The following is a 60,948-nucleotide window of genomic DNA, read 5'->3' as shown; positions in this document are numbered from 1 at the left end:
TCCGTCCGTCCGTCCGTGACCCCTCTAGCTTGAGTAAATCACAACCTTTTTTCAAAATTCTTTTTTTCCCCGATTGGTATCGACAAAAGTAAGGTCAAGTTCGAAAATGGGCATGGTAGGGTCGGCCCCTCCAGAGCTAGGGCCATATAGGTGTTTTTCAGTCTTTCGACGATATCTACCGAAATACGCACGCAATAGCTGCTTGTGATATATCAATTGAAAGGTATTGACGAGTAGAACAAAGTTGCTGAACATTGTTTTTGGGTAAGATGCAACGTGGGCTTGTTGGGAGGGCTCAAAGGTCGTTACTCGGCCCTAAGTGTTTTTTGCACATAAATCGAGTAAATCTCATCCGATTTTGCTAGTTTTTGTTTCATTTGAGAGATAATTGAATTCCGAATAGAATGATGGCAAAAAAAGTTTCAAATTTGGGCCCTTGGGCTAAGGCCGCTACTCGGCCCTAAGTGTTTTTTGCACTTAAATCGAGTAAATCCCATCCGATTTTGCTAGTTTTTGTTTCATTTGAGAGATAATTGAATGCCGAATAGAATGGTGGTAAAAAGAGTTTTAAATTTGGGCCCTTGGACTAAGGCCGCTACTCGGCCCTAAGTGTTTTTTGCACATAAATCGAGTAAATATCATCCCTATGCCTAATATAATGCAGAGTTATGTGGAGGTAGAGCTGGTTATTTATTCTTTCACAACTCATGCGAGAAAATAGTTATTTTCTCCTCTCCGCAACCACCTTCAAATGCAATTTCCCATTTTTCTTCACTCGTTTAACAAATAACTATTTTCGTCGTGGTCGATAGCAGATTGATTATCATAGGTTTCTTCCATCGTACGGTAAAAACGAATTTTGACAGGCCGAAAACAACCGACCGTCATCCACAGAAGCAAACATAACCGCAACTTAAACAAATTTGTTCGTTAAAACTTCTAAGTGAGGTTGTGTTGGCTTCTCTGTGGATGACGATTGACATTTTGAACGACCTTAAAAGAAACCTATTGTTATTGAAAAGAGACTTCAATCCAAATTGTTTCTGTAACTATAATTATTTAAATCGAAAGTGTACATTCCATACACAATTTAGTTGAACTAATACAGCTACGCGATGATCTCTGACGTGAAAATGTTAGAAGGTAAGATGCAGAAAATAAGGATCCGATAATTTGATTTCGATGCGTTTGCTGTTTTGTAGCCGATTAACCATGAATGTCTGTACAATGAATACGCGGAAGCACACCTCTTCTGATGATTCTACATAGAAAGTATCGCTTGCGACGATAATCATCACGAGAACGGTTGTCTATTTAGCCTCTAAAGAAAATCCGGATAACACAATTGCTGATAACTCGGCTGATACCTGTTTATTGTTACAATTAATTAAAATTAACAAATTAAGAAGATAAAAATGACCAAAGAGACTTTTTACACGCCACCGTGTAAGTATTGTGATCAAAGTTGATTTTGAAAATATACCGCTACGCTCTTCACGAAGAAAATATTGCCATCTATTGATTGTTTCATATTGACTGTATGTTGACTATTTTTGACATTAGAGCACACTGAGCGAAATTTCTTACATGCCATGCGTATATCATTCGTGCCCCCTGTTAAAAAGTGTGGTAAGGTAGTTATACAGCGGGCTCGAATATAATACGTGCGAGACGTATTTCGCTTTGACAGAAATTTAAAAATATGAATTTTATTGAATTTACCTACGATTTACACCATATTAACCAGTTTATAGTAGTTGTTATACATTTTAGCAGTTATTGGTAACAAATACTTTAAAATAAAAATTGACTTCTTTGGGAGTTGAACCGGAGACATTTCGATCATGAGCCAACGATCGTTCTAATGTTGCAGTGCAGTAGTGTTGGTTGACATTTCTTATTGTTGAAGCGTACTTTCAAAGCCATAAACGTGTCTGGCGTATAAGTTACACAGAGCACGTTATAACATAACATACAATAATGGTGATATGTCGGTTTTTAACATAACTGAATTTAAGTTCATAAAGCACGCGTAATTAGCTTTGACTTGATGGCAATATAGTTGTGGACTTGGATTATCAAAATACTGGATAATCAATTATAGATACATTCAACTTAAACAACTTTCTGATATGATTATGAAATGAAATTACTTAATAAAAAATGAAAGTATTTTGACGAGAATTTTTCTGATTTACTATAACTACAATTAAGAAATATAAATATGACACAAATCGAATGTCTAAGACCAACATCCACTATATACGTTTAACATACGTGATGTGCGTTTAACTTCCGTCCCACTCGTAAGTTATTCATATTCCACGTATATCATCCCAATACGTAACGCATGAATATTAAAATCTGACAATCGAAATACGTAACTACACTTTCAACGTGTTCCACGTATAAAAAATATTGCCCGTGTATCACATACGGTAATGAAGTATATTCCGACTTTCCGACGAATTTTACACATACCCGGCGTATTGTATGAATTTTCTTTTTCTGGGTGCACTGCAAGAACTTTACAATGTTCGCCTAGTCGGTTGGCCTGTAGAAGCGCCACATTTTTTTATAGTACTTCAATCTCACTCAAGGCTGTAAACTTTGGGGAGGTCACGCAGATACAGATACCCCCAAAGTTTACAGCCTTGAATCTCACTGGACGTTTTTTTTTTGTGTAACAACTTCACATTGATTCATTCCCATGAAATGTCACAGCAGTGAAGTTTGTTCATGAAAAAATAATTCATTAACAGTAGTTTTTTTATGGATAAAAGTACTAAATTTTATTAGATTTTACCCTAAAACTCCATTCTCCTATTTTTGTTTACGAAATTCCATTAATTTTACGATTTGTTTCTAAACGGACCAAGATGAGTAGTAAATCTAAGTGAGATTAACGAGTTCCTATTAGTAGCTAGCATGTCTGACCCAATTATTCTCTTCGTCTTCTATCAGATTGAAAATCTAGGAAAATTAAGGTGGTAAAACTGTACAGTGTATTCTGTCATAGAACATTTTGCACTTTTAAAAATAAATTAAATGAAGTATGAGCAGCGATGACGAAAGAGAAAGAAATATTTTGACGAGTATCATAAGGCAAGTTATAATTAACTAGTCTTCGGTTCTCTCGCTCTGATCATAACAGTCTGTTGAAAATATTACGTCTCCTCCTGCGTCTACTGTTACCATTTCGGTGTTCGAAAATAAATAATTTGTGATTGTGACGTGTTTTTTTTGTGTTGCTCCGTTATTTTGGTGTGCAAAATGAAAAAAAGTTTAAAATTTGTCTTTTTCGTATGACGTCGATATTGCTTTTAAAAAAAGACCGTGGCACGGCAACTCTATTACAAAAAAGTCAGTGTCGCATTTGTCAAAATAAGGTAGTATTTGCGTCAAGACGAAGTTTGGTTGATAGAGAAGGTATTGTCCGTGAGCATTACCTTCAGTGTTTACATTTGATTAGTAACACCTTCAGTCATAGAGTTATACTTGCCAACTCTCGAGTGTAACTCTATGATCTTTGCATCTTTCACTTAATTTTCCTTTTTTTTCCCAATATTCTTCACTCAACGTCTTTGTTCGACTGGTTAATGCTTAGTTTCCTCTTACTCCGTTTACGCTCCGTTTAGCTAAACCACACCTCTTTTTTATTGTTTAAAGCGTAAACGGTAAACGGCGTAAGAGGAAATCAAGTTTACGAGCCCTATGTAGGTTAAGAGCTTTGAGCTTTTTCGTCTTGTAGAGCTTGTCATAAAGTTCGCAAAAATCTGAAACATTCCCGCCACAGAACAGCTGTTCATTTTAAAACTACATTACCTGTTCTGTCACCGAAACTCGTTATGGTCTATCCCATATGATTATGACGTTAATGATCGTGATCATTCAACCTCATCAGCTGATGAGTGTGTTGTGTATGCCGTATAAGCATTTTAATTACGAGTGTTTGACAACTCCGTTATTCTATCGAATTTATAGGCAACACAAACACCTTTTTGCGATCGATTCTATTTTAAAATATTGAATCCAGTTGTGATCCGGTGATAAAGTTATCGAAAAATTATAAAACTATTTGAAGTGCAGGATCGTCATCGCAAAAAATTGCTTTCGTGTTCATTCATGCAACAGGTGCGATTTGATGTTGACGATCAATTGAAATAGCGTCTTAACTTTAATTACAAGTAAGTTTGTGCGTACAGTTGAATCTTATCTGGCTCTCTAGTCTTTACAGTGAATTAAACACCGAACTTAATTTTTGGCAAAATGCCAGCAAATAGCAAATTCCAAGCAGATGGAAACTTCTGTACTATGAAACAAAGAAATGTAAGCACGTATCGCACGTACATACCATAACGGTACCGAGTTCACATCAATTTCTCTGCATTATTTTATGTGACCGCATTAAAGTTTCAAAAAATCGAGTCGGTTCATTGTTGTCAGGTGTATTACATTTCCCCATTTTATGATGGGCCTTTTGTGCAGATCGCTGCTTTTATAGATGAATGATTTGCTTGGTCTGTACACAACTCAATTATGGTTTTCAATATATTTTAGAGTTTTTAGACCAATGTGATGTCGTTGAAGTAATAGATTTTACGGAAATTTTCAGCAAAAAATGACCGATCCCGGTATAATATGCTACCAACACTGTGGACCAAAAGTGTTTTGCCTCAATCTCTCCAATATATGTCCATGTTGTAAGGAGAGCATCGAGTCAACAAAATTGAAATTACCACCGTTCCGGTTACCATATCCGTTCGTCGAACCACGACCGTGCTCCATCATCTTGAAACCAACGCAAGGCGATTTTTTGAAGTAATTTTTGTTTCCTCAAGTCTTTGTTTGTTGTAATTGCTCTGACGTGAATTTTGTTCGACCCTGAATTGCAGTGACTATTACAATTTCTCCGATCTGCATATTGGTGTGACCACCAGTACTGGTGTTATTGTGGAGTATGACAAAAATGGAATCAGACGAACGTATAACAAAGGAAGGAATAGTCCCTGGGCACAGAGTTTATTAGTGGACACTATCAGTGATGGTTGGATGGAGCACTGGGACGATGTTTTGGATGAGGTATAGCTATTTAAATTTTTTTCGAATTTCTCAGTTATATAAAGTCCGTAGCCTATTTCAGTTAGGTGTTTGATTGATTGGTGGTTGATTGATTGATTGATGATTGATTGATGATTGATTGATGATTGATTGATGATTGATTGATGATTGATTGATGATTGATTGATGATTGATTGATGATTGATTGATGATTGATTGATGATTGATTGATGATTGATTGATTGATTGATTGATTGGTTGGTTGATTGAATGCTTAATGGAGAGATAAAATCTGCGTCATACAAATAACTGAAAAATTAGGAGGAATTTTCCCCACAGATATCGGTGTCATTGTAAAATTACTTTCCATTTGCAGACTTGTCTACAGAAAAGATGGTCGTCCGATGATTACCAGGAGATAACGCACAATTGTTACACATTTGTGTTAGGTTTTTTAAGCAATTTAAATTACAATGGCCTCAGCACAGCCGCCCAAAGCAAGTACGTAGCCAATGTACACATTTTAGAGTAAAGAGGGATTCTTTTGAAAAAGAGCCGAACGAAACCGGACGTATATTCCAGTGGAATTTTTTATATGTGTGCCCAGCAAGATGCTCGACCCTAGAAGCCAGAACCACTTTGCAAAAAATTCTTTCCACTGAAAAATGCGTCCGATTTCGGTCGGCTGCTTTTCAAAAGAATCCCTCAAATGGTGATCGCCAGGCCTGACCAAATTATTCGCATTCACAGAACATTATTCTGCGAGAAGTACATCTGTCCCCGGACGACAGCGGCCGGAAAGTACATTTCTCTGTACCGGAAAATACGGGACAATGGCCACTACATTCATCCTAGCGACAATTCTGTGAGAATTTGAAATTTTCGGGCAAGTTATAATAAGCCTCGCGTTAGGATATGCACTGCACTATGCATTCCACTAATTTATTACGTAACATAAAAGCACCCACAATTCGAGAGCCTTGTTTGATTTGGATTGCATTCCATAAAGTATCACAATCTTGTTGTAGAACACTGCTCCTCCCTCGCATTCGTTTGCTGTTTATGAAAAAAAAATTGTTTGCCAGTGATGTGGCAGCAACGCCATCTGTAATCATTTCTCTGTTGCGATGTGAGTGGTTTTGAAATCCTGAAAACAGAGTGTCCCTTGTGTGGAATTGGCCGAGAAGTCAAAGGTTGTTCTCGACTCAGTGTAGTGGAAATGACAGTCCCTATTGTCGGCAATTAAAATTCTAGGAAAATTTACAGAATTTCCAAGATTTTTCTAGAACTTTGACTTTGGCGAAAACGAGCCCTTCGTACGCCATCTGCTGATTCACAACACAGACATTGAACCAAAAACCAGAAACTTTATTCCCAAAACTCAAAAACCTAATGCGATTTTCGACGCTTTTCAATCGTCACACTAATACCATTCAGTGGCCGCAATATTAACTCGCTCACAATTTTAACGTTCTCTCGACTGTCCACGCTAGTCACTCGATAGTTTCGGAAGATCGAACTGAGCACACTCTTCTCCTCGTTCATTGCGAATTTCTGTCCGATGCAATTACGATTGCCGGCTGAAAACGGAATATACGCAAACGGATGACGGCCGATGGTGTTTTCCGGCAGAAAACGGTCCGGATCGAATTTTTCCGGATCCGGAAAGAAACGTTCGTCGCGATGCAGGAAGAAGATGTGGATGCCAATCATGCAACCCTTCGGAATTTTGTATTCGTCCAGCTGAACATCTTCGTTCAACATGCGACCAACCTTAGGAACTGCCGGATACAGTCGAAGACCTTCTTTGATGCACCGTTCCAGATACTTCATTTCGTTCAAATCGCTTAACGTGGCCGGTCTATCGGAGCCCTCGAATATGGTGTCCATCTCTTCGAAAATCTTCTCCTGAACGTGAGGATGCGAACCAATCAGAAATAGTGTCCATGACAACGCCGCAGTGGTTGTATCATGACCTGTAAGTATGAAGGATAATTGATAAAGACAGTCCGAACAACTGTTGCATGGTGAGTTGGAGCTTATTTCGAGGAAATTTTTTGTTTCTCTAACCTCACTCCCAGCGTCCCAACATTTTCGATCTTCTTCTCCGGTAAAAAATTTCAAAATTTTGGCACGCCCCACCTAACTAAACTGAAACTCACCCTCAAACATGAATGTGTCCACTTCATCGCAGATATCTTGAATGGTTATATTGCCATCAGACGCTTCATGTTCCTCGAGCAACAGATCTAGGAAGACGAGTCGATTGTTCTTCTTGAAATTGTGAATGTTTCCGGTACGGGCAGCCTTCCGTTTTTCGATGACATCTCGCGTATAGCCGTGCAATTTCTTGAGACAATCGTCGAAGCGACGATAATCGCTCGACCATTTATAGATAAAGTTTGGATGGAGCCACAGCCGCAACAATCGTCGCATTATCAGTTCGGAGATCGAATAAATCGAGCCGACGTATTCGTTGTCGATGTTCTCCTGTGCATCGACTTTCGTTCCCATTGCAGCCACACAGACTATGTCTAACGTAACTCGTGTGATGTATTTGTATATGTCGAACGGTTCACCGGTTCCACAGTGTACGTCCAGTTTATCAATAAAAATCTTTGATTTCTCCGAAAATATATCACAGAAACTCTCCAGTATGCCGTAGTGGAAGGTGGGCGTAATAATTTTCCGATGCTTATGCCATTTGGCGCCCTTCGACAGCAACAAACCTTCTCCCAGCCACGGCTTGAGGAACTCGTAGCCAGGAGACTTCTCCAGATTCTTACTGCCGCCGATCACTTTTTCCACATACTCAGCCTTACGGATGGTCACTTCGGGCAGTGAGCCGAGCCACATTCGTGATATGTAGGGATTTTGCTGGACTTCCTTTCGCAACACTTCGAAGAAATCTTCACGGCGTACTCCGAAGAACATGTGCGTCGTACCAATAATGGGATATGATTTGACACCCGGTACGGCATCGATTAGCATGGACCATTCTGCCCTTTTTATGTACCATTTTGCAAATAAGGTGAATACCAGCATGAAGATGAAGAACGCTACGAGTGGAATCACATTTTCGTTGACTGTTTGCATTGTGGATAGATAGCTCGGTTGCAACTGCTGATTATCTGAACCGAAAAAAAGGAAAGAGGAGAAGTAATGAATTATCAGGAAATTTGACTCGTTCACAGAGAGTGATTACAATCCAGTCAACCATCCAAGACATTTTAAAAAAATCCCGAAACATTTCTCCCATTTGGACAGGGTAAGTAAGACCTTAAACACTTTCAACAACTGCGATGAGACGATGTGATTTTGAACTTAAGACTTTTGATCTGAAACGTGAGTAAAATTGGACTACCTCTCGTGTTTCATTGGTTAGAATGAAAGATTTAAACTGTGGATCAGTGAGTTGCACCACCAAAAAGATACGAATTGTCCATAGTAAGTGGTGACATACAGTGGATAAACAATGCGTAACCAAGAGATACAAATCATACGCAGAAAACAACGTCACCTATTGAGCGTAAGAGACACCAATCTCTTTAAAATATTGTCACTAACGTAGCGTCCCACCCACTGATCGGGTTGATTCGGGGGCATCAACTTATCTGTCCTATTTTAGCTATATTGCTACGACAAAACATGTGACCCAATCTAAAGGCTAATCCGCACTTCACTCCGTTTATTAAGGCCGAAAGCACACGAGCAATTTTGCGTTGATGTTATCGACAATTATTATGCTACGTTTTACCTTGTTCAGCCTGTGGTGAATATCGAATTACAATGGAAAACGCAGCACAATTGTCGATCCCATCAATGCAAAATTGCTGGTGTGTTTTCCGCCTAACCGTTAACGCTTCAACAATGGAAAGAGACCAGAAAGGGAAAAAACAATGAAAATTCCTCTCTCTTTGTTTTCACAGTTGTAGCGTAAACGGTGAGTAAACGGTTGATAGGAATCTCGCGCCGCGTCATTCACAATAATTCACATTTTGACACATGTCGTATAAGGAAGATTTCATTTTGTGATTTATTGTGAATGTCGCGGCGCGAGATTCCTTAACACCGAGTAAACGGAGCGGATTAAGCTTGAAGCATTAACAGAGCAACGATTTTTGAGGTCATCTTAATTTAACATTATTCTCCACTTTCAGTAAACTTATTGTAGACGTTCACAGCAACGCGAGTTTGGCATACTAGTTATTTTCATGTGTCAGGCCGAAAACGGGGATTTTCTGTCCCTTACATGAAAAGTTGTATACTCATAAGTTGTGGACGGTTGATTTCAGGCGCTTTCGCTTGTCGCTCTCACTTCGTTCGGGTTACAACTCGCGATATTGCTTAAAGTCTACCGTCCACAGCAGATACGTAATTAAGGTCGTTTCCAATTGTTGTGAAGTGTCAAACTCGCGTAAGCTACGCAATTTTGATGATTGACTAAATAGCGCAGCTTACGCGAGTTTGACATTTCAAAACAATTGGAAAGACTCAAAACAAAAGAATTTTATGTGAGATTCACGCTGCTATGTAAACCTACAGTTAAAGAGTTAGAGGTCGAAACATACGAATAATTTTGCGTTGATAAGATCGACAATTATGCTGCGTTTTACATTGTTGAGCCTGTGGTGAATATTTGATTACAATGGAAAATGTAATTGTCGATCCCACCAATGCAAAATTGCTCGTGTGTCTTCGGCCTAACCCATTTTCAGTAAACTCACTTTCATGAAGACCCGACCTATTTTCATCCCAATTTCGTTCCCCACTTTTTCAAGTATTTCTGTTGATGTTTTACATGGAAAGTGTCAAGGTCTCTCTAATAATTAATTAATTAATTTACCAAAACCGAAACTATATCTGCAAAATGATTTGCGAAATTTGCATTCACTCAAGATACAGACAGTAAGAATGCGACTTACGTAATCATTAAACTTTGATCAGAACAAGAATGTGGGTCGCCAATATCAGAACAAAACACCTGTGGGACCAGTTGCATTTATCAACACGAAACCCGCTTATTAACACACACTTCAGCACTTCAATATGATTCCATTGTGTTGGTCGATCGACTGATAACTCTTTAACAATTAATTGTTATCTAATAACGAAATGGCTGGTCGAACTAACAGTATTACTAAAGATGCACTTTGTGAATGGAATCAAACAAAGTTTTTGTTTACAAATTGATAGTGATTTACAGACAGTAGGTTGTAAGAGTAGAGAGTGGGGATAACAGTATGTTAGGTGTACGCAGCTTTCATTACTGGAATAAATTTCAGTGTTCATGCAAAGCTGTTATATAAATTGTCAGCATGGACCGCATGGACCTTTTATGTTTTGTCTTTTAGGCCGAAAACACACGAGCAATTTTGAGTTGCGTTGATGGGATCAACAATTTTTCTTCGTTTTTACTGTTTAGCCTGTGGTGAATATATGCTTGTAATGGAAAACGATAAAAATCTTTTGAATTTTTTTATTTCACGAGCTGACGAATGGTTCGCAAAAGCGTTGAGGTTATGGCTCTGTGTCTCCTTCGTTTTTGACTTTTCAAGAAAACGTATTTACCGTACGATGGAACAAATCTCTATGGCATGGCGTGAATAGATGAAGTCCAAGTAACTCTAAACCCGAACACTGACAGCTGCACCCTCAGCCATAGAAAACCCTAACCTCAACTCTGTGAAATTATTGAGTTACTGTTTAGGTTTGTGGATCAATAAAAACGTTAAATTCAATAGATATCCCATGGGTAAAAGGTGAAATTATAATTGTTTCTTGTATGGCGTAAGTATGGCGAAGCTCATTACATTATCTCTACAACATAACCATAAATCTCCTTTAAAACATTTGTTTTCACAAGCGTCTGCTCTCACATATTTTAAGGTTAGGTTAGGTTTTAATAGCCTTGGAGATCTATTCTTTTCATTATAATCATTGATTATTAATCATTATGTAGATCTCTTGTCTGTATTCTTCAAAATAGACTGTATTTGGCAAGGAAGACACTGGTTATTATCATTACTATGCCCAATAGTGGTTAGTGGTGAAGGACAGGACTACTAACACAGTCTGTTGACTGTACGGTTTCTTTCTAAGTTTTTGTCGAACTAATAATTAATAGAAATTCTAAAGACGCATATACTAAGACGCAACAGTCTACACAGCCTTGGGATATGTAATACCTCTAATAATCGTCCGTTTTCCAGCTGTTTTTGTGACAATTTAAATTAAAACAATGTAAAAGCTATTTACAATAGAAACGTCATGTAAACGGATGCAAAACAGACGACTGTGAATAGGTCTGTTCCAAGGCCATATGAATTGTCAAATTACTGTCAAATTTCATCCATAGAGACCCATCAATATTTATATGAAAACCGATCTCTGTGGATTAAATCGGGTTCGTTCGGCCAGACAAAATTCGTGTTTACAGTTACTTGGAACAGACCTATTGAACTTAGGTTTTTACATGGCTAAAATGGTTTGTTTTCATCACTGACTTCTATGTTCCGTAATAATTAGGCACCAGAAAAACGCTTGCAACACTGTTTTGTCAGCACTTTTGACAGATCAAAAATGATATGTTGAAATGTTTATGTTTATGTATCGAGCAGAGCTAAAAGAGCACATAGTAAAACAGATAAATTCGAAATGGATCAGTTATCAAACGGTAATGTATTGGCTTCAATTCAAAAATGAACGGTTCAGATCTCTTTTCACCGAAAGTAAAATACCCAGTTAGGTCGTCCCACTCAGGCCAATAGAAAACTTATATCAGGACGTAACTTCCCTGATATGACCAGCCACTGAAATTCAGTGGAACCTTTGGGTCTTTGAGAATCTGAAGAGTTCACTTTTGATCTAATAGAGACTTATTCTAACCCAAGGTGGTGGTGTTTTGAAATCGATTGTTGTGTAAATGAAGTCAAGAGCTCAAGAAACACTGCGGTTGATTTTCAAAACCATTTTGTTAGTCATCTCCGGCAACTAGCTAGTTGTGCTAACTAGAAATAGTTTCAATTTTTTAAGGTCAAACACTCACCGTGGAAGATGTATGTGTTAAAACTGAACCGACCGACCACGAATCCAGTAAATTTTTCTTCATTTGCTCTGAATATGGGACTAGTATAGTCAAAGCTGAACCAACTACAGTCTTGCCAACCGATGAAGAAGCAGAGGCAACTGACAATATCAAGTCGAAAAGTGCCTTATCGAAAATACCGCGAGAACCATAGCTGAAAGAGAAAATGGCGGAAAAACCCTGCGAAACATTCAAAATTCGTACGATTGCGTCAAACGAAATCATCGTTCCCATTTGGGCCTAAAGGAATTTGAGTGCGACGAATGTGGCATGAGATTTGCGCAAAAGTGTCACATCCGACCGCATAAATTGATACACAGCGGCGAACAAACGATTTTTCGTTTGCAGTGAATGTCCGGCGAATTTTACCACAAGATCGACATGGAAGACCCACATGCAGTCTCCACGACACATCCAATGAGGGGAAAGAGCGGTTTTCTTGTGACGAGTGCGGAAAGATTTTTAGTAGAAAGGATTCTCTGCAGCGACATGTTCTCGTCCATTCGAACGCGACAAATGCGGTACGAGATTCACTCAAGCAGGCCACATGAAAAAACACAAACAACTGATGCACTGTGGCATAAAGTCTTGGAAATCCTGCCTAAAAAGACAATTGACAACAATTGAAGATAAAAGACCAGTTGTCGATGGTGGAAAGTTACCCGACAGTTGTTCAATGAAGCAAGACTGTTACGAACATGCCAACGAGGAACTGATTGGAACGAACGAAAAACAGCTAAATTCTGGCGAAGACACCATATTAGCATAGAAGTTTGAAGTGAGAAACAACAGGGATGTGAGATTAGAGTTTGAAGTGATAGAGTCGACGTTTGGTATATTTAATGAGAATCGATGCGTTTGAATAAAGAATGCCATCAGTGGCAGACAATTCAACAAAGTGCCCAATGTCATTTTAATAAATTGACGAAATATTTCAAGGTAATCTGCGTCCGCCACTGCTAGGCACTGGATTTGAAACTTAAAATCCAATCCCACAGTATCTCAGTTTTGCTAACAATAGATAGAATCGTCTGCAGTTTTACTATCGGATCTACTACTTCAATTGATCCAGACATTCTGACTACTTCGAATCTTTTACTTCATTATTTTCGAACATGCCTTTTGCCTCCTCTTTCTTTGGAACATTTTTTTTCTTTTTCAATTCTTCTAAAAAGTGGTGTCGTTTCCTCAGCATCTGCCACTTATGACGCAATTTTCTGTGACAACTTTCTTTGGTAAACTTTTTGAGCTCAGACACACAGAGATAAGAACATATGAATGACAGTTGGCTCCTATTGGAGAGAATGTGAGAGAATTTGTATGCAATTCTCTCACATTCTCTCCCATAGGAGCCAATTGTCATTCATATGTTCCTCTCGTGGGGGTCTCGCCACAAGCGTACCAACTTATCATTTTTCTGCAGACACAGAATGCTTCACATAAAGATGTCAAACAGTAAAAAGTCCACCAAATCTTACAATTCTACACTGTAGAATCTACAGATAGGGAGGAAACAATTTGTTTTTGCGGTTCTACCTTAATTGACCTCAGGAATGATGTTCCTTCAAAAAATCCCTGAAATTCTAACATTTTATGTCGCTTTCAATTTCAACGCTATCCTATAGCTCCTCAGGATGATGAGCTAGCAACTTCATAACACATATTTGAGAAGATATCGAGGTGGGAAGAAATTGAGCATTTCCTGACATCTTAAAATTTTGTGGACCAACCTTTTCCGGAAAAGTTGTATATTGTCTCCAAGGTTATGTAATTGATGGCAGACTCGACACGCCAGTCAAAAAAATCTAGGTAACGATATAAGGATTCGATTCTCAGTGTGAGCATGTCTGAGTATAGGAAATTCTGTTGCTTAAAGAAGAGAACTCGAAATATCACGATTTTAGTTCAGTTCTGGGATTTCGATGTAGGAGTCGCTTAAAGTGTGACTGAGGTTGTGAACAAAGACTTCAAAAGAAACTTACATTTATCAAATGTGAAACTAACGTCAGACATATTTTGTGCAGGTGGTTTCGTGAAAAACACTCGTTACCCGTCAGTGTGCTTGAAAATACACCCGAAACTAATTTTTAGTTTCCTCTTACCAAAAAAGTACTCCGTGTGAGAGATAAAATTGAGTTTTTTCAACTTTTTCTTTGTTTATTTGACGTCTTGCTCTCTCATGGCTCTCTCACGGAGTACTTTTTGTTGAGTGGAATGGAAACTTAAGAAAATGGCAAATCAGTTACCTTAGAATTTTCAGAGTAAGAATTAAATGAAACCAACAAAAGTACGCGTTGCGTCGATAAAATCACTTTCTCGAGAATCGTGCACCATTTGAAACGAATATTTTCACCTTTCATCAGTCTATTTCGTTTTAACTTCCAAAAAAAAATGATCAACGACGAAGAGAAGCTACGAATGCTGTTAAAGACCTGGAAGGCGAGTGACCTGTTCGAGAGTCTAAAAAGTTTGTCCTATTTGCATTTTTGGATTTGTACAAATCTCAAATTTAACAAAATAAAAAGGTTGTGGCATCACGTATGACCACCTACAATATTTGGAAGACGGGGACTATTACCTAATCATCAGAGATCAGCTGTTTCTTCTGGGACAATTGGCATGCTTTCGTCACTATCATCGGCAGTGGAAAAAGGATCTGGTAAGCAAAGTCATCTAAGATACTTGTGTCGACGAGTTAAATACAGATATTGGCGTCAAGTCCTTATCTGTATTCAACAAAGATGACAGAAATCTATGCACTCGGAACCATAAACTTGGGGCTCAGTGATGATGAAGATGGAAACTTGAACTGACTGTGGTCGACTTAAATCAACTAAACAGGCTCTATCCACACTTCTAGGTGAAACTCGATGCTTCAACCAATCTCTATGACAGATGTGATAGAGCAAATGAGCAAAAACTGAAGAGGAAAGGAAAATAAGGAAGATGTTGCTGACGAATATATTCAATGAAATCGGTCGTGTTCCAGGTACCAGATTTCGAGGAGCAGCACATTCAAAAATCTTCTTCAAAATACCACAAAAATTTGTTAAGCCCCTGAGCGCATAAATATACTACTTTTGAGCTCAGTATATACCTACCTTTAATTTCATAATTTAACTAACGTAAGGTAAAAATCGCATTGCAATGGGAAACGTCGCAAAATTACTCTATTTTCTGCATAAAAAACCAGTATTAATATTCAAGAATATTTCAGACACATCATGAACAGATTCACCATTTTAAGGTTGATTGCATAAATTTTGCAAACATCCGTGACTCTGACATATGCGAAGTGCTTTTTAACGTTACAATTGCGCAACGGACTATTTCTAACATTAGCACTATCCCACAGCGCGAAGCTATTATACTAATCGCGAACCATTCGTCTGACGTATTTCGACAAATCAGAAAACAACACAAAAAGGCCAAATCTCTGTCGTCGTTAAGTCAAAATTACGTTAAACCGATCAAAATCAAATTGTCTAAGTCGCGTTATCCCTAAAGTACCTAGACACACCGTTTCGTCCAGCTAATCTCAAAACTCACTAGTTCACTTCCAGTAATTTTATGGTTTCCACTCAACAAAAAGTACTCCATGTGAGAGACGTGATAGAGCGAACTGTCAAGTAAATAAAGCAAAAATTGAAAACAATTCAATTTTGTCTATCACACGGAGTACTTTATTGGTAAGTAGAAATCAAGCATTAAGATTTTGTCACCGTTCACCGTAGACTGCTGTATAACAAGGCATGGGACAGTAAATAGGTCCCTGATGAAGGATCGGTTGGGTGATAAGCCTGATTTTTGGTCGTTATCGGGTTATGGGCATCCTAACCTCAAAAATTGTGTTTTCTCACAAATTTAGTATTCCAGAGCGAAAATTAAAATATTGTTTCCTCGGCAATTCGTCAGAGTATTGAATTCTCATTATTCCATAGATTCGAACAATTATATCTCGGATTATTAATTTAAAAAAATAGTTCCTTCGGCAATTCGTTAGATAATTCAATTTTGGACGGAAATTCCCCTTAATATCACCCTATAAAAATATAGGTTGGTCAGTAAAAAATGTCAAAGAAGAAAAAAAAACAAATTTTTTCAAAAATCGGGTGAGTAGACCATGAGTTAGGGCCCTAGAAGTCAAAGTATATAAACACTGAAGGTAATGCAGACCCTCAGCGGATCAGAGAAATTACGGATCCAAACTTTCAGGTGAATTCATTTTCGTATGTTGTCTTACTTAGACTTGTGCAACATGACGGCCCCAAATACTTCCGATTCACCACTAAATACAACTTGACGCAAACGAATTTTAGATGTGTGCAACATAACGCCGCTAAATCGTTCCAGATTCACCACTAGATGCAACTTGACGCAAACCAATTCAATACGTGTGAAACATGATGGCGCTAAAATTCATCAGAGTTTATATACTTTGCTAGAAGTGACAGGCTACTGGGCCCTAAGTGTATAAAACTCGAGTAAATTTCATCCGTTTTTCCTAATTTTGTTTCATTTGGAATGTAGCCGAATAGAATGTGGCGAAAAACGTTTCAAATTTCGGTCCTTTGACTGAGGCCGCTCCTCGGCCGTAAGTGCATTTTGCATATAAATCGAGTAAATCTCATCCAATATTGCTAGTTTTTGCAGAGAGATGCTAATATGACGGCTGGGACGCCGTTTCGACGGATAGAGAGAATTTGTCCATCATTTCTGAAAAAAAAATTGAACCGTATGCGACCAGCTGTCAAATTGAAAAAGACATAACCACAGATTTTTTTTAATACTTCCAGCATCACCAATTTTAATGAAATAAATTGCTAACATGATCCTTGTGGGATCAGAATGAACGTAAGTCCATTAATTTATAAATCAGATTCAGTATTCGTACACAATTTCCGAATTGAAAAAAGCAATTTTGGAGACCAATTTAAACCCTTTACGTTAATTTTGACACCGATGCAAACGTATTTCTATATTCTGCTTCTCGAATCATTGTAGTCAAAAATTAATTATTTTGTAAACAACCGACCAATTTTGGAAAAAGTCAGCCATTTTTGACATTTCACGTTGCTATGTAAATCCACAGTGAGTTTTTGTCGTTTTTGTCTTACTGTGGATTTACATAGCAACGTAAAAGTGACAGATGCAAAAATTTTCTCATACGGCAACTCGAAATTTCATTCATAATTTTAATTTTATGAATGAAATTTCGGGTTGCAGTATTTAAAAATCATTGCATCTGTCACTTTTACGTTGCTATGTAAATCCACAGTTATATGGAAGGTAATTGAATACCGAATAGAATGTGGTGAGAAAAACGTTTTAAATTTGGGTTCTAGGACTAAGGCCGCTCCTCGGCCCTTAGTGTGTTTTGCATATAATTTGAGTAAATTTGATCCGATTTTCCTAATTTTTGTTTCATTTGAAAGGTAATCAAACACCGATTAGAATGTTGTTGAAAAAAGTTTAAATTTGGGTCCTTGTACGAAGGCCGAATAGAATGTTTCTGACAAAAATTTGGGTTCTTGGCAATAAATTAAAATTTTAGATCAATTGGAAATTTATGTTACATTTGAAAGGAACTTCGTACGGGGCTTCGTAATTGCAATTTCTATGATTTTCACATTTCATAACAATTTAACTTAAACTACGTTTACGGGCGCAATAGACTTACGGTCAAATTAGGGCGACAGACACACTAGGGTCACCTACGCAATAGATTTACGGGTTGGTACAGGGCTCAGTCGAAGCAAACGCTATTCTGACAGCTCGTTTTATTTTCATTTTTCAGAAATACAGTCAAAAATCCACAGGTAGAATCAATAACGGTGTTTAATTTTTAATATTGATAACGATTCCACGTATAAGGTTCTTGTTACGATTCAATCAAATGCGTTTATCGTTTATCGCGTTGGTCGGTTTGACATATGACAGTGACTATATGTGATCACTTGGTTCTAAAAATTGTCAGCCGAAATCGAAAACAAAGAGCAATTAGTCAGTTGGTCAATTGGTTTCTAGAAGCAGTCACTCAATTAATTTCAACGGTTTGACAAGATGGAAAAGAAGTTGGAATCTAGTCAAAATGAAATTGGTAAAAGGCCCCGAGGTGTATCGTGTACGAAAGAATACATTCATTTGATACGAAGCGGTGCAAAAACGATTGAAGGAAGATGTGCAGCACCGCTATACACGAAAATAAAGGCCGGCGATATGGTGCGATTTTTTTATCGAACAAATGCAAGTGATGATGTTGTCTGCGAAGTGATTCGGGTTAGCAAATACGACACGTTCAAGGATATGTTAATTGCTGAGGGTGTAGCCAATTGTGTTCCGACAACAACGAACCTCGAAAAGGCACTGCAGATCTACCACTCGTTTCCGAAATTTCGTGAAAAGGAATTGGAGTATGGTGTTTTGGCATTTCAATTGAGACTAGAAACGAATTGAACATCGAGTTGGAAACAGGCTGATGATCAGCGTCGATTTCCGACTTGTGTTTGAGCTTTTTATGCATTTTATTTATTTAGGCTAGAATCCAATTCAAATGTCACTTTCGATATAACTTTTTAAAATTGAAAATAAAGCTAGTAAAGTACACGGAACATTTTTGGAACTCTACCACGGATTAGGTTTGCCATCAAAAGTAAAAAACTTTCCTCCGTCTTCCTCATTCAAATGGTTAATTGTGCTCAAAAGACCGGCAACACTTTCCGTTGGCGTTAAATCTGCGTCAGGTGCACCCATGTCAGTTTGTACCCAACCGGGGCATATTGCAACCACCGATATTTTGCTCTCTTTCAGTTCAACCCATAAACATCGAGTTATCATGTTAAGGGCCGCTTTTGATGCACGATACGTGTACTGATAGTCGCCCACGCAAATCTTCCGATATTTCGCGATGCTTCCTGAGGAGGATACCCAGCCACTCATTATCTTAACGAAATCTTATTTCGATCAGAGAGATGCTATTATGACGACTGGGTCGTTACGACGGATAGAGGGACTATGTCGAATGATTTTGAAATTGGTTGAGAGAAAACGTATTGAATTCTCTCTCAAAAACCCAAGTGTCATTCGACATATTCCCTCTATCGACATATTCCCTCTATCGACATATTCCCTCTATCCGTCGAAACGACCCAGTCGTCATATTAGCATCTCTCTGATTTCGATTGAACAATATTCACCTAAAGTTGATGAAATGTTAACCACTAGAGTTTTACGACCATTTTCTGCTGATAACTTCAGTAGTGGTAACATTTGTTTGGTGATCATCAATGGTGCGACCGCATTCACATGATAATTGTCCATTAAATCATGCACATTTACGGTGGAAAGTGAATGTTTGAATGCAATTGCCGCATTATTAATGAGCAAGCTGAGACCATTACTACCAACATGACATGCTACTTGGGAAACCAATTGGGCAACGGATTCTTCATTCTTAACATCACATTCAATAACATGAATATTTGATGATTTCGATGCTAATTCATTCAATATCTGAAAACGAAAAATTGGTATACATTGAAGAGACAGAAGATTATAACTCGCTATACCGTGGCTTTATCCGGATGTCTCGACGTGGCGAAAATGTGTGTCGGCGGATCAGACAGACTTGCCATTTGTTTGACGAGTTCCAGGCCAATACCGCGATTCGCACCAGTGATCAGAACCGTTGAATAATTCATGCTATAGGTATCCTCTGAAAATAAGTCGTAAAACGTCCATTTTTGCACCTCTTTTTTCCTTTTGCTTTTCTTCTCATTCTCTAGTAAAATTTGCATTTTTCGTCGTATTTTGGTTACAGGTATCTACTTTATGCTACCAGAAAACAAGGTTTTACAGTAGCAAGTGTAGCACAAGCTTACGACGTGTTCTAAAAAATTCAGCTTCTATCACGAACGCCGTGTTTTGTAGAAACAAACAACACACTAGATCGCGGCCGCTAAAGTATTTTGTGCACGGTACGAAAAATACTATTTTTGTGCTTGAAGACTGAAATTCGACGGATTTCGACACGCATTCTACGATCGAAAAGTTCAATTTTTCTGTACTTCTCAGAGAGAGGTATTTGCGGCCAAGAAAGTACTTTCTCGGATGCTCTCTCCGGCCGAAAATGGATTTTCATATATATTTTTCCGGCCGCGATCAAATGTGCATGCTTTGTTGTTGAAATGGCTGTAGAGTGATATCTATGTTACAGATATCCCAAAAAAGATAAATTCAACGACGATCGGCTTTGCATGAAAAGCTCAGATGCGGCTTCGGAAAATCTTTTGTTTTAAATTTTTCTTACGGTACTTTCCTCTGTAGCGCAATTGCAGCGTAAATTTATCTTTTTTGTGATAGCAGTAATGGTGTTGTGGTTTCGTCTCATTTCAGTTCTCAAGCACAAAAATCGTCGTTTGTGACTCGTGATGAAAGCTGAATTTTTCGGTACACAATATAGGACTCATTTGCGGCTGTTTCTTTTACTTTATCGGCCGCAAATATTAGTACCGAAAAATCAAACATTTCGATCTCAGTTGCCGTGACGTAATATGTCAAATTATGTTACAGAGGCCCAAAATAGTTATTTATGCAACGAGTTGCGAAAAGAGGTTGTTTTTATCACTAGATGTGAGATTGTCAACGCGAGGCGAAGCCGAGCTGAGAAAAATGAACTTTTGAAATGCAAAACATAATTCTACCTTTAACATTCATTCTACTATATGATCAAGTAGACTGCATTTATGTACGCTTCAAAAATTTCATTTACATTCATTTCAAAGAATTGGACGCACTCACTTATTCATTACTTTGTGAAATTGTGAAGTTGGTTTCGATTAGTTTGCACACTTTTCCCCACCATTCATCACGTTTCCGTCATCAGTTTCACCAAACGAAGAGATCTATAGCGGAATGGTTAGAGTTGTTGCTCGATAAGCAATGGGTTTTGGTGTCGGTGGTTCGAAATTTGGTCGGGGCAGGATTTTTATTCACGGTTAACGGTTCATGGTATTTATTACGCATAAATGATAATTACAAACAATGATAAACTCCTAAAACACATAAAGCTAGGCCACGAAAATTGAGACAAACAAACTGCGTGCATCAAGTTTAGTGAGAAAGTTGTCATCAGAAAAATAAATTTTGAGCAAATTAAACGCAGTATTGCAATAGGTATTGCTTGTTATTTGGTCTGAATTCTATTGGCAATTCAGCTTTGATCACAAATCCCTTTTTACGAAAAAATTCCACAGATTCGGGAACTTGTTCTGACACTGTAACATGAATGGATTTTGCTTGATATCTTTCAGCTATTTCCATCAATCTCCTAAACAATAGCGTGCCGAATCCTTTGCCACTATTTTTGTCGGCATCAAACAAATACAACGACTTCACCTCTAAGCTGTTACTTATCCCATGACATTCATATTCATTGGACAATTTAGTTTTGTAAATCAAATTCCCAACCATTTCACCATCAATCATGAGCACTTCTACAATGCGATCCTCCTTGAACCACATTCTATCACGAGTCCAAAAGTTAACGTCTTCATATCCGTACAACTCTCCGACTTTTTGCAGCATATATTTGTCAACACTTGTTGAAAGAGTATGATTCCGATCAATTATGCAAAATTCTGAACAAATCAACAATTGAGCGATAAATCTAAGACCGCAAAGGAAATATCGAAATGCGAAATTTACCTTCGTTATGCATCATTTTAGCAAATTAAAATTAGGTGAAGGTGTGTATTTGAGATCAAACTTTTTACCGAACGAAAGAAAATAATTTTTCAGATTTAAGTAAAACCACGGATATTATGGAGAAAGAAACCGAGACGCTTGCACTCTCGAACAATTTTCTTCGATTTAATTGAATATTGTAAAGTGAAAACACGTTCCTCTCTATCTTATCCGAATGCAATTATAAATAGATTTTCGAGAGATTTGCGAGTATTTACAAAAAAACAAAATCGTAGTGTGAATCATTTCCTGGAATTTCAATGTGAATCATTTGATTTAACTCACTGACGGAATATTCCTGCACGCAGATGAACAGAGCATCCATATTTATTGGGATGATTACCGCAGACCCAATCAATCCTCTAGCATCGAAAGAGAGATTTTGTATTTCTTGTTTTTTGTTTGTTTGTTCGATTTCAGAACTCGCCCCCGGCTCGTGCTGGAAACCTTACGTTCGCTAAAAAAAGCCTCTTAACATGCGTTAGGAAACTTCGATAATTTCAATGAATGTACAAACTATGTATGGTCTGTTCATACAAACCGGAGGACATAGCGATTTCATATAAACGAACTCACCTCTGACGAGAGGTGAGTTTGTTTATATGAAATCGCTATGTCCTCCGCAACATACAAAGTTTGACATTCGACCATACCTTGTGTTGACGTTCATTGGATAATTTCACATTTATTCACTAAAAATTGACAAGTTCTTGACAGCGTACGAGATGTGTGTTTTATTTGTGGGGAATATGAATAAGTGACGGTGACATGGCCAATGAACGTCAACACAAGGTATTGTCGAATGTCAAACTTTGTACGTAGCGGAGGACATAGCGATTTCATATGAACAAACTCACCTCTCATGAGAGGTTAGTTCGTTTATATGAAATCGCTATGTCCTCCGGTTTGTATGAACAGACCATACCTGGTTTGTAAATTCATTGGTCATGGCGTGTTGATGTTTCAGTTTGATGTTTTTAAATTGGTTTTTGTGGTGATTATGACATTACAGTAGACGAAACCTTGTTCCTAACACGGTAGTAAGTGGGGGTAAGAAGCGCAAAAGTGACGTATAGAAAAATGAAGATCCCACTCCTGTACATAAAATCTTGTTGCTAACTTGTGCCTAAACTGGAATTTTGCGCATACGATGTGTTGTCAACCTCGGCTTCGCCTCGGGTCGACAATTTTCACATCTATTACGCAAAATTTCCATTTAGCAAAACATGTTAGCGAAATAGCTGTTGTAAATGTCGCGTCGATCCTCGATGAGGATCAGCAGGCGTTCGAATCCTCTGAGGCTGTCCCGAAGCCCGAAAATTTATAAATCGACACTCAAAAACATAGCTAACGCCGACCCGTACGAAACACCTATTCGTATCAAAAGCCTTTAATGTGAAACTCTTCATTTCTCTTACTTCATTTTCTTCTCTGCTGAAAAACTATTCTTCCTTTTAAATCACTTACATTATCCACTCTTTGCCTTGTTATACTATACAATTAAATTGCCGGAGGTAATATAGACAGCCCCGTACGAAGTCAAATTTCATAAATTCCTATTTAAACAGCTATATACCGCTATATTTACCTATATTTCACTGTAAATAAACATTTCACAGAGGAATATGCTATTATATAGCTCTATATGCCTGTATATAGCTCAATATAGCTGTATAAAGGTATATATAGATGTCCATATATGGAATCCCTGAAACCCCTCACACTTAACACATTATTTCCATGTTAACAGAAACATCATTTTTCCCACTTTATATCAGTTTTAATAAAATCCAATATGGCCGCCGGCAGCCATTTTGTTAGGAGACCGGAAATAGTACAGACGCTTTACATTCGTTAATACCTTTCAAACAAAAAAAAAATTCATGAAATTCGGTCAAAATTTACTCGAGATATTGTCAAAATACACCACGTTCACTGTACATCCGAGTAGCCAGATTAGAGCTCACTCCAAGAGACCTAGCTCACGCTCCGGAGAACATAATTTCATAAAAAAATTTTCCCTGATTGGTACGGTCAATACCTATCTAATAAAGCTAAAACAGACGAAATATGTTCAAATGTGGCCGACCTACAAGCAAAAACTGCTTGCCGCCCTGTGCCTGTTCCACACCAAGGGGTCTAACTCACGAGTCGGACATCCGATTTCCATAAACTTTTTTTTTGTCGATCGGTATTGTAAATACCTTTTATTTGACGTATCACTTACAAGTTTAACGTTTAAATGTCCGGAGATATCTTCGAAAAACCGTAAAGCACTTATTGGGCCACAGCTCGGGAGGGGTCGATCCAAAATCACTCATCTTCGAACTTAGCCTGTCTTTTGACATTACCAAACGGAAAAAAAAAGAATTTTCAAAATCAGATGCGTTTTACTCAAGTTATCGTGCAGACAGACAGACGGACAGACAGACGGACAGACGGACAGACAGACGGACATTTTTTTTCGCGGATTTGGCATCTCTAGACAACCACAATAGGTTTCCCCTTACTCAGGGAGTCCAATTCGACGTGTTACAAACGTATGCGTAAACCTATAAGACCCCAGTACTTCGTACGGGTCTAAACAAACCGTTGTAAAAATGTACTCTGTAAGAACAGAATTTTTAATTTACAGTGGTTTTTAGCCCCGTACGAAGTACGAAGGGGCTTATAGGATTACGATGCCGTGTGTAATTGATGGAATTCGAAGCAGACGGTAAGGGCAAAGTGTTTGCCTATGTTCATAGATGACGAATCCGCAATAAAAATTTGTGCCGTCTGTCCGTCTGTCCGTCTGTCCGTCACGTCGATATCTTGAGTAAATCAAATCCGATTTCAAAATTTTTTTTTTCCCTGAAAGATAGTCCAAATAGTGAGGCTAAGTTCGAAGATGGGCATATTCGGGTCGGCCCTTCGTGAGTTAGGGCCACCTAAGTGATTTAAGGTCTTTTGGTGATATTTATGGCAAAATAAACGATGGAAATGTAAATGACACGGCAAATGATAGGTATTGTCAATACCAATCCAGGAAAAAAAAGTTTTTTAAAATCGGGTGAGTGGACCGTGAGTTAGGGCCTTAGAAGTGAAAAGCTACTAGGGCCCTATGTGTATTTTACATAGAACTCAAGTAAATTTAATCCGTTTTTCGTAATTTTTGTTTCATTTGGAAGGTAATCGAACGCCGAATAGAAAGTTGTTGAAAAAAAAATAAATTTGGGTCCTTGGACTAAGGCCACTACTAGGGCCCTAAGTGTATTTTACATTGAACTCGAGTAAATTTCATTCGTTTTTCGTAATTTTTGTTTCATTTGGAAGGTAATCGAACGCCGAATAGAAAGTTGTTGGAAAAAAAAAATTTGGGTCCTCGGACTGAGGCCGCTACTAGGGCCCTATGCGTATTTTACATACAACTCGAGTAAATTTCATCCGTTTTTCGTAATTTTTGTTTCATTTGAAAGATAATCGAACACCGAATAGAATGTTGTTGAAAAAAAAATTAAATTTGGGTCCTTGGACTAAGGCCGTTACTAGGGCCCTATGTGTATTTTACATATAACTCGAGCAAATTTCATCCGTTTTTCGTATTTTTTGTTTCATTTGGAAGGTAATCAAAGGCCGAATAGAATGTAGTTGAAAAAAAAAAATTAAATTTGGATCCTCGGACTGAGGCCTATACTAAATAAATTTAAATTTTAGGGCTATTTGAAATTTTTGTTTTATTTGAAAGGAACGTCGCGTCGTACGGGGCTTCGTAATTGCGCTATGCGCAATTTCTAAGATGTACACATTTCATAATAATTTGACTTCAACTACGTTTACGGGTGCAATAGGTCTACGGTCAAAGTAGGGTGACAGACGCACTAGGGTCACGTACGCAATAGATATACGGGTTTGTACGGGGCTCAGTCGCAGCAGACGCTCCGACTGTTCTGATGGCTCGTTTTTTAGTTTGGATCATATTTGAGGTTTTTTAGAGTTTGAAAAGTCATCTATGTTCCCAGTCAAATAAGTGCTTACCAGTCTATGATATTTTGTCGCAAAATTTGAAAATCGCTTAGAGGATTCAAATTTAACTCCAAAATATCATAGACTGGTAAGCACTTAATTGACTGGGAACATCGATGAAGGTGATGAGACACTTTCGAGTTGATCACGAAGGCGGTATGATCAAAATTTTCCTGCAGCGTCAACTAGGTTTGGAAAATTTTATATGACGATTTCAACTTAACAAAAAATTATTTTTCAAGTTGACTTTTCAAACATGTCCGAATTGTCAAGATTTGTGTCTCACCCTCCTTCGTAAGTCTCTTAACCTGTTCTTTCAGAACCTTGACATCGCTGACTTTTCAAACTTGGATAAATCTAAGATCTCTAAAATTGTTTTTCTTAAGATGAACACACTCTTTGCGGAGTGTTCGAAGAAATTGTGATCGGCTCGGACATTTGCTTTTTAGACAGGCCGAATTTTTAGACTACTGACTAATCTCTGTTCCAAAAGGGTAACATTACAAAAGTAATAATGATAAAGGATTGTTATCCAATAAGTGAAACCCAAAGCATATATCAAAGATATACGACAAAGTTGAATATTCGTGGAACAAAAAAAACCTGTGTTGGTAGTACCGAATTTGAGCTAGTTAGCTGTCAAATGTAGGAGACTTTGTAGCTCCTACAGCTCGTCTCATACAATTGTCATAGCTAAATAGCTCAAACTCGGTACTACCAACACATACAATTTTAGCCTGTGTTTTTCTTCTACATGTCGTATATATCTCTCATTCATGCATGCCCAAAGTTCATCTTTCATTTTTAATATGTTGTATTAACACTCACACTAAACATGAATACTCCATCAAAACAACAATGACCACGAACAAAAAACCAGAATTATAATCTCTCTTTCGATGCTAGAGGATTGATTGGGTCTGCGGTAATCAGCCCAATAAATATAGATGCTCTGTTCATCTGAGTACAGAAATATTCCGTCAGTGAGTTAAATCAAATGATTCACATTGAAATTCCAGGAAATGATTCACTTCGATTTTGTTTTTTGTAGATACTCGCTAAATGCTCGAAAGTCTATTTATAAACTTCGAATTGCATTCGGATAAGATAGAGAGGTTTTAAACAATTTTATTAACAATGATCAAGTTTTACAATCGGCGGCTAAGTAGAGATAGAGAGGTACATGTTTTCACTTTACAACATTCAATTAAATCGAAGAAAATTGTTCGAGAGTACAAGCGTCTCGGTTGCTTTCTTCATAATATCCGTGGCTTTACTTAAATCTGAAAAAATATTTTCTTTCATTCGACCTAAATTTTTTTTTTTTCAGAAACATTCTATTCGGCCTTCGTACAAGGACCCAAATTTTTTTCCAACAACATTCTATCGATTACCTTTCAAATGAAACAAAAATTAGGAAAATCGGATCAAATTTACTCGAGTTATATGCAAAGCACACTAAGGGCCGAGGAGCGGCCTTAGTTCCAGAACCAAATATGAAATGTTTTTCTCACCACATTCTATTCGGTATTCAATTACCTTCCATATAAGACAAAAACTAGCAAAATTGGATGAGATTTACTCGATTTATATGCATAATACACTTAGGGTCGAGGAGCGGCCTCAGTCAAAGGACCCGAATTTGAAACGTTTTTCGCCACATTCTATTCGGTTACCTTCCAAATGAAATAAAAACTAGCAAAATTGGATGAAATTTACTCGAGTTATATGCAAAATACACTGAGGGCCGAGTAGCCTTTCACTTCTTGGACCCGATTTTTGAAAAAATTTGATTTTTTAATGGGAAATCTTTTTTTGTCAGCAAAATTATTCTTTTTTTGCAGCAAAATTATTTTTTTTATCAGCAAATTTATTCTTTTAGTTCAGCAAATTTATTGCTATTGTGACCAAATTTAATTCTTCGTCTGCAAATTTATTTTTTTGAAGCAGCAAATTTAATCTTATTTTGTCAGCACATTTATTTTTTTGCAATCTGCAAAATTAAATATTTTTTTAGCTATTTTTTAGCAGCAAATTTATTTATTTCTATCAGCAAAGTTAATACTTTTGTCAGCAGATTTATTTCTTGTCATAAGCAAAATTAATTGTTTATTTTAGCTATTTTTTATCTATTTTTGGTGAAATGGATTTTCATATATTCGTCACTAGTGGTGAAATGGACACCAAAACCCAATGCTTATCGAGCAACACCTCTAACCATTCGGCTATTGAGATATATAATCGCAGTGTAACAATTTTCAAAAGTTCATTTTTCGCAGCTAGTTGCAGAAAACGTTGTATGCAACACGTTGTGAAAGTGGTAGTTTTTGTCACATGCTTCGCTCGCTTCGCACGTTTGATAACATTACATCTAGTGACACAAACTACCACTTTTCGCAACTAGCTGCAGAAATTACTATTTCACGTCTTACGCCAACGTAAATAGTTATTGACACTACACGGACAATTCATTTCTTTTTACGAAATGGATACCAATTTTCATTGCACTTAGATTTAGATTTATCAGGGTGGGACGATCACCTAGGTGATCTTGAAACACAGATCTTGTGATCCTTTGTTTCCTTCCCGGTCATCATTTAAATCAAAACAACCTTTCGGTCGCCGCCAGGAATCTGTCCAAAGTGGCAGGTCCCAGGGCGACAACTTCGGAGGGTTGTACGACGTAATCTCCAAGGAGCCTGCGTCTTAGTTGAAGAAATTTAGGACATTCACAGATGACGTGTATGCCCGTTTCTTCTTCTAATCCGCAGGAGCACCAAGGAGCCGCCGAGAGCCTTAGCTTATTGACTTATTGACTTATTGCACTTAAAAAGCGTTTTAACACACCGAGCGATCCGGCCCATTGCCCCGGAGCGAAGCGGAGGGCCGCAATGCGAGCCGGGCGCCGGAACGGTGTCGGTAACTTAGGAGTTAATTTTTTTTCTCTCGCATCGTCTAATAATTAGTCTGTGTAATTCATTGCCCATAAGGAGCGTTTTAACACGCCGAGCCATCCGTAAACTTAGTTAAAGTGAAATTATTATGAAAGGTGTGCATCCTAGAAATTACGCATAGCGAAATTACGAAGCCCCATTCAAATCGAGGGATAAATGCTTTTTTAGGCACTAGGTGTGTAGATTGTCACTCGATACCGCAGGTCGAGCGTGACAATACACATCGTGTGCCTAAAAGATCTATCACCGAGTTGTGTACAACGTTTTTCGCAATAAAGGCAACGGAAAGTTCTACTTTTCGTCGCTTGTTGAGTTGACGTTTTCGTGTTAGTGGTGTTAGTGATATAATTTTATATGTCCTACTGCGGGACATATGCTGATTGAAGATAGTAATTTTCCTACTTATAAAAAAATAAATTTGCAATTGAAACACTAATAAATTTGCTGACAAAAAGCAATAACTTCGAGGTATTAATTTTGCTGTTCGAAGGCATTAAAAGTGCATATTACAAAACAATAAATTTGCTGACTACAAAGTAATAAATTTGCTGCCAGGGATTTGCTGCAAAAGAATTATTTTTGCTGCTTAAAGTCAGTAATATTGCTGCTCAGAAAGCAATAAATATGCTGTTCGAGTACTAATAAGTTTGCTGAAAATAAGACTAATTTTGCTGATACAAAACACTAAATTTGCTGATAAAAAAGATTAAATTTGCTGCTAAAAAAAATAAATTTGCAGAAAAAAAGAATATATTTGCTGATGAAATAAATAATTTTGCTACTAAAAGAATAAATTTGCTGACAAAAAAATAGATGCCATTTTTTATTTTTATACTAAATTTGCGAAAAAACACGATTTTTGAGGTTAGGATGCCCATAACCAGAGAACGGCCAAAAATCAAGCTTATCACCCAACCGATCCTTCATCAGGGACCTATTTACCGTCGACGCGTACTCGTTCCCACGCCTTGTTCTACAGCGTGTGTAAGCTGATTAGCTGTTTCTGTAAACATTTCGAAAGAAATTGCGTATAAATGTTTATTGTTTACGACGACATTTCTCTGAGTGCTTTTTCTGCTGTCTGCATGACATTTATAGACTCATCTAGTGTTATGGGTCAACAAACTCTTGCGAGAGGAAAATATGAATTCATTCATGATATTGACGCATTATACAGAGCATGTACTTTAAGTACGTGCCAATGCAAAAACGACCCATTAAATGCCCGGTTTTATGTCGTCATTCTTGAGAAGTGATTTTATCTCTAGCATTTATATCCAAACCAGAATGTCGTTGTGCAACTTTTAACTAGGAATTGCATTCTATTCTCTCATTCTATATTCTGGTTTGATATTTACAAACTTGCATTCTACTCTAACCGGTAAAACTGAAAGGAAAGACGCTGAAAACGGAAAGTGTTAAGAACATTTTGTTCATCGAGACCGTTTGTGGTTCGCACAGTTGATTTTGAAGTGGTTCTGTCCGTGTCTTTGATTGAAAGAAATCGTTTTTGTCGTGATTAAAAAAAAAAAACTTAGTTCAGTTCAGGTGTCCTCAACTGGGATTCTAAGATCAATTTCGAGTTCAGACATTTTACATTCCAATTTGGGAAGTTCTGTGGAAATGCTTCTCGTGTTCATTTTGATTGGTTGCATAATTGGAATTCATGGTAAGTGAGGTGTTACGGAGTATTCAGTTAAATGGTGTGGAAATGGTTGTTTGGCAATAAAGTCAGTGGTTGATGCGAATTTTACTATTGCTTGTAAAAAAGTGCTGAAAAACTTGTCGCGATATCCACAGCTCTATCATGAATATCGACTCTTTTTGATGGGATCTGCGAAACGCTCTCTGCACAGGTAGATTTTCGTAACTCCAAATATTCGTAACTTGACAGTTGCGTGTGTTAAAATCCCATAAGAACTGTCAAGTTACGAATTCTTGAAGTTATGGTTCGTAAAGTTCGTAATGGCAATTTCGTGAACTGTTGACATTTGAAATAGCCATACTCACGAACTGTATGAACTATAATGGTTTACCCCCATTATTTACTCGCAAAGTTTCGTGAAAATGTAAATTCCTGCATCAGTTAAAGAATCATTTCTGTTAGGTGCTGGACATGATGAATATTTAAAGGCCAAGAGTGGAAAAGCTAATTTTGTTGATCCTATGCGTCTCTGCTATGTGACCTTCCGAGTTTTTTTAAGAGGCAAATTTCCAAATTATTTGTTACTTTTTTCCAGCCTTACCTTGCCTAAAGAAAGAATACCCCGATGGCATTGTGTGTGTTTGCACAGAGGAGTACTGTGATACTTTGGAAAATGTCGACCTAATAGAAAAAGACGACATAGTCTTGGTGTCCACAAGTATGGTGAGTTTTAAGGTTTAAGTTTATTGGTATCTAAATTGTTCAACATTTGCCTCAGTCCAGCCTTTATCATTAAAAAAAAAATCTTTTCTCTCTCGTCCCACATGTTCGTTCCATACGAGTAGCGTTCTTTGTAAATTTATTCCATCCCAAGTTCAATATAAGGCTTGATTTCTACTTACCAAAAAAGTACTCCGTGTGAGTGAGAGACAAAATTGAATTTTTTGAATTGCTTTGTTTAGTTGACAGCTCGCTCTCTCACGGCTCTCACACGAAGAGAAACGACTTTCTTTACGTTCAAGACAAGCAAACGCTGCGTTGTGAGTTGAATATTGTTCACTGTTCACCCGAAATCACTTGAAACGTGAATTAGTTCACTTTTCGAAGATATCCTTGCGGATATAGACTGTTATGATCAGAGCGAGAAAACCGAAGACTAGTTATTATAACTTGCCTTGGGGTACTTGTCAAAATATCTTCTTCTCTTTCATCACAACACTCTCTAGCTTTACGTTATAGTTATTGAAATTATCATGGAACGATGAACGACTTAAATTTGATTTAGGCTGGTCTACGTTTCGAAGTGACTCACAGTAAGCATGGACGTCGAAACAGCTTTATTGCAAATTCGACAAAGTACGGAGTAAGTCGTTCGAAATGATGTTCACTGTCTATGAGGACCTTTTGTAACTTTCGTTACTCGATTACAGATCAATATCATGAGTAAGGGCGATGCACTCCATCCAGATGAATCAACAGACAATTTATCTAGTAATTTCAAAATGTTTTCAGCCCATTCTCTGCCCCTTTTTAACGATATCTTCCTGTAAAATAATTAGACCTACTCTGCATGAACATTGATGTAACCGTCAATCGGAGTATAACTTATCAAACAAATGTTGGATTTGGCGGTGCATTTACCGGTGCTGTGTCGCATGTCATGGAAACGATACCAAAGAAGTTGCAGAATCATGTTTACAGGTAAATATGGACAGGGAAATGATTGCAGATGGCGTACAGCGCAGAGTGTGACAGATGCCATCTATCGTCATTATGCTTCATCCACCCGGTAGATATGTCGGATTCTTCTGTTCTGTACACAAAATTTAATTTGCAGATCATACTTTTCGAAGACTGAAGGCATCGGATATACCATGATTAGGATGCCGATCGGTGGTTCGGATTTTGATTTTGTGCCTTGGGCCCACCAAGAATCGCCAGTGCACGACGCAAGTTTGTCCAATTTTCTATCGCTCGACAAACGGGATTTCAAGCGGGTAATTTGCTGTTTTGTCAAACTAAAATTTAAGTTGAATTGTGAGGGTGACTGGAGGTGGAGGGTCTGGTCACAACAAGTAGACTATCAAAAGCATAAACTGACTGATCTAACTTCTTTATCGGTGAACCTGCACCTGAACTGTCCATCCACTCGCAAACTCCCAGATATCACAGCTGTCCGATTTAAAATCTGCCGCTGGAATCGATGAAATCAAATTCATCGGTGCAGCCTGGTCTCCTCCACCATGGATGAAAACCAATAACGATTGGACTGGACTGAGTACCTTGAAACCGGAGTATTACCGCACCTGGGCGCAGTACCATTTGAAGTAAGCCAAACACGACCGAAAACAATGAACAAAATCCGCAACTCAATTCGGAAAACCAAAGATTTTTAGAACTGATGGCTGACAGAGGTATACACTTCTGGGCATTTTCAACGGGCAACGAACCTCTTAATGGATTGGTTGGCTGGTTCTTTATACACTTTATGAGCTTAGGTTGGACGGCCAGCGAACAAGTTGGTACCAGGTACCGGTGTTCATATACCGATTGTGACATATCTTTTTCAAACAGGCAATATGGGTGGGAGAGCATCTGGGACCATTACTCAGAAACTCATCGTTTAAAGATGTCAAACTGCTGGGAGGCGATGACCAGCGTTTCGTGATGCCATACTGGTTCGAACAGGTTTTCCATTTTAATTCATATTTCAATGTAGAAGCGGACAGATGAACAATTTGAAATTTAGATGAATGCGTCTCATAAGGACGCGCTGAGATATCTTGATGGATTTGCCGTGCATTGGTACTGGAACGATGTTACACCAGTTGTACTTTTGGACGATACACATCGACTATTTCCGGATAAATTTATTTTGAACACCGAATCCTGCATAGGTATCAAATATGATCAGTGTCCCTTTTATATAGCTCTTAGGAACGACATAGTAAAGAAGACGGTAGAAGTCGGACCCTTAGTTCATCGGTAGTGGGCTTAAATTTTGGGAAGTGATTCAGATGAACAAATGTCTAGTTTGATTTTTCGGGCTCAAAGACAAGCTGGCTAAGTTATTCGAACTTGTGCCGAAATTTCTCTCACTTGAAATTCATTGTGTTCCCTCTATAAAGTCAAGCGATCCTATCAGATTCCTAATTTTGATTTTCGAAAAAGGAACCGCTCCTGTCAGTTGACTATTTCGTGATCGAGTTCAAGACCACTAACGAGTGTAAGAGCAATGTCTCAGAAACATTCCAGAACCGATCCGATTTCGATAAACTTTCATCCCTGGAAAGGTATTTCAGAATGTAGTGCTAATTTCGACTACAAGCAAAATGGGACGAATAGCTTAAAGCTTGATTTCCACTTACCAAAAAAGTTCTCCGCGTGAGAGACAAAATTGAATTGTTTTCAATTTTTGCTTTGTTTACTTGACAGCTCGCTCTCTCACGGCTCTCACGCGAAGTACTTCTTTTGAATAATAAAATGGAAACAAATATTTTCACACAATCTGTTACAGTTTGTTCAAAAATGAAATGCACAGTTTTTAGTATTTCGAGACAGTTGAAAATTTCAATCTGTCAGATAGTAAAGGATGCGTTTAATTAACCGGCGCATTAACAGATTTGAAATTTGAATGGTTTTTTCCACAGCTACAGATTTTTGCATGTTAAGTTTCTTACATTTTTTGCAAATAGCATTTTAATAGTAGGAAACTTAGATTTCGTCAGAAGAATTTGCGAACGGAAAAATGTAAATTTATTTTTAGTCTGAGTATTGTTCTACATCTATAATTTCTCTTGGATCGTGTCTTTATTCAAAGAAATCGATGGTGTTGTACAGCGGCTAACTGTTCAACTCAATTAGCAGCAAAAAATCATCACTGAAAAAAATTCAATTATTCGAAGCAAATTTAATGTTGAAAATTTGGTTCGAATATTTAAATATTTGTCACAAATATTTCGAATATGTATGAGAAATAAATTCAAAATTATTTGTGACAAATATTTTAAATTATTTGTCACAATTTTTTTTAAATATTTATGACAAATAATTTTGAATTTATTTCTAATAAATAATTTAAATATTTGTTGCAAATTTATAAAATATGTGTCACAAATAATTTAAATATTTGTCACAATAAATTTGGAATTTATTTGTCACAAATATTTAAAATATTCAAAATATTTATAACAAATAATTTAAAATTATTTTATATTTTATATATTTGTCACAAATAAATTGCGAATTTATTTGTTACAAATATTTACATATTTGTGCCAAATATTTATATATTTATAGAAAATAATTGTTGACAATTTTTTTTTCCTGATGCTTATTCGTGTTTCCAATATCGTCACTTCAAGTGCTGATAAAACTTCTTGTAAAAAATTTGCTAAATGTATGAAGCAGACGGTCTTTCTACAGATTTGAGTATTCAAAGACCATCGATTTGTTTGAATAGAAACACGATCTAAGAGAAATCATAGATGTAGAACAATACTCAGACTCAAAATAAATTTACATTTTTCCGTCCGCGAATTCTTCCTACGAAATCTAAGTTTCCTACTATTAAAATGCTATCTGCAAAAAATGTAAGAAACTTAACATGCAAAAATATGTAGCTGTGGAAAAAATCATTCAAATTTCAAATCTTTTAATGCGCCGGGTAATTAAACGCATCCTTTACTATCTGACAGATTGCAATTTTGAAATGTCTCGAAATACTAAAAACTGTTCGTTTCATTTTTGAACAAACTGTAATGCCAATCGATTCCAAACCCATTTTAAAACATTTTGGTCCAAAAAATATGGAAAACCACTTAAAAACAGCAAAAATATCTCAATTTTAGTTTTCATTTCCACACTAAATCCACGCCATTAGTCGTATAAATTTATACGTCGAGAGCTTTTTTCTCCTTTGTTACGATCTGTCAGTTTTTCTTTTTTGCGATTTAGTATGGAAATGAAAACTATGAGATAACATTGCTGTTTTAGGTGGTTTTTCATATTTTTTTGGACCAAAATGTTTTAAAATCGATTGGCATTAACAGATTGTGTGAAAATATTTTTTTCTATTTTATTATTCTGTTAATGCCAATCGATTCCAAACACATTTTAAAACATTTTGGTCCAAAATAGTTATTTATCTACCAAGGTAGGTATGAAGGTATTTTTTCGCACTAGATGTCGATTGTCGACGTCGTGTGGGAAAAATACCGGCATACCTACCGTGGTAGATACAACGTTTTTCGCAATTTCGGGCCATAATCACCTTTCCAATGCAAAACATGTCCTACATTTTGTTCCAAAATTCTTGTTTATACAGAAATTCATTTGAACGATCAAGAAGGCTGCATTATAATACACATTGCAATGTGATGTAAAGAGACGCGTTGAATGAAATCGAGTAGTCAATGCTTAGTATATACGCTTCAACAATACGTTCGGTATAATTGTGTGACTCTACAGCCGAATGGCTATAGTCGCTGCTTTGTGTTCAAAAACCTTTTGGTGTCGGGGGTTCGATTTCTGGTCAATGCAAGATTTTTATCTATAAAAATTTAGCCTTCGTTGAAGGTAATAGGTTCTTTAGCGTGCGAAAAAAAGTTAATATCGCACTGTGTCCAGAAATACAGTGAAATAAATACCTTCAAAACGACATTAAACGGATGCATGGAAAGGTGATGATTATGGACCGGAATTTCGAAAAAATATGAAAAACCACTTAAAACAGCAAAGATACAGTGAACGACATCTCAAAAATCTCACTGTCAAATTTTTCTAAAAATTTTATTGTGTCATTGCAAATTCACAATGACATTCTCTGAAAAAAATGACAGTGAGACATTTGAGATGTCGTTCACTGTATCTCAATTTTAGTTTTCATTTCCATACTAAATCGCAAAATAGAAAAACTGACAGATCGTAACAAAGGAAAAAAAAGCTCTCTCTGACGTATAAATTTATACCACTAATGGCGTGGATGCGATCCGGTGTAAGGCCGGAAAAACGTTAGGGGGTTTTGAGAGCTCAACAAGCTTTCGCGAGATCCGTGCTTCTTTCGAACACCAACCGCATTTCGAATTTTTTCTCTCTCGAATTTGAAAGTATTCAAAGCTTCCGAAACTCTACATGCTTAGGACCCACTTTTTTCAACTTTTACTGGCCATTTAGAGAGCAATGTAAAAGTGACAGATGCACAATTACAACTCCGAATTTCATTCACAGATTGTAAATTATGAATGAAAATTCGAGTTGTAGTTACGCACCTGTCACATTTACATTGCTCTAGAAATGGCCAGTTACTTTATTGCTGAAGGAACACGTTGATAACATATACATTCACTCAGTTGATAAGCTTGTAGGTGTTTTTCCAATGACATTCCATGGACCGCTATTAGGATCGTGGGAGAGAGCAGAACAATACGCTCAGTCTTACATCGAGGTAAAATATAAAGAACGAAAACTGAAAATTTGTTGCTGTTAGCTTCCTACCGCAAAAATGCTAATCATGAAATTCTCTTTGAAAGGATTTCACTCATTGGGTTGTCGGATGGGTCGACTGGAATATTGTTCTCGATGAGGCCGGTGGTCCGAACTATGTTAATGGCACTGTCGACGCTCCGATTATCGTTAATACGACAGGTGCCTTATCGCCACTGATTCAAACTTTGAATATCTCTAACTGATCACCGAAATAAATTCAATTTGCAGCCAAAAACGAATTCTACAAACAGCCCATGTTTTACGCAATCGGCCATTTTTCACGGTTTATCGTGGAAAATTCCACCCGCATCAAAGTTCACAGTTCAAACGATTGTGTGTTAACGGTAGGATATCAACGGCCGGATAAATCAATTGTGATCGTTCTTTTCAACAAGTAATTTTCGGATGCAGAACATAAAGAGAGAGTGTCGGGAATTCATGATATTTTTTTGTGTGTTTTGGTAGAGACTCGCAGAAGACAAACATCAAATTGAGAGATGGTAACACTAAAATTCGGTTGACTGTACCGCCACGGTCGATTCACACACTGGTCTACTATTAATTGTGGATGTAAGGCGGATGCAGACGATGAATTCAAATAAAAATTTCTTTCAATTTTTCAACATTTTGATCATTTTTCGTTGACTTCTTGCGAAAAAACATTAGATTCATTAAATTTCCATAAGACTTCAGTTGCCCGAAAATATTCGTGTACTGATAGAAGTAAGGCCTGTTCAAGTATAGGTAGATTGACAACTTGAGTCTTTTCCGGAATCTCTTAATGGATGGTAAATAGGTGAACGATGAACGAAAATATCTAGTGCTAAGATGTCGTCGTTCAATGAACAGTGAATTTATTTATTTCTAACAAATTGAACGATTTCCCGCAACTCACACAGAAATTTCGTTTACATGATGCCGTATTTGATGTTCGATCGCCACGCCGTAGCTTTCACACAGCAGGCTCGAGAAACCTACCATTGGGCCACTTTTGACGACCTCAGGTAATCATCTGTAAAATCTACGCTCTGGCGAAACAAATCAAAGTTGACTTGTTGGTGCAGGGTTGGTCTTATCCGTCGCCACTGGTTTTCCACTTTCATCGAATAAAGTCGGCGAATAAAATGGATAGTCTGTGTACCCCTCAATGCCTTGAATATAAAATGTGGAACGGTTGTATTTGTTAAAAGGCCATCCGTGGCGTACTCGTTCGACCAAATCCGGATTGGCAATGAATGTACGACCGAAACCGATTAAATCGTTAGGGAACTTTTCGCAGTGCTGTATGGCCGTTTTGGACTCGAGAAAGCCGCCAGTGGCGATAAATGGACCTTTCCAAATTTTACGAAACGGATCTAGCGATGACGATATGTTGTCTTGGTACACAAATTCTCCGATTTCTAATTGCCATGGAACGCTGAAATGAATGTAGGCCAGTCCCGGATGTTTGGCTTGCAATTGTTCGGTTAAGTACGACCATGTTTCTAGTGGAGTATCATCTGTAGAAATAGGCAAATGCAAAGTTTAGCGGTGCGACAAAATCACTTTAACGCACTAGTGCGAAAATATTGTTAATTAGGGTCCGACAGTTCCGCGAAGTGTCCTATACACCTAGCTTCACTATTTACCTTTCATATCTTGGAAATCACACCATGGTGAGAAACGAATGGCCACCCTGTTTATACCAACAGCTTCAACCACAGCATCAACCACTTCCAAAGCAAATCTAGCTCTATTTTCAATTGAACCGCCGTATTCATCAGTACGAACGTTACTGGAGGTGTTGATGAACTGATCGATAAGATAGCCATGAGCACCATGAATTTCGACTCCTAGAGATTAACTTTTACAGCTCCACCACACCATTACGAATTCAGTTTCTTACCGTCGAATCCAGCTTTTATCGAATTCTTGGCTGCAGTAGCATAGTCTCTTATTGTATCTTGAATTTCGTCAATAGTGAGAGCATGAGGAACTTCATATTCCGTTCCAAATACACCCGTTCCCGAAATAGCAATGGCCGAAGCAGACACAGGATAGTTACCAGGTGGTAGGTCCTTGGACGATACGGCACGGCCGAGATGCCACAGTTGTAGGTATATAACTCCTCCTTTGGCATGAACAGCATCTACAACCCTTTTCCAGCCTTCAATTTGTTGATCAGTATAAATCCCAGGAGCAAATTTGTAACCGTCTGTGACCGGAGATATGACCGTTGCTTCGGAAATTAGCAGTCCATTTTTCGTGGTTCTTTGTTCGTAGTACTCGATGCAGTGGTCTTGCGGTACTCCTTGTTCGGTGTTTCGCAGTCGAGTAAGTGGAGCAAGGACAATGCGATGATCTAACGTATGGTCACCGATTTTGATTGGAGACAGAAGAGCTGGTCGAGCCATTTTAGTCAGTAAAATTTTTCCTACACAATTTATCGACAGTCGACACACCACTGTTTATATATCAGCAGTAACAAGGAACTGACTGAATTCTTATCTTATTGCACAATAGACAGACGGTTCATTAATTGCCTTGTCATTATACATCGACACATTACATTCAGTTACGTATGCATGTGGCTTAACTATTAGATTAAAACGTCTTATCTCAATGCTTATCGTCGCGGGGTAATTTACTAGAAAAATTGGTGCTGGAACGTGGAGCAGGTTCATTTTATTTATTTTTGTGCTAAAAAAATTACCGAGACGTTTTCCACGCCCAAGGAACATGATGAGACGAAACCACAACAAGATATACGAAGATATCAATCTACAACAATTCCAAGGTATTTTGTGCCCTAGGATCATAATTCGACGTTTTACGTCACTGATGTACATACCTACGATCTAAATAGTACATTTTTCGTAGTTTGCGTTTCAGTCGACAAGCGCAAAGTGTACCAATATGTCACTAATACCGAAAAGAGTCGTTTTGACCACGGTGGTGAAAACATCCGAGGATGGATCGTAGCGGAGGCCAAGAATTAAATATGATTTCCAATCAACAAAAAGTACTCTGTGTGAGAGCCGTGACAGAGCGAGCTGTCAAGTGACCAAAGCAGAAATTGAAAAAATTCAATTTTGTCTCTCACTCGGTGTACTTTTTTGGTGAGTGGAAATCAAGCCGTATACTCTACAAGCTGACCAAAAAGTCACATTCCGAACAAAAGATATCAAGATCAAGGCTATAGACTGTTGGGGAGGTCACGTATACCGCCATTTTATTAGATACGCGGGGACACACAATACAGAATGAAATTGTCAAATTTGAGAATTCATCTAGAAAAATGTGTGAGAATGTCAAATTTTGTGTGTCACCCGCATATTTGTATATGCGTGACCTCTCCAAAGTTTACAGCCTTGTGCAAGATAGCATGTGATATCAATGTCCCATGCGATGTCCCAAGCCAGATTGCATGCGATATCTCTTACAATGTCCCGTGTGATGTCCTAAGCGAGATCGCATGCGATTTCACATGTGTCATTTTCGAGTTACACAAAGTTGCCATAACTTGGAAGAAAAAATGGGACAGACACCCGCATGTGTGGATGGTAAGCCTGGTGACGAGAAAATCATTTAAAAGTTGACTTTCATTTTATTTTTGATTCGCTAGACGTTTACATGCAAAAAGGTATGACCTACTTCGTAGAGGTTGGTCATTTCTTTGCCACTGTCGTCATGGCCTGATGAGATGTGGATTTTTGAACAACATTATTAAATGCAAAGCATCGAAAGATGTTCATATCATCTCAAAGATCGAAGCAGTGGTGTGAACCCTTCGCTAAAAAATGGTAAATAAAAGAGAGATGGAGATTGAAAGAGAGTTACTGTTTTGGGTCTTTATCTGGTAAGAGAATGTAACGTTGGATCGCCTAAATATAAAATACTATTTTGTGTACAAGGACTTTTCGTGTACAAATAAAATTGAACCGTGTCAGACGCATTATCTGCGTATGATATGCTTTAGAAGAAGTCATTATGAACTCGGTGATATTTCAACTGTATACAATTGTCGACGTAATTGAAAATTTAACCTCGATACAACCCTCGAATCAAGAGTAGTGGCATAATCTGACCCTCGATAAGTACGTGCACACGACAAATGCAAATAATCTCGATTTTTCGAAACAAGTGACGAAAAGTAGGACTTTCCGTTGCCTTTATTTCGACAAACGTTGTTACAACTCGATAACAAATGCTTTTTTAAGCACACGATATGTATTGTCACGCTCGGCCTACGACCTCGAATGAAAATCTTCACATCTAGTGCCTAAAAAAGCATTTATCACTCGTTTGTATAAATAACTATTACGTACCTATTAGTGACGCAATGTTATGTATGCAAGGTCTCGGTCTATTATTATAAAAGTATTATATGATTTTGATGTTGTTTTTTTTTAGATTTAATTAGTTTTATTTAAGAAATTTACATATACCAAGAAAAGGTGGTCAGGCTACACTCCTCCCAACCTGTACCAACTTGGATCTTTTTAGAATACATAATAAATAAAAAATTTCTTCTAAAGGTGTCGCTGCAGGAATCGTTCCCATTACGCAACTAGCATTGAAGCGTTGAATAGCCAGAGAGATTCTTCGCGTTAGATAAAATTTTGATTTCTTGTCTCCGGTTAATTCCTGCAACTTCGAACAAATATTGTTGATGCAATTTTTTGATTCTGTTGTTGGTCTGTTAGTCATTTCAATTGATGTGGCCAATTAGCGAATTATAAGAAAAACGATTTTGGATTAGTGTGACCATATCAATGAAGTGTTTCGATACTAAAGAAAAATCTTGGTAAGCCATTTGGAATGAAGTTAAATCAATGAAATTTCATTTTTCTTAAAATTCGCTAATTAGACACTTCAGTTTTCGGTATTTAGATATTTTACAGTAACTTATACAGTGTGACTTAATGGTTCATCGAACCCGATTGTTTTAATAAATAAATTTTCCAGCCGCTTTTATCACAATTAGTATTACGAGTAGCCGTAGATCTCCTGCTGCAGCAACACTTCTACTACTCGGCGTTGTGGTCGCCTCAGTTGTAGTCGTCCCGGATCCCTCCCAATTCGAAAAACACTCATCGAACACCGTCTCAGTGCTAAAATCGATCTGGGTCATATCGATGGTTCCATCGAAGCAAACATTTTCAAAACCTCCAAAGCGAGTGATGTTCGGAAAATTCTGGAAAAAGTTTCGTTCAATTTCTCGGACACCTTGACCCCACACACTGTGGCTAATTAAAAATGTGTCCAGTAGCGGCAGTCGGCCAAAAGAATTGGAATTCAGTCGTGAGATCATGTTATCACTCAGATGAAGGTAACGAAGATTTTGCGTAGCTGTGAAAGTGTTTGGCGGGATGTTGGTGATTCGTCCTGCAACGATTTCAAGCCGTTGTAAACTTATTAAGTTGTCAAACATTCCCGGAATCAGCGTGGCTAGTTCCATGTTGTTCAGAAACAGCGTCTCTAGGCTGCTTAGTCCGTTAAAAGCGCCTAGATCGATTTGTGGCATTATGTTGTTAGAAAGATCCAACGACCGCAAGTTGCTCAGATCATTGAAGCAGTTAGCTGGTAGACGAGTTAGCCGGTTCCCATTCAATGTAAGTGTGGTCAATTTAAGCAATCCGATAAATGACTCTTCAGTTAGCGTGGAAATTTGATTAGAATGAAGCCTCAGCGCTAGCAAATTTGGATAATTTTGGAAAGAATTTCCTGGTATCGTCGTCAGTTCATTTCCATTCAGATCAAAATCGAGCAAAAATTCGAATTGTTCGAAAAATTGGAAATCGAAGCTTGTGTAGCCGTTCTGATTCAACATTATTGTATCCAAGCCAGTCATACCGTTAATGGCATCCTGTATCACACTCAAGCTTAATGAATTATGTGAAAATTCGATACCCTCGAGTCGGGTCAAGTGGCGCATGGCATTCGATTCTATTGATTCGGTGTTAGTGAGAGTGAGACCTTGGAGCATGGTCAGATGTTCGAACGTGTTGTTCAGAATCGTAGACCTTCCCATTCGTAGCCACGCAAGATTCTGTAGACCATAAAAGGATTCGCCATCTACCCGTGCCAATTGATTCGCGGACAGATCTAATGTTATCAAGTTCGTACAGTTTTGAAATACTCTCGGCGGAATCGATGTTATTCGATTGTTGGACAAGGACAGCACTGTCAACTGGTCACATTGTTGAAAAGAATCAGTTAGCAGCGTTTCGATTGCAGATTCAGAGAGATGAAGAAAACGAATGTTCGGGAACTGTTGGGTCAGTTGCGGATGAACGACTCGAATGTTGATGTTACGAGGCCCTGTGGAGCAGAGGGAAATGAGTAAATTTATTGAATCGATTCGATCGATGAATGATTATAACATTACACAAATCCTGGGTACTCAGACCAGTAACGGTACTATCATTTTGATCGGGTAAGTGAACATTGAAAAATCGCAACGGTTCCGTTTCAGTAATGATGGTCACATCATCCAGTGAACATAAGTAATTCTCGCCAATAAGTCGAAAAATACAGTGGATGTCATTGGCCGCCGACTGCGTGCATACAATATGCAGCAGCGATATAACTGCCAGTAGAACCAATTGAGTTCTGAAATTGTTACAAATTCGAAAGTTATAGGTCAACGCATAGCACTACTCCTAGCATTACTAATCGTACGTAAGACGTCAAAAAGCTTTGCGTTTACGTCGGGGAAAAAGTTAGAAATAGTTATTTACGTATCGATTGAGTAGGCCGAAAGAGTTACGTATTAAGTTTTGTATGCTTGCTAAGAGGACCGAAAGTAAAGAAATGTCAATTTTTCGCTTTCGTCCCGCGAATTGACAGCTTTACTTTCGGTCCTCTTAGCAAGCATACAAATAACTATTGTTGACGATCGGTCTTTCCCGTGGGGAGAAAATAAAACTTTTCTTATTCGAACTGTCACTTTGTTTATGTTTAAATAGTTATTTACATATCTGTGGTGTACGGTAGATTTTAGGTAACTTCGCGAGTTGTAACCCTCAACGAAGTGAGAAAATTTCTGAAGTTTACCTCATTTCGGATTTTTCCTTATGTGGTCTACTTCTCACTACGGTTACAGTTCACTATGACAAACTTATCACTGTTTTGTGCTGAAAACCAAACCTTGCTGAATACCTTGTCACAGGCTATCAATCACGGATTCCAGTTCATTGTTGCGATAAGCCCCGTGCGACCCCTTATACCTTATCTAGTGAGTGTACGAAAACCTAGGCCGATACGCGTGCCAACTTCAACCGTCGTTTTTATCCGTTAAAATTGTCGCACTAGGGCAAGGGAGCTCGTTCATTACTTTTGTGGGTGTATATGTCTGATTACTCTTTCCTTTGAATTCCATCGGTTGCAAACGGTCTAATAGGGCCCACTGCGTCGTACGAGACTCAAACATGTTTTATTTTATCAGAAAGTCTTATCACTACTATTATCAGACGCAATTATCAACAATTTTCGTGTGAATTGAAGAATGAAATCGATAAGAAATCGAAGCCGGTTACCGTGAAATTCATGAGACGAACATTGTATGAGACCTGTACTAACAGGGTCATACTCGTCATATAGCATCGCCCTGGGCACCTAATCTTCTGGCTTCGTAATTTATCAGTTACAAGATAATTTAGCAATACCATTGGATGGCTTATAGGGTGTCACTTTAGGGTATTCTCGAAAAAAAACGAGCCGTCAGAACAGTCGGAGCGTTTGCTGCGACTGAGCCCCGTACAAATCCGTACATCTATTGCGTACGTGACCCTAGTTTGTCCGTCGCCCTACTCTTACCGTAAGCCTACTGCGCCCGTGAACGTCGGTAAAGTAAAATTCTTGTGAAATGTGTACGTCTTAAAAATTGCGCATAGCGCAATTACGAAGCCCCGTACGACGTTCCTTTCAAATGTAACACAAATTTCGAATTGACCTAAAATTAAGTAAGTATCATTTTCACCGATTTACATTGATTTTACAAAAATCCAAAATGGCGGCCGACGGCCATTTTGTTAGGAGGTGGAAAGTAGTACGGCTGCTTTACATTCGTTAGTACCTTTCAAACAAAAAAAAATTAATGAAATTCGGTCAAAGTTTACTCGAGATATTAACAAAAAACACCACCTTCACTGTACGGCCGAGTAGCCACATATAAGCTCACTCCAAGAGACCTAGCTCACGCTCCGGTGAACCGCATTTCATGAACTTTTTTTCCCTGATTGGTACGGTCAATACCTATCTAATAAAGCAAAATCCATCTAAATACGTTCAAATTTGGCCAACCTACAAGCAAAAACGGCTTGCCGCCCTGTACCTAGTTCACACCACGGGGTCTAACTCACGAGTCGGTTATCCAATTTTCATAAACTTTTTTTTTGTCGATTGGAATTGTAAATACCTTTCATTTGACGTATCACTTACAAGTGTAGTGCTTAAATGTCTGGAGATATCGTCGAAAAACAGTTAGGCACTTATTGGGCCCCAGCTCCGGAAGGGTCGACCCAAAACCGCCCATCTTCGAACTTAGCCTCACTATTTTGACTATCTTTCAGGGGAAAAAAAATTTTTGAAATCGGATTTGATTTACTCAAGATATCGACGTGACAGACGGACAGACGGACAGACAAAATTTTTATTGTGTATTCGTTATCTATGAACATAGGCAAACACTTTGCCCTTACCGTCTGCTTCGAATTCCATCAATTACACACGGCATCGTAATCCTATGAGCCCCTTCGTACTTCGTACGGGGCTAAAAATCTGACATTTGGACTTGCATGTAGGCATGGGCGAAATGAATTTGATTATCGATAATTATGGATTATGGATTATCGATAAATATTTCTTTCGGAAATTAATAAAAACAAGGCATCAGAACAGTCGGAGCGTTTGCTGCGACTTAGCCCCGTACAACCCGTAATCCTATTTCGTCCGTAACCATAATACGTCCGTAGCCGTAATACGCCCGGAACCCTAATACGTCTACAACCCTCTAATGCGTCTGTTACCAAAATGCAAGTCAAGTTGGGCATGGTCAAATTTACTGAAAGTGTTCATTTTTAAAATTGCGCATAGCGCAATTACGAAAGCCCGTACGAAGTACCTCTCAAATAAAACCAACAATTTACGGTATTATTTTAGAAACCCAAAATTTTTTGCAAACTTTCTATTGGGTATTCAATTATCTCTCAAATGAAACAAAAACTAGCAAAATCGGATGAGATTTACTCGATTTATGTGCAAAAAACACTTAGGGCCAAGTAGCGGCCTTAGTCCAAGGGCCAGAATTTGAAACTTTTTTTGCCATCATTCTATTCGACATTCAATTATCTCTCAAATGAAACAAAAACTACCAAAATCGGATGAGATTTACTCGATTTATGTGCAAAAAACACTTAGGGCCGAGTACCGGCCTTAGTCCAAGGGCCCAAATTTGAAACTTTTTTCGCCACGTTCTTTTCGGTATTCAATTACCTTCCATAAAAAACTAAATCTAGCAAAATCGGATGAGATTTACTCGATTTATGTGCAAAAAACACTTAGGGCCAAGTAGCGGCCTTAGTCCAAGGGCCAGAATTTGAAACTTTTTTTGCCATCATTCTATTCGGCATTCAATTATCTCTCAAATGAAACAAAATCTAGCAAAATCGGATGAGATTTACTCGATTTATGTGCAAAAAACACTTTAGGCCGAGTACCGGCCTTAGTCCAAGGGCCCAAATTTGAAACTTTTTTCGCCACGTTATTTTCGGTATTCAATTACCTTAAATAAAAAACTAAATCTAGCAAAATCGGATGAGATTTACTCGATTTATGTGCAAAAAACACTTAGGGCCGAGTAGCGGCCTTAGTCCAAGGGCCCAAATTTGAAACTTTTTTTGCCATCATTCTATTCGGCATTCAATTATCTCTCAATTAAAACAAAATCTAGCAAAATCGGATGAGATTTACTCGATTTATGTGGAAAAAACACTTAGGGCCGAGTAACGACCTTTGAGCCCTCCCAACAAGCTCGCGTTGCATCCTACACAAAAACAATGTTCAGCAACTTTGTTCTACTCGTCAATACCTTTCATTTGATATATCACAAGCAGCTATTGCGTGCGTATTTCGGTAGATATCGTCGAAAGACTGAAAAACACCTATAGGGCCCTAGCTCTGGAGGGGCCGACCCTACCATGCCCATTTTCGAACTTGACCTTACTTTTGTCGATACCAATCGGGGAAAAAAAGAATTTTGAAAAAAGGTTGTGATTTACTCTAGCTAGAGGGGTCACGGACGGACGGACGGACGGACGGACGGACGGACATTTTTTTTATTGCGAATTCGTCATCTATGAACATAACCAAATGCTTTGCCCTTACTGTCTGCTTCCAATTCGACGTGTTACAAACGGCATATTAATCTTATAAGCCCCCAGTACTTCGTACGGGGCTAAAAATATATCGATAATCATTGATATTTTGATAAATTATCAAAACATCGATACATTGATATTTTCTCATAAAAACGCGAAATATTTTGATATATCGGTAAATCATCATGAATTTTCTACTTAAGATGGCATACTACTTATTGAGAGCCATCTGTTGAAAAGCTTCGTGTAAACAGCGTCTTTTGTATAAAATAAACCACAATTTGTGTAATCATTATTGAACGGAATTCACATTGAGACACGTATCGGACTACAGTTTGTTCATGTCATTTTTACACAGTTTTAGATATGTCAGAGTTTTAAATGTACCCAGTCAATTAAGTTCTTCCCAAATTATGAATTTTTGGCGCAAAATTTAAAAATTCTATCGCGAATTCAAATATTGCGCAATTTGGGAAGAACTTAATTGACTGGGTACATTAAAAACTGTGACATATCGACAATCTTTAGAAACTGTGTAAAAATGAAATGAACAAACTGTACAAAATATTAAAGTTTGGACCTTTTATCACCAAATTGCAGAAAAACGAGCCATCAGAACAGTCGGAGCGTTTGCTGCGACTGAGCCCCGTACAAACCCGTATATCTATTGCGTACGTGACCCTAGTGCGTCTGTCACCCTACTTTGACCGTAAGCCTATTGCGCCGGTTAATGTAGTTAAAGTAAAATTATTATGTAATATGTACATCTTACAAATTGCGCATAGCGCAATTACGAAGCCCCGTACGACGTTCCTTTCAAATGAAACAAAAATTTCAAATCGCCCTAAAATTTTATTTTTTTGAAGGGCCTAGTATCGGCCTCAGTCCGAGGACCCAAATTTAAAAATTTTTTCAACTACATTCTATTCGTCCTTTGATTACCTCCCAAATGAAACAAAAATTACGAAAAACGGATGAAATTTGCTCGAGTTATATGTAAAATACACATAGGGCCCTAGTAGTGGCCTTAGTCCAAGGACCCAAATTTAATTTTTTTTTCAACAACATTCTATTCGGCCTTTGATTACCTTCCAAATGAAACAAAAATTACGAAAAACGGATGAAATTTACTCGAGTTATATGTGAAATACACATAGGGCCCTAGTAGCGGCCTTAGGCCAAGGACCCAAATTTAATTTTTTTTCAACAACATTCTATTCGGCATTCGATTACCTTCCAAATCAAACAAAAATTACGAAAAACGAATGAAATTTACTCGAGCTCTATGTAAAATACACATAGGGCCCTAGTAGCGGCCTTAGTCCGAGGACCCAAATTTAATTTTTTTTCAACAACATTCTATTCGGCCTTTGATTACCTTCCAAACGACACAAAAATTACGAAAAACGAATGAAATTTACTTGAGTTCTATGTAAAATACACATAGGGCCCTAGTAGCTTTTCACTTCTAAGGCCCTAACTCACGGTCCACTCACCCGATTTTAAAAAACTTTTTTTCCTGGATTGGTATTGACAATACCTATCATTTGCCGTGTCATTTACATTTCCATCGTTTATTTTGCCATAAATATCACCAAAAGACCTTAAATCACTTAGGTGGCCCTAACTCACGAAGGGCCGACCCGAATATGCCCATCTTCGAACTTAGCCTCACTATTTCGACTATCTTTCAGGGAAAAATAAAATTTTTGAAATCGGATTTGATTTACTCAAGATATCGACGTGACAGACGGACAGACGGACAGACAAAATTTTTATTGCAGATTCGTCATCTATGAACATAGGCAAACACTTTGCCCTTACCGTCTGCTTCGAATTCCATCAATTACACACGGCATCGTAATCCTATAAGCCCCTTTGTACTTCGTACGGGGCTAAAAATGTTTAAAATAATTTATCAAACGAATGATAATAACGTTTTAAAACAGCACTACACTGATCACGAAACATGTTGAATTTCACATTATTTACACATACAGATGCTTTGGGACCATCATTTTCTTATTGAAATCGGTAGCGTGCACAAATTTCTATCATATTCCCAAATGGAATTTGATTAAAATCACTTCTAATTAATTAAAAATAGGAAAGAAAACCCGAAATGATTGAAGAACTGCCATTTTTCATTTCTGGAGCTTTCATTTTGAGAGTATTATGAATTGTATAAAACTAGTTGATGGTATAACAAAGCGCGACAAGGTTTTATACAATCCACGCCATTAGTCGTATAAATTTATACGTCAGAGAGAGCTTTTTTCTCCTTTGTTACGATCTGTCAGTTTTTCTATTTTGCGATTTAGTATGGTAATGAAAACTAAAATTGGAATATCTTTGCGGTTAAGTTTTTCATATTTTTTTGGACCAAAATGTTTTAAAGTGTGTTTGGAATCGATTGACATTAACAAAATAATAAAATAGAAAAAAATATTTTCACACAACCTGTTAATGCCAATCGATTCCAAACACACTTTAAAACATTTTGGTCCAACTAAATATGAAAAACCACTAAAAACTAAATCGCAAACTAGAAAAACTGACAGATCGTAACAAAGGAGAAAAAAGCTCTCTCTGACGAATAAAAATGAAAGCTCTAGAAATGAAAAGATGGCAGTTCTTCAATCATTTCGGGTTTTTTTCCTATTTTTAATTAATTAAAAGTGATTTTAATCAAATTCCATTTGGGAATATTTAGAATATCGATTTCAATTAGAAAATAATGGTCCCAAAGCATCTATATATGTAAATAATGTGAAATTCTACATGTTTTGTGCCCAGTGTAGAGCTGTTTTAAAACGTTATTATCATTCGTTTCATAAATTATTTTAAACATTTTTTTCTGCAATTTGGTGATGAAAGGTTCAAAATTTAATATTTTGCAGTCCAATACCTTTGATTACCAATACGTGTCTCGATGTGAATTCCGTTCAATAATGATTACACAAATTGTGGTTTATTTTATACAAAAGACGCTGTTTACATGAAGCTTCCAACAGATGGCTGGTGTAGTAGGTAGTATGCCCTCTTAATATCTAAATATCAAAATGGATAGTTTTACACTAAAACCGGTAGTTACCTGTTCAACACACTCAAGAAAAAAAAATAGTTTCGACAGTTTCGCCACCCCCCCATGAAATCCCGTCGTCAAAAATTGGAAAAGTTCTAAATCGAGCATTCAAGTATTGGTTTGTACAACCAAGTAAAAGGTGACAAGAAGAAAGTGATGACATAACTGCGGCAATAGAAGATTTGGATGCAGAAATTGTAGCACTCATGTTTTACCAGAAAGCTTTCCATAGCATAATATTACCGGTTATTCGAGAAGTCCAAAAGTATGTGGACGCAGTACAAGAAAGCTTGGCCACACAGTTTCAAGTAAGTAAAAATAGCATTTTTTGTACCAAGAAAGGAAAAGTCGATTTTTTCAGCACTAGTTCTAAGTTTTCTAGAGAAAATTGAGACGTGTGCTGAAAAAATCACTATCTTGTCGACGTACAAACAACGTTTTGTACACAGGACAACTGAATAAGATAAAACATATCAATTTACTTCAAACTTCACCATAAATTCATTCAAAACCGTTCTCACACGATAAATCACAAAGAAATGAATTTTTTCATACCTAGGACCCAAAAAGTGCGACTTCATCGCACGTTCCCTCCGTCGAATATGAAAAATAATATTCGTACCACGGACCAAAAATCTTTTTTAGCTATTCGATTCGATACAGGAAACCTCTCACACGCTAAAAAAGACTATACTATTTTCCCGCACCTGACATTTCATAACAAAAAATCATGGCAAAATATGTCCGTATTTCAGTTGCCCAGTGCACAAACTTATTTTTCAAAAATAATTTTTTGCTTCAGTTAGAATCACCTCGACATTAAATCTCACCACAGCTCTGCTACTAGCATGAACACTGAATTGACAAGTGTCAAATTTGGAGGCTTTAGTGATACAAGCTACCTGTATAACAGAAACGCTGTGCTTACTGTGATTTCATCAGCCTCCGAATATATTCTATGTTCGTGCTAGTAGCAGTGCTGTGATTTCACACAATCCGTAATGATTGTGTTTAACAAAACATATCTAAATTGTCAAAATTTGTGTTCCAGCGTCTTCGTGATCAACTCAGAAGTGTCTTAACCTGTTCTTTTAGAACCTTGATCATATCAGTCATATTATCATGACATTAACCACGGTTTTTGTTATGCATAAGGTCAACACATTTTACTTTAAAGAATAGTGACGATTCACTACATAATTGAGAATGTGAACAAGATACTGTGATCCTAAGGTTATCCCATTCGACACTTTGTATTTTTGTAATTGAAATATTATTTTATCATCAGCCTAAAAAACCACTGGTGTAGATGTGACGCAAGGCCTTCAGACACTTGCTAAAAAATAATAAATTGTAAGAAAAGCCAAGATGGCCATTTTGTAAAGGTCACATATAACAATAAAGCCAAACAAACAAACAGCGCAAACAATCCCCGTTCCCACAGCAACAGCAAAAATCACAATGGAGAAATATTTATTCGTCACACAACCTCGACCACGCATACCACACTTACACATTTAAAATATTAACATTACATCAGAGAAATGATAACAGATGGCGCTGCGTCCTCTGTTATCATTTCATGGATCTTATATAATGGTGATTGTGTGGAAACTTCTCCTATGAAAGGATTTTCTTCGGATAAAGCCTATTGTTCTTAGAATGTCCACGAAAACCTGCATTCAAAATTTCAAGAAAATCGTAGGAAACCGTTAGGAGTTGCTGGATGCCACTTTTCTATGGAAACCCCTGATGTAGGGTGAAACTTTTCTCGGCTTCGTCACCATTTTTTCAAATATTCTATCGTGTTGACTTGCGTCACCGTGGCGTCATGATGACATAGCAAAACAAATAATATGTGTGGGTAACATGTCTTAATTAAAATAATAATTCTAGCTGCAGGTTCTGATTAAGAAGGTTAGAGTTTACTTTCTTTTTTTTCTTTTTCGATAGATAACACATTCATTTAATCGTAACAAATTTTGGTGATGGTTTATTTAGCGACGCTAAAACAATATTTCCACACTAAATAGCCACTCGCGTTGAAAATTTTCGTGTCAAATTTATGGAGTAATCAACGCACTTCAAGCAAAAGTCCTTCAAATGACAGCTGTCAAATAGTCCTATTTTTATAAAAAATATTTTCAAATTTTTAACGGTGCCAACGTTGGACTCATAACGTCAAAACAAGCAAAGTTGACGTATTCGTGTTAGTGGTGAGTGTGATATAATTTTTTAATGAATTACGGGTCATAATTCCTCTATGTAGTCTACCTCTATGTGAAAATGTGATGTTTGTATTGATGTCTTATTGCTCGGAAAATATTGGCCTGATTGAGAAAACGATTATTTTACTGGACTCTTGAAATCATGCGGTATAAAATGACGTCTTAACATTTTGTTTAATTAAAATCCTTGCAGTCAGAATTTAACCATTTTTGGGTGAATCTGACAAACTTGCCCTTTCGTTTGGATTTTTTATTCAGAGAATCTGACGTTCGCAATCAAATTTATTTTGAATTTTCGATTTTGCAAACTTTAGTGCGACAACATTTTCGTGATTAGCGAATGACATTAGCGACCCTTGTATTTTTGATTTTAGCGTTAGCGTTAAACGTCCTTTTAAAAAAAATATTTTTATTTTATTGATAAACGTAATTGAATTTTGGATGAGATATTTGGGTATAAATACGACATACCGGCAGATTTGCTCTCAGATTGTTAGAGCAGTTTGAACGGATTGAATTGGAGATTGACTGAAAAAAATAAAATATTTTTTGGTTTTTGGTTTTAGTTAATTGTGTTAAAAGTAAAGTTTTTGGCTAAAGGCATTTAGTTCAATTTTAATTGTTTAGTTTCTATTATTGTTGCTACCAACGGAATATTTTCCTCAGGTAATATTTAACTCTGGACCAAGTTTAGTTTAATTAACTCAAATCGAGTGAAACTGTTACAAAACATGTTAAAGAATCGAGTTCAGTGTCGTGAGAGGTGCCGTGAACGGATTAAGCAGCGCTATTGAGAGGCATCGATGCTTAGCTGAATTTATAAACTACATTTGCATTTCTCGTATTTAATTTTTTTTGATATCTTTTCAACGTAATTCACATTTGTCCACCCCTCGTCAGAATCCTTTTTGAAAAATGTACGACCACAATAACGACCTCGAACGTGTTAGCCTTAAAATGAATCGACCCAACGCTAAATTGTAGCCTAAATTTGTGCTAAAAAATGACATATTTTCGATGATAACTTAGTATGTGCGTCCTTTCTGGAAAAAGTGGGATCATCGTTTTGTGTCAATTTTAGTGAAATATTGAGTTTTCTCGTAGTGGGTTACACCACCACCACAGCCCTGCTTCTAGCATGAACATAGAAAATATTTGGAGCGTTTTTTGTTGTACAGATAGATGACTTGTTTTCATTGTCTGAGTTAAAACATACAATACAATACAAACAATCCTAAGCGGTAGCTCGTATAACTAAAGCCTCAAAATTTGACACTTGTAAATTCAGTGTTCATGCTAGTAGGAGTGCTGAGCCACCACAAATATTTATTATTTTTACTCAAACACAGCCCATTTTGCGTGTACACTTGCAAAAATTTTCATTTTCGCAGGGCTTCGTAAGTAAAATACCTTTCGTAATTGTTGGGAGATTTTTAATTTGCCACGAGGGATTATAGCACTTGCCTTCGGCTCGAGCCACAAACCTCCCTCTCGGCAAAATAAAAATCTCAAAACAAGCACGTAATGTCCTTGTAATGTCAATGGGTCCAGCCCAACCAGATCGTTGAAACGTTAATGGACTGCTTGAATAACCAAACAAATTACGTGTTCAATTCAACATTATACGTTAAGACCGGAGGTCAACTCATATGATAGAAAAAACCATAATTACATTATAGCCGTACCCGTTATCACAGTAAGAATTTTGCAATCGTTGTATATGAAAACGATATCTTATATAAGTCGGACGGAGAAGCGGCACTCCTTCTTTGTTGCAAGGGTTCGGAAATAAAAATGAAAACTTGATTAATTTTTGCAGGCGTAAAACAAACCAAAATTCCGATGCAGTCGATTGTAGCACACGAAAAGACTCTGGCAAGACGACGCCCTAGCAATGGTAAATTTTTCCGAATGAATTTAACGAAAAATCGTCTCAATATGTTGGCTTAAATCCATCTGTTAGGTTTACGTCTGTTTGACTCTATCAAAATGATTCAACCATCTGGGAATGCCGTAATTGACGAAGCCTATCGTTTGGTGAAAGAAGGAGAAGGTAGAATTGTGTTTGATGAAGACTTTCCACGTGCTGTTCTGGTGGTTGGAAATACTGGCGTTGGGTATGATTAACGAATATTGTTAGCTGCAATCAAAGGTAACACACTCGAAATTTCAGGAAATCGACGTGTGTGGTCTTTGTTGCATCGGACTATTCTCGTATGTATGCCGAAAAATATCCACCCAAGATTGGACAATTGGTGATCTTGGACGAAGATGGCAAAATTAGCAAGCCGGGTAAGACACACATGCTTCTTACAAAATCATTTAATATTCAAGTGACTGTAAAATTTAGAAATATTTCGAGTTTCCATTACATACCACTGTGGTTAGAGTTAGATCAAATTATTTCAAGTATCCCCTCTGGGAGAGGCTTGGTTTACATGCCCAGATTGCCCTTGTCACCAACAGTCTAAAACTGCAGTCGTTTAATTTTAATATTATTTTCTTGGCTAGTGAAGCTCCATATTAAGGCTATGGACATACACACAAGGTTCGAAATAACAGGCTAAGACAGCCACGAAGGCTGGTAACACCGAAATTGATAAACGAACTCAGTACAGATTATGTGAGAAATCCAAGCTTCTGAAAGGTTAAGGCAACTCTGAGTTGATCGACGAAGGTATACACAAATTGCGTCAACCTCTACGGAGTAGAAAAGATCAACTTAACAAAAACAATCTGTACTGAGTGCGCTTATCAATTTTGGTGTCATCCGCCTTCATGGCTGTCTTAATCTCTTATTTCAGAACCTTGGTGAAATCAACTTCAAGAAAATGTTTTTTTTTTTAAGAAAAATTCGAGATTTTGTTTTTGGTAAGTTGACCTTTTCATACGAGCTTTGTGGCCGTTGGCTCAATTTATGTGTTACCGCCTTCGTGATCAACTCGAGAGTTGTCGTAGCCTGTACTTTCAGAACCTTCCATTCATGGGAGTGTGTTTATTGGATGGGTTGGGTATTGTTCAGGAGATACGGGACAAGCATAGATATCTTACATGCCTTGTATCATCGTTCGAAAAGAACCAAAATAATGTTTCTGTTAAGAGTTGGAGATTTTGACGAACTTTAAAAGGTGATATCTCGCACCTGGCGAATGTTTATGTATGTCCATAGCCTGTAGCGGCAGTAAATCACGGACAAAAAACACCCTTTTCGACTTTCGCTGGAAGTTCACTAGCCAATAAAAGAATGTTAAAATTAAACGACCGAAGTTTTAGACTATTAGGGCCAAGATTCGCCGAACCTGGTCCACTTAAAAAAAACCCAAAAACTTTTGGTAACATTTCACCGAAGGTTTTAGTTGTCACGTTCATTCTTAATTAGGTGGAACTTTTTATATTTCTGATCGCTTCCCTTATACAAGCTGATCCCGTTTGTACTATTCAATTTATGTTTTAAAATGTTGCTAAAGTAGTATTATGCTATCAATCAAAAACGGTCTTTATTTTAGGCGAATCAACGGAGTCGAAAACACTGTATCCGGAATTGTTCATTAATACGACAAGGGAAACGGCATATTACGATTTACCTGGCTTTAAAGAAAACCGTGGCACTGCAATTGCAATTGCAACTTCCTACCTGACAAGATTGGTCTTTGAACGTTGTTCCGAAATCAAAGTTTTACTTTGTGTCGATTACAATTCTGCTGTGGGAATGGATCGAGACGGTTTCATTGACGCACTTTGTAATTTGGGTGAGCTCATCAAAGACACATCAAAGTTCAAAGACGCATTTGCAATGGTATCAACCAAGACGCCCAACATCCCGGATGATGACGGTACCATCGTTTCAGATGAAGATGTAATGGGTGGTATTGTGCATATCCTTGAAAACGACGTTACACGTGGCTTGAAAAATCGCTTAGACGTTGAAACAAATCCAGACGCAATTAAAGTTCTGGAAAATGCACAATTCATAGTGGAGGCCCTGGTAACAAAAAAATCAGGAAAATTTACGCGTGTAGGCCTTCTTCGAAATCCGGAAAAAGAAGGACCGTTGGTGTCAGGTTCACCACTCATGATTGCAACCAGACCAACCATCATTAACGCTGTCAACGACTCATCATACGTTCCGGTGTCTCGGACAGACCTCGGTTACACACTTGCAGAATCAACACAACTCGAGATGTTGCAGTTGGCGAAAGAAATTGACGACGAAATTGAATATGAATTGAACAAAATAGCTGCGGATATCGAAACTACAATTTGGACGAGTGTCAAAGCAGCTGTTGATTGGAAATTGCTGAAAGACTATCTAAATACGTTGCAAGAAAGCGTGCAAGAAATTTCGGAGGCCATGAAATCTTTGAAGAGGATTGATCAAAATGCTATTGAATGTTTCCGAGACCGGCTTTCTAAGGCCAATGTGTCCGTACATGTCGACGAACTGAGCAAGCACGTTGACTACATGATTTTTCTGGAAAACATGCTTGAACGAGATGACATTCAAAACGTACCGAAACTTGCATTTGAAGATATTGCCAAACTGTCTAGCGGAGTACACGCTTGGTTTGTTTTGATGTTTCGAGTTTATGATGCTTTGAGTCAGTATCAGATACAACAAAGTCCAGAACTGTACAATGTGGCTGACATCAATGATTGGGGAATGCCCAAATCGCCCCAAGGTCTTAAAATCACATCAGCAAACATTGACCAGTTTTTGGAGAATCTCAATTTGGACAAGACGGCAGTTGGAAGTTTACGTATGGACGAAGAACGTATGAATGAAATCAATTCAGTCGTACGTCTTTGTTTACAACAACCAATTTCTAAAACTTACAAAAAAGACGTCCTAGAACTTAGTGCACCATTTCTCACCATGAAACGTATAAAAGAAGAATACAAGAAACAACCGAAAGCTAAAGTACTTTCAGCTTCATGTACTTGTGGTCTGTTCATTGATGAGGAATTAGAAGCACCGGGACTGCATCTTCTACTGTTATCACCAACATGGAACGTTACTGGCAATTTTACAATTGATCTAAGTGGAAACAAAGGAGAGTCTTATGATGGTCCAGCAGACGAAGGTCACGGAGAAACGGAAGGCAAGCCTGGTTCACCAGGAAAACCTGGCCAACCTGCTGGCCATTTCGTTGGCATAGCAGATAGAGTTGTTGGTGGGGAGAGATTATTGCTTCACGCAAATGGTGGAGATGGTGGAAATGGACAATCTGGTGGAAAAGGTGGTCCAGGAACAGCAGGTGTCGATCCGAGGCTTCCTACTGATTATTTTGATAGGCCAAGTACTCGTTACAATCTGGATGACTACAAAACAACATTGATATCTCCTACTTTTCCATTGTTGGTATTCCAAAGAGAAGAATGGTATACCATTTTCGGAATTGACAAAGCAACGAATGGAAGTCGTGGTGGAAATGGTGGAGTTGGCGGTTTTCCCAACACTGCTGGAACAATCACATTGGATTTCTATGGTCAGGCAAGCGGATGTCCTACGCTGACACACACAGATGGAAAAATCGGAAAAATTGGAAGCGGTGGACGAGGAGGTGATGCCGCTAAACACGCAAATGACAGGAAAGCTTACCGCTGGTACAATTACATAATGACTGAGGACGCAAAAACAGCCGGAGGATGGGAACATAGAAGCTGGGTTGTTACAGGGTACTCAGATTCAGGTAAAAAATTTGTCAGATTCGTTGGGAATTAACTTATCTTTTGGCATACACATAAAACAACACATTTGTTTCAGGTGACAGTGGAACCGATGGTGTGAATAATGAGGGTCAGAAACAACCAGACAAGCAAACATCTGTTAGTGAATTAACACCTCAGCTGAACAATTACAAAGAAATCCTTCTTTTGTTCTCCAATGAAAATCCGTTGCGTCGAAATGATTTGTTAAACTTTTTCCAAAACATTACCGAATCCCGACAAATGCAAAATTATATGTACAACACCTACGGCTTTCTACATGAGCTGACAACGTTAGAAGCTCAATTTTACAAATTGTATCAACATCTCAACTCATCGAAGTACTACAACTCCTTGTTGAAACGAATCGATGCATACGGAGAAGCAAATCGTTTGAGTGGTGCCAATGTTGAAAGACTTGCACTCTCAACAGTTTACACGGCTTGTTTGAGCAAACTATGTGCATTGGATTTTCAATATAAGTCCAAGAGTCTCATAGTCGATTTGGAAACATTTATGACAGAGAGTTTGAAGAAAATTGAAGCCATTGTAGTAGATGACAGGAAGCTATCAGCCATTGAGATTCGAGATGAATATATAAGTGAGATTGAGCTCAAAGTACAGGAGGGACTAGAATTGATGGAGAAGAAAGTGGAACCAGCTATTAAAAAGGCGACGGGTAACATGAACAATGCACTAGAAAAGCTGGTAGATGAAATTGTAGACTTGATCGAAGAAGGTGAAGAGAGTTTACAAGAGCTGATTCAAGCAAGAGACAAAATGCGACAAAATTTGTATGCCAGAGCATTTCTTGGTGTCTTCGATTTTATTGGAAAAGTAAGTTTCTCTTCACTAACTTGTAAATTCAAACCCCAATGATCCAGACTAAGTTGTCATTTTTCTCCGTAAATTTTATCTGAACCTCATTGCAAGAGTGCAAATAATTTTTTATTTAAAATGTCGAAATTTGTTTCTGCTTCGGTTTTTATTAACTTTGGTTATTTCCAGGCATGTGGATTTCTTGGACCAGTAGGACAAGGAGTTGGAGCTGTAATTTCTGGTGGTGTTGCAATAGGAGGTGCTCTCGTTGTGGATCCAGATGTCGATTATGGTGATAAGGTGCTATTACCACCGGGCGTCTTAAATGGACTTGAAGGACTCACAAAGGTGCTGCTCCAAATTCGAAAGGCTGAAATTGAAAAGCTTGCCGCTCAATTAGAACTTTGTCAAAATGGTCTGAACGATAATCCGAATGAAAAAGCTGATCTCAAAGAAATCGACATCAAAACTCGCGAACTGCTTCCAAAACTTGAAGAAGAACAAAATAATGAGATACCAGCAGATGATGTTGAAGGTCTTCAAAAATCCACTCAAACAGTAACGAAACTTGAAGAGGAGCTTCAAGACGAAATTAAGAAAAAGGAAAAAGCGCTAGAAGAAGAAATTGCTGCGGGAGACAAGAAGAAAGAAAAAGCGTTGTCGGTTGTAAAGAAAATAAAAACCGGAATCACTCTTGTTCAGTCAAGTATTGGTTTGTACAACCAAGTTAAAGGTGACAAGAAAAAAGTTGATGCCATGACTGCGGCAATAGAAGATTTGGATGCAGAAATTGTGGCGCTCATGTTTTACCAGAAAGCTGTCTATAGCATACTATTTCCGGTTATTCGAGAAATCCAAAAGAATGTGGAAGCAGTACAAGAAAGCTTGCCCACACAGTCTCAAGTAAGTAAAAAATCATTTTTTATCAGCAAATTTAAATGGCGAAAAGAATTCAAGAAATCGGATGTGTTTTATTCAAGTTGTCATGTAGACCGACAGTTCGACAGACTGACATTTTTTTACATTTGACATCTCTAGACAACAACAATAGGTTTCCCCTTAATCAGGGATTCGAACTCGACATGTTAAACGAAACATTGTGCGTTGTCGTAAACCCATAAGACTCCAGTACTTCGTACGGGTCTAAAAGCACCGACGAAGAAACAGTAGGTTTACTATTGAAAATGAATTTGTCGACTAAACAATAAAATCCTCATCGATTAAAAGAAATCGCCACCATCCCCACCAATTACGCCCAAATTTCGGTCATTGTCATCACAATTGGGCTAAATACTCACCAAATAAAATGTCGAATTCGAAACTATCGATTTGAATATTTTTACGTCGTTTTAAGGTATTTTGCCTTATGTTAACGTTCCATCAAGGTATTTTGGTAGGATCGATCTTTCCCTTCGACTTCTTGTGTTTCATATTCGCAGCTCGATTTCCATTTCTCAGTCAGGAGGCAAAAATTAAAGTAAAGTTAATTTTGCGTGTTTTATGCTTTAGATTGCACTGGACGTTACGAAATGGGAAGTACAGACATCACTAGGAGACGTTCAAAAATTACTGAACCAAAGCATGGAAGGTTTTAACGCTGTAGAGGACCTCAATGCCTGTTTCGAACAGCTAAGCGAAGCCTTATCACTTCAAATTCATATATTTGATCGCCTTGAGAATCTACGCAGTCAACAAGCTCTGGGAGACTACATCTACAACATTGGAAATGCAGGAGACTACTTGTACCTTCTCAAAGGCACTAAATAT

The 60,948-nt window shown here is 37.7% G+C and overlaps 7 protein-coding genes and 1 long non-coding RNA gene across 18 annotated transcripts in view; 3 read left to right on the top strand and 5 right to left on the bottom strand.

Annotated features, from left to right (window-relative positions):
- The first annotated feature begins 3,876 nt into the window (after nucleotides 1-3,876).
- Nucleotides 3,877-6,038, top strand: LOC119077511 (MKRN2 opposite strand protein). 3 transcript variants are annotated; one of them, XM_037184745.1, is made up of 6 exons: nucleotides 3,893-4,134; nucleotides 4,229-4,280; nucleotides 4,610-4,821; nucleotides 4,896-5,082; nucleotides 5,438-5,562; nucleotides 5,812-6,038. In XM_037184745.1, the coding sequence occupies exons 3-6, from the start codon at nucleotides 4,622-4,624 to the stop codon at nucleotides 5,936-5,938; spliced, it is 639 nt and encodes a 212-aa protein (XP_037040640.1). In that variant the 5' UTR covers nucleotides 3,893-4,134; nucleotides 4,229-4,280; nucleotides 4,610-4,621; the 3' UTR covers nucleotides 5,939-6,038. The 3 variants fall into 3 exon arrangements, with proteins under 3 accessions (XP_037040639.1, XP_037040640.1, XP_037040638.1); XM_037184744.1 differs by lacking the exon at nucleotides 4,229-4,280 and having other exon boundaries at nucleotides 3,877-4,187; nucleotides 4,616-4,821; XM_037184743.1 differs by lacking the exon at nucleotides 4,229-4,280 and having other exon boundaries at nucleotides 4,616-4,821.
- A 370-nt stretch (nucleotides 6,039-6,408) lies between these two features.
- Nucleotides 6,409-10,279, bottom strand: LOC119077493 (cytochrome P450 4C1-like). Of its 2 annotated transcripts, XM_037184717.1 has the most exons (4): nucleotides 10,089-10,242; nucleotides 9,843-9,853; nucleotides 7,224-8,192; nucleotides 6,409-7,037 (listed from the first exon to the last, which is right to left on the bottom strand). In XM_037184717.1, the coding sequence occupies exons 3-4, from the start codon at nucleotides 8,155-8,157 to the stop codon at nucleotides 6,451-6,453; spliced, it is 1,521 nt and encodes a 506-aa protein (XP_037040612.1). In that variant the 5' UTR covers nucleotides 8,158-8,192; nucleotides 9,843-9,853; nucleotides 10,089-10,242; the 3' UTR covers nucleotides 6,409-6,450. The 2 variants fall into 2 exon arrangements, with proteins under 2 accessions (XP_037040612.1, XP_037040611.1); XM_037184716.1 differs by lacking the exon at nucleotides 9,843-9,853 and having other exon boundaries at nucleotides 9,987-10,279.
- Nucleotides 10,280-14,406: 4,127 nt separating this feature from the next.
- LOC119077490 (putative glucosylceramidase 3) lies at nucleotides 14,407-37,605 on the top strand. Of its 5 annotated transcripts, XM_037184706.1 has the most exons (15): nucleotides 14,407-14,615; nucleotides 14,674-14,807; nucleotides 31,092-31,219; nucleotides 31,782-31,859; nucleotides 31,927-31,987; nucleotides 32,056-32,197; nucleotides 32,334-32,493; nucleotides 32,660-32,823; nucleotides 32,885-33,014; nucleotides 33,071-33,184; nucleotides 33,246-33,393; nucleotides 36,847-36,941; nucleotides 37,027-37,141; nucleotides 37,211-37,376; nucleotides 37,448-37,605. In XM_037184706.1, the coding sequence occupies exons 2-15, from the start codon at nucleotides 14,768-14,770 to the stop codon at nucleotides 37,542-37,544; spliced, it is 1,638 nt and encodes a 545-aa protein (XP_037040601.1). In that variant the 5' UTR covers nucleotides 14,407-14,615; nucleotides 14,674-14,767; the 3' UTR covers nucleotides 37,545-37,605. The 5 variants fall into 5 exon arrangements, with proteins under 5 accessions (XP_037040601.1, XP_037040602.1, XP_037040600.1 ...); XM_037184707.1 differs by lacking the exons at nucleotides 14,407-14,615; nucleotides 14,674-14,807 and adding an exon at nucleotides 30,245-30,520 and having other exon boundaries at nucleotides 36,862-36,941; XM_037184705.1 differs by lacking the exons at nucleotides 14,407-14,615; nucleotides 14,674-14,807 and adding an exon at nucleotides 30,245-30,520.
- Nucleotides 18,647-22,041, bottom strand: LOC119077507 (C-factor-like). Of its 3 annotated transcripts, none has more exons than XM_037184738.1 (4): nucleotides 21,854-22,041; nucleotides 19,717-19,862; nucleotides 19,345-19,660; nucleotides 18,647-19,062 (listed from the first exon to the last, which is right to left on the bottom strand). In XM_037184738.1, exons 1-4 carry the CDS (start codon nucleotides 21,867-21,869, stop codon nucleotides 18,773-18,775), a joined length of 768 nt encoding a protein of 255 aa, XP_037040633.1. In that variant the 5' UTR covers nucleotides 21,870-22,041; the 3' UTR covers nucleotides 18,647-18,772. The 3 variants fall into 3 exon arrangements, with proteins under 3 accessions (XP_037040633.1, XP_037040634.1, XP_037040632.1); XM_037184739.1 differs by lacking the exon at nucleotides 21,854-22,041 and adding an exon at nucleotides 20,948-20,986; XM_037184737.1 differs by lacking the exon at nucleotides 21,854-22,041 and having other exon boundaries at nucleotides 19,717-19,975.
- Nucleotides 37,606-37,840: 235 nt separating the features above from the next.
- LOC119077478 (12-oxophytodienoate reductase 1-like) lies at nucleotides 37,841-39,462 on the bottom strand. Its single transcript, XM_037184685.1, has 3 exons — nucleotides 38,868-39,462; nucleotides 38,611-38,814; nucleotides 37,841-38,481 (listed from the first exon to the last, which is right to left on the bottom strand). Exons 1-3 carry the CDS (start codon nucleotides 39,373-39,375, stop codon nucleotides 38,024-38,026), a joined length of 1,170 nt encoding a protein of 389 aa, XP_037040580.1. The 5' UTR covers nucleotides 39,376-39,462; the 3' UTR covers nucleotides 37,841-38,023.
- Nucleotides 39,463-41,368: 1,906 nt separating this feature from the next.
- On the bottom strand, nucleotides 41,369-44,197 carry LOC119077477 (insulin-like growth factor-binding protein complex acid labile subunit). Its single transcript, XM_037184684.1, has 3 exons — nucleotides 44,021-44,197; nucleotides 43,353-43,576; nucleotides 41,369-43,285 (listed from the first exon to the last, which is right to left on the bottom strand). The coding sequence occupies exons 1-3, from the start codon at nucleotides 44,023-44,025 to the stop codon at nucleotides 41,910-41,912; spliced, it is 1,605 nt and encodes a 534-aa protein (XP_037040579.1). The 5' UTR covers nucleotides 44,026-44,197; the 3' UTR covers nucleotides 41,369-41,909.
- An 8,984-nt stretch (nucleotides 44,198-53,181) lies between these two features.
- The window catches only part of LOC119077474, a 25,622-nt gene continuing 17,855 nt past the window's right edge, over nucleotides 53,182-60,948 (top strand). For both annotated transcript variants that reach the window (XM_037184682.1, XM_037184681.1), the window contains exons 1-8: nucleotides 53,182-53,322; nucleotides 54,476-54,553; nucleotides 54,620-54,773; nucleotides 54,830-54,948; nucleotides 56,163-58,346; nucleotides 58,421-59,199; nucleotides 59,371-60,084; nucleotides 60,691-60,948. The exon at nucleotides 60,691-60,948 is cut by the window's right edge. In XM_037184682.1, coding sequence (XP_037040577.1) covers nucleotides 54,499-54,553; nucleotides 54,620-54,773; nucleotides 54,830-54,948; nucleotides 56,163-58,346; nucleotides 58,421-59,199; nucleotides 59,371-60,084; nucleotides 60,691-60,948 — 4,263 coding nt within the window. In that variant the 5' untranslated portion in view covers nucleotides 53,182-53,322; nucleotides 54,476-54,498. The remainder of the gene's footprint in view (nucleotides 53,323-54,475; nucleotides 54,554-54,619; nucleotides 54,774-54,829; nucleotides 54,949-56,162; nucleotides 58,347-58,420; nucleotides 59,200-59,370; nucleotides 60,085-60,690) is intronic.
- LOC119077476 overlaps nucleotides 57,867-60,948 on the bottom strand; it is a 16,493-nt gene continuing 13,411 nt past the window's right edge. Inside the window, exon 3 of the long non-coding RNA XR_005087812.1 lies at nucleotides 57,867-57,975. This is a non-coding gene — a long non-coding RNA (uncharacterized LOC119077476). The remainder of the gene's footprint in view (nucleotides 57,976-60,948) is intronic.

The sequence above is a fragment of the Bradysia coprophila genome, unplaced genomic scaffold, assembly GCF_014529535.1.
Source record: "Bradysia coprophila strain Holo2 unplaced genomic scaffold, BU_Bcop_v1 contig_235, whole genome shotgun sequence".
Lineage (NCBI taxonomy): Eukaryota > Metazoa > Arthropoda > Insecta > Diptera > Sciaridae > Bradysia > Bradysia coprophila.
The sequence above is the reverse complement of the archived record's forward strand: the minus strand, read 5'-3'. Positions and strand labels throughout refer to the sequence as shown.

Coding starts and splice junctions, on each gene's coding strand:
- LOC119077511 (XM_037184743.1), top strand. Junction 4,822..4,895: donor ACGCAAGGCGATTTTTTGAA/GTAATTTTTGTT, acceptor CCTGAATTGCAG/TGACTATTACAATTTCTCCG. Junction 5,083..5,437: donor GGGACGATGTTTTGGATGAG/GTATAGCTATTT, acceptor TTCCATTTGCAG/ACTTGTCTACAGAAAAGATG.
- LOC119077493 (XM_037184716.1), bottom strand. CDS start 8,157: ATGCAAACAGTCAACGAAAATGTGATTCCACTCGTAGCGTTCTTCATC. Junction 7,038..7,223: donor GGACACATTCATGTTTGAGG/GTGAGTTTCAGT, acceptor TCATACTTACAG/GTCATGATACAACCACTGCG.
- LOC119077507 (XM_037184737.1), bottom strand. CDS start 19,944: ATGCAAATTTTACTAGAGAATGAGAAGAAAAGCAAAAGGAAAAAAGAG. Junction 19,661..19,716: donor GACATCCGGATAAAGCCACG/GTATAGCGAGTT, acceptor TTTCGTTTTCAG/ATATTGAATGAATTAGCATC. Junction 19,063..19,344: donor TAACATTTCATCAACTTTAG/GTGAATATTGTT, acceptor TATCCTCCTCAG/GAAGCATCGCGAAATATCGG.
- LOC119077490 (XM_037184705.1), top strand. CDS start 30,475: ATGCTTCTCGTGTTCATTTTGATTGGTTGCATAATTGGAATTCATG. Junction 33,015..33,070: donor GTTGGACGGCCAGCGAACAA/GTTGGTACCAGG, acceptor TTTTTCAAACAG/GCAATATGGGTGGGAGAGCA. Junction 37,142..37,210: donor GATTATCGTTAATACGACAG/GTGCCTTATCGC, acceptor TTCAATTTGCAG/CCAAAAACGAATTCTACAAA.
- LOC119077478 (XM_037184685.1), bottom strand. CDS start 39,375: ATGGCTCGACCAGCTCTTCTGTCTCCAATCAAAATCGGTGACCATACG. Junction 38,815..38,867: donor GATAAAAGCTGGATTCGACG/GTAAGAAACTGA, acceptor GTTAATCTCTAG/GAGTCGAAATTCATGGTGCT. Junction 38,482..38,610: donor TGATTTCCAAGATATGAAAG/GTAAATAGTGAA, acceptor CTATTTCTACAG/ATGATACTCCACTAGAAACA.
- LOC119077477 (XM_037184684.1), bottom strand. Junction 43,286..43,352: donor TCTGAGTACCCAGGATTTGT/GTAATGTTATAA, acceptor TCTGCTCCACAG/GGCCTCGTAACATCAACATT.